General features: G+C 40.1%; 3 pseudogenes; 1 reads left to right on the forward strand and 2 right to left on the reverse strand.

Annotated features, from left to right (window-relative positions):
- Nucleotides 1–37062: 37062 nt before the first annotated feature.
- LOC127489324 (U4 spliceosomal RNA) lies at nucleotides 37063–37186 on the forward strand (annotated as a pseudogene).
- A 16893-nt stretch (nucleotides 37187–54079) lies between these two features.
- On the reverse strand, nucleotides 54080–54513 carry LOC100356846 (ubiquitin-conjugating enzyme E2 variant 2 pseudogene; annotated as a pseudogene).
- A 3187-nt stretch (nucleotides 54514–57700) lies between these two features.
- Nucleotides 57701–59720, reverse strand: LOC100338532 (zinc finger protein 717-like; annotated as a pseudogene).
- Nucleotides 59721–71204: the final 11484 nt, after the last annotated feature.

Here is a 71204-nt window from a genome sequence, read left to right on the forward strand (position 1 = left end):
AACCTAAATAGACTAATAACCAAGATGGAAATTGAATAAGTAATAAAGACCCTCCCAACAAAGAAAAGCCTAGGACCAGACAGCTTCACTGCTGAATGCTAGCAGATATTTTAAAAAGAACTAATTCCAACAAATAGGAGTGAATCATCCCAAATTCCTTCTATGAAGCATACATCATCTTAATGCCTAAACCTGGAAAAGATGCAACAGAAAGAGAACTATAGGTCAATATCCCTAATGAACATAGACACAAAAATCCTCAACAAAATAGCTGATTGAATCCAACAAAACATCAGAAAAATCATTCATCATGACCAAGTGGGATTTATCCCAGTATTCAGTGATGGTTCAACATTCACAAATCAATTAATGTGATATACCACATTAGAAAACTGAAGAAGAAAAATCATATGATTATCTCAATAGATGCAGAAAAAGCATTTGATAAAATACAATATTCTTTCATGATGAAAACCCTAAGCAAAATGGATGTAGAAGGGACATTCCTCAACACAATCAAGGCAACATATGACAAACCCATGGCCAGTATCCTATTGAAAAGGTAAAAGCTGGCAGAATTCCTCCTAAGATCTGGAACCAGACAAGCATGCCCACTCTCACCATTGTTATTTAATCTAGTCCTGAAGGTTTAGCTCTAGCTAAAACCTTAGGCAAGCCAAAGAAATCACAGAGATACAGATCAGAAAAGAGGAAGTCAAATTATTCTTATTTGCAGATGACATGATCCTATATATAGGGGATGCAAAAGACTCCACTGAGAGACTACTGGAACTCATAAAAGAGTTTGGTAAAGTGGCAGGATATAAAATCAACAGAAAAATCTTTATATACACAGAAAATGTCATGACTGAGAAAGAAGTTTTAAGATCAGTAGCATTCACTATTTCTTGAACTCAGTGTAGGGTTAATCTTATGAATATAAAGTAAAATGAAAATAGATCTTTATAAAAATTAAGACTGCGAAAGGAGAGAGAGGAGGAGGAAGGGTGGGAGGAAAAGTATCAATATGTTCCTAAGTCAGTATATATGAAATACATGAAATTTATATACCTTAAATATACCTAAAATAATTTCTTTTTAAATCAGCAGTGAAGCCATTCAGTTCTGGGCTTTTCCTTGTTAAAAGGTCTTTATTACTGATTCAATCTCCATCTTGGTTATTGGCCTATTTAGGTTTTCTATGTCTTTGGGAGTCAATTTTGGCAGATTGTATGTGTCCATAAAACATTCCATTTCTTCTAGGATTTTCCAATTTATTGATGTATAGCTATTTGTAGTAGCTCTTCATGATTTTTTTAAAGATTTATTTATTTATTTGAAAGGCAGAGTTGCAGAGTCAGAGAGAGAGAGAGAGAGAGAGAGAGAGAGAAGGTCCTGGCTGCTCCACTTCCAATCCAGCTCCTTAGTGATGAACCTGAGTAAACAGCAGAGGATGTCAAGTCCTTAGGCCCCTGTCCGACCATGAGACCTCAATGAACTCCAGGCTCATGGCTTCAGATCAGCCCAGCTATGGCAGTTGCTGGCCATTTGGGGAGTGAACGAGTGGATGGAAGATATATGACTGAATGAGCAGATACTAACATGTCTCCCAGGAATGAGAATGTGCTTGTGAGAGGAGAATCTTAATGTCCCTATGGGTTAGCTCTTCAGATCAAGGATATACTACAGCTAATTCTCAGGCTTAGGGCATAAGCTACTACCTTGCTTTCTTCCAGAAAGAATGAGCTAGGATTAAACTGCAGAGTCCTAGGGACTGAGCCACCGGGAGCATTTAGATCACCACTCACACAGTTTTGAAACTTAGGACAAGGAAAAGAGTGAAGGGAGCTTTGAGGAGACACCACCTTGTAAACTTTCCAAGGGAACAAGCCAATGACATTCATGATGAGATATCTGCATTTATGGTAGCCAAAAGGACATGTGCAAACATTTTTTAAAATTATTTTACTCATTTGAAATGCAGAGAAATAAACAGAAAAAAGAAAGATTTTTTTTCCTCCTTCATCGATTCACTTCTCAAATGCATGCAACAATGATGACCAGGCTGAAGGGATGGACCAGGCTGAAGCCAGAAGCCAGAAACTGAATTTGGGTCTCCCATATGGGTGATAGAGACCTAGTACTTAGGCCATCATCCACTGCTTACACAGTGTGTAATAGCAGCAAAGTGGATTGGAAGGAAGGCTGATACTCTGATATGGAATATGGACATCTGAAGTGACATCTTAACACCTGCTGTAGAGTCAAAATCAAAATGGAGTGAGTGTGGCTAAGATATGATTGCAGATCTCTTGCTTCTGTACATATTAGCTTTGCTTGCTAATGGCTAAGGGTGTGTCTTGTAAAACTATGTGGGCCAAAATTCCAAGGAAATAAGTTGAGAGAAATGTGTCCTACACTGTTATCTTGCAACCATATTTTAGAGTTGTTATTGTTCCTGGGTTTTTTTATTGTTAACTGTTATCTTACAACCATATTCTGTTTTTTTTTTTATTGTTCACTGCATACCAGGGGTTTGAAATTGTGAGCCTTAGTGGAAGAATACTGTAAAAAACTGTGTAACTCGCTGTTGGGAACCACACTCTGGTAAGGAGTGATGGTCCCAATCAGATGCCTTGCCTCTCATTTTCAATTAAATTCACATGTGACTGTCACTTGTTTTTGTAATATTCTATTTTAGCTGACGAATGGATGCAACACTGCTCTAAACATCCACCAAAGCAGAGTTTTTACGTGAGAATGATAAATAGGTTTTCTCCACTTTTTTCTTATGTGAAATGTTCACAAATAGAAAACAAACCATTTTTTATTCCTGTGGGATAATGCTGATTGTTCTTTGGAAAAAGGCTGAAATACCAAAGCTGAATGAAAAGTATCATGGCAGAAAATATTTAATAGTGTTGGGAACTTCAGAGGGGAAGGTGCCATTTGACAATGTGGGGCTGAATGCAGATATTTAGGATTTATTTCCACATTTAATGGTTTGTCCCCTTTGAAACCTATGGGAAATTTAATCCAAATTATCATAGTAAGAGATGAGATCATGTGGAACCTTAGAGGAGGTGAATAGGATCAATTCTTTCATGTGATTAATGGGTTGCAGGTTTATCTCCAGGGGTCTGTTTCAGCAGTCACTTTACATTAGCCTCTCCTATACTCAGCTTTATTGGTCCACATGGTTCTTGTGCTAGGCCTTTGCCAATAAGAAGGCCAGCACCAGATGTTACCCCTAAAACCTGGGACCAAATCCTTGAGCCAAATAAAACCATTTCTTTGTAACTTACCCAGTCTGATACTGTGTTATTAACAAGAGAATACAGATTAAGATCCCAAGGAAGAGCCATGCTGAGAGGTCAGGGTCATGGACTAGAAATCTTGTTTCCCAACTCAGGGGGACCAGATCACCCCTGGTATGAGAGGAAGGTTTAAGGATCCTACAGATAACAGCAGATCCCCCCAGTGAATAGCATATCTGCAGGCATATTCCCTCTGAGGACCCTCTCATCCTACCACACTATTTAGGGAGACGTGCAGCTATCCAGAGGGTCTCCAGCACTGACCAGAAGTTTCTGTGTGCAGGAACAGGACAGAATGCCCAGGGGCCCAGCTACCTGCTCAATTCGAGCAAACTGGCCCAACACACTCACCATTTCCTTGCTTCCGTGATATCCAGGCGCCCTCTTGAGGGGTCTTGTGGTGACCGAAATTTGCAGAGCGACAGCTAAGGCCTCTCTTGGGAGCAGATCTGGGGAGTTGAGTACAGCGGTGCCAAAAAATAATATCGCACGTGGTTCCCCAATGATGCCCCTGGGCGCCTTGATTGAACAATTTGCCCAACCGGCAAGAATGCACGACGTCAGAAAAGGTGTAGCCAATCAGAATCCCGTTAAGGTTCCTTGAGCCTGTTCCTGGAGAGGGGAGAAGCTTGGACTTAAGCTGCCTCCTTCTCTCAGATGGCAACTCTTCTGGCGGTAGGAGGCACTTTCCCCTCTTGATATTCCCACCTCCTTGGATCCCCCCTCTTCCTCCCTCTCTCCAGTGATCACAATCCTACTGAGATCTCATGATCCTGCACTTGCATGAGCTACAATTTACAAAATGTTGGCTGGACTGTTACCTTTCTTTTTCTTTGTATTCATAGCTTATGTTATGAGGTTGTTTGACAATTTTTTATATTGATTTTAAGACTAAAATATTATGTAGGTTAGTTTTTTGTTTCATTTCTCTTATAAGCATTTGATTTCTAGTCTGTGTTTTGTCCTTTAAAATGTTTTCTATTTGTTTCTTGCTGGTACATAGTAACCCAGTTGATTTGTATGTATTTATTTTATACCTAGTAAGCTTATTCTCTTATCAGTTTTATTTATCTAGGGATTATGTTGTATTTTCTCTGTATACAATAGTATCATCCAATAAATTAACAATTTTGTTGCTTAAAAGTTTATCAAAAATTTATACCTAATATTTCCTTTTTTGTTGTTTTATTTACCTGATTATACTTCCAAGATGAAGTTGGAGAGAAACAATGAGAAGAGATAGACTTGTCTAGATCTTTTCCCATTTAAAAAGCTTGCAATGTTCTGTAGTAATTATGCTGCCATAGGTTCATTTTATACAATCTTAGTTGAAATGTGGAAGTTGCTATTTTAATATTCTATTAGTTGTTGTGTGTTTATGGCCCAATGATGAATTTTATTACATGTTTTTTAACATTTACTCTAAATGATCACATTATTCTCTTGTATTTTTCACCCATGTGAATGTTTATTTGTTCCAGACTGTTAACCCCCTTTGAACATTTTAGTATATTCTGTTCATTATTAATTTATTATCATTTCATATTTTTGCAGAACAACCCCCCAAACTTGTTGGAAGTGTTGTTTTAGAACCCCAAACATGGCCTACTTGTCCAACATGCAGAAAGCCAATTACTGACATCAATGTAGAAGGAAAAAGGTGTTTATTTCAAAGACAGAGCAAGAATCCATGCAGCTATTGCTTAATTCCTACATTCCCCAAGGAGTAAGGGTTGAAGGTTTTTATAAATGAAAGCTAGGGCTGACAGGTGGAGGTTTATCTTGTGTGCAAGGCCCTGGTGTTTCAGTGGTACTCATGACCTTCCTTTGATTGGTGGCATGGTGCACTTTAAGGGATTTTTTTACAATGGCCCAGTGGGCTGGGGGACTGGGGGACTACGTATAAGTGGTGGTTATCTTTTGCCCAGACCTGGAATTTCCATGCTGAATCTGGAATCCCCCTAAACAAACCCATCCAGGGAATATTGACCAGCAGGATTTGATCTACTGCAGGAGCAAGTGCCTCCTTGTACTGTGGGAGAATGGCATTTAATTTTAATCATATCCTTTGCCTTTTACATTAAAAGCATTCTAGGTGCAGGCACATAGGTGATGAATGAAGTAATAAAGTTTATTTAAAAGGTAAGAAAGCAAGCACAAACATGAGTGGGCATAATTGAAGAGTTGATCAGAGAGAGAATGCGTAGGGGAATGGAAATATAAAGATGGCACCTCACCACCTCCATTAGTCTTGATCTCCAATGGAAGACAGCATAAGCACCTCCCAGCACCTCCTTTTATGAGATAATGTGGTCATTTGTGAGGTTTATGGCAGCTCCATAAAATTCCAAGTGGAGCTCAATATACATATTTACATGACTTTCCCCTAGGTCCCAGATGAAAAGAAGGTTTCCTGGGAAAGGAGGTGTTCTGACAAATATTGTAGAATTACACGGGGGCAGGGCTTTATGGCTTTTGACCTCCAGCTCACTTAGCTACCTTATCCCATATCACATGAGCCTGATGATTTGTCAGTACAGCTGTATCACTTCTTCAATTCAGTGAATTTCTTTTGGTAATAGACAAGCAAGGACCTTGGTCTAGGGAAACAAATGAGATGATGGGTCCTGCCTTTACATTATAGGGGTTCAGTCACAATATGTAATTTAATATAATAATACTTTGTTATCTCTTATATATTTGTTATCTCTTATATATTTGTATCTCTTACATAGAGAGATGGTCCTTAAGTTCATTTTTATTTCATGTCCTTGTCTAACTTTGTAATCAATGTAATGCTGATTCATGTGGGGAGCAACTGAGACTAGACTAAGTTACTGGAATTAAGACTTATTCTATGCATCTGATCTCCCACAGTATGGCACTGAGAGAGAGACAAAACAACTTCTACACAGCTGCCTCGCCAATTGGACTGATAAACTGCAGGAGCTGATCCTGCTCCTGATTGGAGGAGAGCAGTGTGCTCAGCGTGTGGGCAGCAGAGCATGGATTGGTGGAAGAGGACTATAAAGGAAGAGAGAAACAACATGCACCAGAGAACATCTGAGGGGAACACCTGAGCAGCCCCTGAGAGAGCCGGCCAGTGGTGTGCTGCTCCTCCGTGGAAGCGGGGAAAGCAGTGGGGGGTGCCGCCCCTCCGCAGAGGTGGGGGGCTGGCAGCTAACCTGGGACAGCGTTGTTCCTCTGTGAGTGAGGGACTGGCAGCAAACCCAGGAAGAGCCGGGCAAAGAGAACAGCACAGGGTTTAGTGTTGTTCCTCTGCGAATGGGGGAGCAACAGATTCACACCAAAACTATTTCCTGTTTGGTTCCACTTTGGATAAATCTAAAAAATTTTGGAATTTTTTTCTTCCTTAAAAGTTATCTCACTGTCCACTCTGCCTGTCAAAAAAAAAAAAAAAAAAAAAAGTTTGGGCTGTTCCAAAAATCTGGGACTGAAATTTCGTTTGTAGAAATGGTTTGTTGGCTCTTTTCATTTGTAAAATATTGATTCACCCTGTTTAGTTCATGAGACATTTTCCTATTTATGTTACATTCACATTTTAATATTCTGAGTTCAAAAATTTGGTGGACTTTTGTGGTGCAATGAGAAGGCTATGCCAAGATGGCTGCTGGCAATGGAAACTGCCTGGCAATAGGCTGTGATTGGATGGCTTTGGAAACTGCCTGCCAACAGGCTGTGATTGGTTAGGGCATAGACAGCCCCTTGACCAGATTGGCTGCCTTGGCTATTTAAGCTGCTATACCAACTGAAATAAATAAGTCTGTGGGCTGCTTGCAGCAGGCTGTCTCCTGGGGTCTGTGTGGTGACTCCATGCCTCCTGCTCTCACAACACTCCTCCTCTCAGAACGCATCAACCTCAAAATCTGGTGCCCAACGTGACTGAGAGAGAAATAGCCTATCAAACTCGATGAGGTCCCCCCTTGATTTTGGCAAGTAGGCCCCTCGGTGTTTTGTGTGCTGTTTGGTTCTGTAAGGGTGAGCACAGAACCCCCTCCTATGCCCCTTTCCTTCTCTTTGTCCTCCATCTAAGTGCCCCAGTTAGGCACACAACACCCAGAAGCATAACACTGCTTCTCAGCTCCTCCTTTTACTTTCAGGTTGCCTGTTAAATTCACATAAGGGGCTGATCATCCCAGAGTTCAGAACCAAGTCATCTTCCCTCACTTGACAGAGGTGACACTCTAGAGACACCATGTGGGCATACAGCCTTGACCTAAAAATCAAGGAAGTCCCCCACTAAGCACAGGACATACATACAATCTGATACACCACTGTCTGTCCATCTAAGATAGGGAACCCCTGCAGAATGCCATCAGCCGCTGAGGTGCTAGGAATTTTTTTTTTTGACAGGCAGAGTGGACAGTGAGAGAGAGAGACAGGGAGAAAGGTCTTCCTTTTGCCATTGGTTCATCCTCCAATGGCCACCGTGGCTGGTGCACTGCAGCTGGCACACTGCGCTGATCCGAAGGCAGGAGCCAGGTGCTTCTCCTGGTCTCCCATGGGGTGCAGGGCCCAAGCACTTAGGCCATCCTCCACTGCACTCCCGGACCACAGCAGAGAGCTGGCCTGGAAGAGGGGCAACCGGAACAGAATCCGGTGCCCCGACTGGGACCAGAACCCGGTGTGCCGGCACTGCAAGGCAGAGGATTAGCCTATTGAGCTATGGTGCTGGCCTTAGGAATTTGTTTTGTTATGGCAGCAGTGCTGTGCATGTCTTTCCTTTGGCTAGAGTTGGGGTGGCACACTGCTCTTAAGTGTTCAAACATAGGAAAGATAACCCCCTCTCAGAAGCGCACACATATTACCAAACACAATGACTCTGTGAGTAAAAAGAGCCTGTCACTCCAGGCCTCTGCCTCATAGGCAACAGTTGATAACTTAGGGAGAGAGAGCTCCCACAGTGAAAATGACATGGCAGCAGACAACGCAACAATGCCTAGTCAGCCACCCCCAAATACTCATGGAATGAACTTAGACAACCTCGAGGCAATAACCCATGCAAAGTCATCCCATCCACACCCAGTGAGGACCCCCACACTTGTGGCAGTCCTCAGGCACCTCGGGCTCTCAGGGCAGCCCCACCCATATGTTTGCCATTAATGTAGGAGCGGACACAGAATTCAGGACTGGATGACCTTACTATGCTAAAAAATAAATGATCTTGGCCAGCACTGTGGCTCACATGGCTAATCCTCCACCTGCGGTGCTGGCACTCTGGGTTCTAGTCCTGGTTGGGGTGCCGGTTCTGTCCCAGTTGCTCCTCTTCCAGTCCAGCTCTCTGCTGTTGCCCGGAAAGGCAGTGGATGATGGCCCAAGTGCTTGGGCCCTGCACCCACATGGGAGACCAGGGGGAAGTACCTGGCTCCTGGCTTCAGATCGGTGCAGCACACTGGCTGTAGTGGCCATTTGGGGGGGTGAACCAATGGAAGGAAGACCTTTCCCTCTGTCTCTCTCTCACTGTCTAAATCTGCCTGTCAAAAAATAAATAAATAAATAAAATTTTTTTAAAATGACCTTACTATGCTAAAAAAGGCTTCTCAAGAGTCAGGCCCTGACTCTCCCTACTTCGAACAGGTGCTCACACAATGGGCAGTGAATCTTCAAACTCATTTTGACTGGGTCACACTGCTCAAAGCATATCTGTCAAGACCACTGTTCTTACAGTCAAAAGCCTCCTATGAGGAAGAGGATGAAACCGTGGTGAGGAATAATGCTGCCTGGGGAATTGCAGTAACCTTTGATTTGCTTAGAGGCCATGGCACCTACATATATTCTCATTGAAGGGCCTGTTTTGATCAGGTCAGAGATTTGGCACTTAGAGCCTTAAAAATTATAAATCCTCCTAAATATAGTCAGCTCTTTAGAAACCTAGTTCAAGGCCCAGGTGAATGGTTCCCTGATTTCCTTGCCAGAGTCTTGGAAGCAGTAGAGAAAAGATTACTGTTTGGCCCCAATCAAGAAAATCTGGTCAAACAATTAGCTTGGGAAGGCGCTACTAGAGGCAAAAGCTGTAATTGCCCCAGTCTGTAAGGAAGACCTTTCTAAATGGATAGTAGCTACAAAGGAGGTAAACCCTGCTGATACACCCATACAAGCCATACAAGCCCTAACTGCAGCCATTAACAAACTGAACACAAGGAAGTCTAATGACCCTCCAGTTTATTGGGGATATTGGGAAACAGGACACCTACGGCAAAACTGCCCAAACACTGACAGATGGGGCAAGCCCAAAATGCTGTGTCCCAGATGTAAAATAGGCTTTCATTGGGCAAAAAATTGCAAGACCAAGCCTTTAAACACTTCCAGCGGGGTGGCCCTCAGCCCAGCAAGTAGGATATTGACCACTAACTGGTCAATATCTTCAATCTGAGGTCAAAATGGACCCTATACTTAGATGACATTGCCTTTGTGGGTTTAATTGATATGGGGGCAGATGCCACTATCTTAAAAGCTAGGGATGCAAGAAAAATTCAAAATTGGAAGACAGCGCCCAGGCCCAACCTCCAAGGTGTTGGAGGATTAAAATTGGCTGATCATGTCATCATGCCTATAATGTGACGAGATGACAGCAGATACAGGAACCATCTTTCCACTAATTGCTGATGTTTCCATGACCTTATGGGGGAGAGATGTGCTCTCACAAATGCAAACGGTCCTTACTATGGATCACAAATCTCCATGAGCCAACAGCTTTAATGGAGAGACTACAAGTAAGATTCACCCCCAATTGTATGAGCCACTGTTCACCTCATAAAAAAGCCACACCCAATCCCCACTGAATGAGGAAAAACAGGAAACATCTGGGTAGAAGAGTGGCCAATATCACAACCCAAACTTGGCATCCTTACAGAATTGGTACAAGAACAATTGTAAAAGGGACACATAGAGCCCTCCACTAGCCCTCACAACATTCCCATTTCTGTGATACCAAAGAAACAGAAAATATAGGCTACTACAGGATTTGAGGGCCGTCAACAAAATCATAAAAAAGAAGAGAACATTCCAGGCTGGTATTCCCCATCCAGGGGCCATTCCTAATGGATAGCACATAGTTACCATTGATATCAAAGATTTCTTCTTTTCCATTCCCATCATGGAGGAGGATAAGGCCTACTTTGCCTTTACAGTATGGGAGCCCAATTTCAAGCTCCTCACAAAAAGATTTCTCCCACAAGGCATGAAAAATTGCCCTGCCATTTACCAAAGATACATTTCTCATGCGACCAGCACACTTAGAGATCAGTGCTTGGTCATACATTATGTGGATAATATCTTACTTGCTTATAAGAATGCAGAAACTCTGAAGGCCTGTCTAATTGAGACAGTAAGAAATTTACAATTCTGGGGCCAGTGCAGTGGCGCACTAGGTTAACCCTCCACCTGTGGCACCAGCATCCCATATGGGCGCCGGGTTCTAGTCCCAGTTGCTCCTCTTCCAGTCCAGCTCTCTGCTGTGGTCCAAGAAAGCAGTGGAGGATGGCCCAAGTGCTTGGGCCCCTGCACCCACATGGGAGACTGGGAAGAAGCTCCTGGCTCCTGGTTTTGGATCAGCATAGCTCCAGCCGTTGCAGCCATCTGGGGGGTGAACCAACGGAAGGTAGACCTTTCTCTGTCTCTCTTTCTCCCTATCTGTAACTCTAGCTGTCAAATAAATAATCTTAAAAAAAGAAATTTACAATTCCTGGGTTTGTCTATTGCCACAGAAAAGGTACAAAATTTTCCTCCCTTTCAATTCTTGGATTATCAAATCTCCTCCCATATATCTCCAATGGGCCTAAACCTAAAAGTCAAGCATAAATACTCACTTAATGAACTTCAGCAACTGTGCAGCCAAATCAATTGGCTGAAGCCCTTCCTTCCCCTAACACCTGCAGAGCTTAGACTGCTATTCGATTTACTAAGGGGAACAGCCCTTCTTCAAAAATTATATTGACACCAGCAGCCAAATCCACTATAGGAAAGATCAGCACCCAGTTGTCAAATTTTAAAACATTTAGATATGACTCTCAGGTGCCTCTGTTTGCCATAACCATATGTACCCTCAAGACCCCCTTAAGGAGTTATTTGGCAACAACACAGACCACTTTTTTGGGTGCACATAACCTGGAGCAAGTGTCATAAAATAGTTAACAAAGAAGATGCCATCCTTATGATGGGACTTAAATTAAGATAGTATGCCAATAGATATTTAACACAGAACCAGACATAGTGGTTCTATCCCTATCACAATTAGAACTGTCCACATTGATGCAGAATAGCATGCTCTTTCATACTTTAATGATAAATTTCCCAGGACAGGTTGACAATCACCTGCCAGTGGACAGGCTACTCCAGACGTTACAAACCTTAGAAATAGCCTATCCAAAACATGCTTTCCCTGCTAATCAACCTATACCCATAGCATTGTGTGTGTTTACGGATGCCAACACGTCACTGTTTGGAATAGTGATCAAATCCTCAACAGAAAAAGATAAGATCCATGTAAAACCCCACGGGGGATCAGTACAGTTTGGAGAAATAAGGACAATAGTCAAGGTTCTACTCCTTAGCCAGGATGGGCCGGTAAATATATTTTTGGACAGCAAATACTCAGTACAGGTAGCAAAGGCGATCCCTTCGGCAGTCTTTAACCTGACCAATATGCCAATTGACAGATGTTCACAACACTTAAAGAGCTAACTGAGAACAGAAAACACCCATGGTATATCTCACACATAAGATCACATACTGGGTTACCTGGCTTTATTTTCCAAGGCAACAAAAAGGTTGATCGTCTTATCTCCTGCAACACAGCTTCCATTGGACACCTAGAACAAGCCCATATTCTACACCAAAAATTTCATATGTCAGCAAGTAACATAAAATTGCTTTTCCCAGAGTTAACAATGATCCAATGCAAACGCCTAGTGCACTCTTACAAGAATTGTGCACCCCTTGTCCTGTTAGGCCCACTGCAACAAGCAGGAGTGAACTCATGAGGCCTTGCTCCTAATAAGCTCTGGCAAGTGGACACCACTCACATGAACTTCTTTGGTAAACTTAAATTTGTCCATGTGGTGGTACATACTTATTCAAAGGCTGTATTTGCAACAGCCCAATATGGAGAAAAGGCTAGTAATGTGATAAAGGCAGTCAAGTCAGCCATGCTGGTCCTTAGTGTCCCCTGGATCATAAAGACTGATAACAGGCCAGCATATACATCACAGGAATTTAATTCCTTCCTGAAATCCTGGAACATACAGTCTGCCACAGGTATCCCATTCAACCCACAGGGACAGGCAATCATTGAAACAACTCATAGGACAATTAAAGATCTCTTTCAAAAACAGAAAAACAATCATATGCCCCCAGACACATGGCTTGCTTTGACTGAGGTCCCTTTCACTATCAATTTTCTTACTTTTGATTCCCAAGGGATAAGCCCAGCTTATAAACACTGGGGATCCTTTCCATCCCAGACCCCAGCCCCTATGGTTAGGTGGAAAGACCCCCCCTCATAGGAGAATGGAAGAGACCACACCCTCTGCTAACCAAAGGTGGAGGATATGCTTGTGTCTTTCCAGAGAATGCAGGATAGCCCATTTGGGTAGCAGTCAGAAACATCAAGCCTGCAACTGACAGTCAACCAGAACCAGCTGAACAAGACTGAGAGTCCACCTCGTTAGCAGACGCACCTGCCCTATCATCCTAGCCTGAGAAACTGCCCATGGCCACATCCACTACTGCTTTATACCCCACTTAGCTCTGGTCAGCCACTCATACTGCCCACAGCCTGTGTGTGGGCACGCCATTCCTGATTACCATTGTCCCTCATTCCTACCTCCATCTGAGCAAGCACTCCTGTGGTCTCCCATTTTGAGCACTGGTTAGTCAACAAGGGCAAGATCCCCTGGGGGACAACCTAAGACAGGCACAGCCACATATGGATTCCACAAGGAAATGGGGTCAACAATGGTATGGCCAAGAATCATGCCTCCTATTGCTCAAAAATAAGCAAAAAGTGGGAAATGTGGTGGAATGAGAAGGCCATGCCAAGATGGCTGCTGGCAATGGAAACTGCCTGGCAACAGGCTGTGATTGGATGGCTTCAGAAACTGCCTGGCAACAGGCTGTTATTGGTTAGGGCATAGACAGCCCCTTGACCTGATTGGCTGCCTTGGCTATTTAAGCTGCTGTACCAACTGAAATAAATGAGTCTGTGGGTTGCTCGCCTTAGGCCTACTTTCACCCAACTCCCGGGGTCTGTGTGGTGACTCGCGCCTCTTGCCCCACCACGCTCTTCCTCTCAGAACGAATCTACCTCAACAGATTTTGATCTCTTAAAAATTATACTCCTAATTCAGAAACTCGTCTTAATATTTTTAAATATTTATTTATTTATTTATTTGAAGGCAGAGTTACAGAGTCAGAGCCAGAGAGAGGGGTGGGGGAGAGGGAGAGAGAGAGAGAGGTCTTCCATCTGCTGGTTCACTCCCAAGATGGCCACAACAGCCAGAGCTACACCAATTGAAATCCAGGAGCCAGGGGCTTCTTTTGGGTCTCCCACACAGTTGCAGGGGCCCTAGGACTTGGGCCATCTTCTATTGCTTTCCCAGGCCATAGCAGGGAGCTAGTTCAGAAGTGGAGTAGCTGGGACTCAAACCAGCACCCATATGGGATGCTAATACTGCAGGTGGCGGCTTCATGCACTACATCACAGCACTGGCCCCTTTAATATATATTGAAAGGCAGAGTTAGAGAGGGAAAGGGAGAGATCTTTTTTCCACTGGTTCACCCCCCAAATGGCTACAATGGTCAGGGTGGGATCAGACTGAAGACAGGGGCCTGGAATTCCATCCAGGTCTCCCACATCAGTGACAGGGGCCCAAATATTTTTTTCCATCTTCTGCTGCTTTCACAGGTGCTGAGACTTGAGCAGTGCCCATGTGGGATGCAGGCATTACAGGTGGAGGATTAACCTGCTTTTCCACAAAGCCAACCTCTCCTCTTAATATCTTGTTAAGATCTGTGACATCTGTAAGGCTAATTCTATTTGATTTGTGAAATTTGTTATTTGTGTTGTGTTGTATTTGTGTTTTTCTCTTAAACACTTTTATCAGATACGAATTTTGTCAATGTTGTCACATCCTGGTTGGGGAGCTGCTTCCCCTAGTCTATGGACTTGTTGTTCAGCATAGAAATAAAGAGAAGAGGGCAGCATTGTGACATATTGCGTTAAGCTACCACCTCTGATGCCAGCACCCTATATGGGTGCCAATTCATGTCCTGGAAGCTCCACTTCTGATTCAGCTTTCTTCTTGCTAGTGTGCCTGGGAAAGCAGGATAAGACAGCTCAAGTACTTGGCACCCTGCACACACATGGGGAAACCAAGAAGCTTCTGGCTCCTGGCTTGTGCTTCACCCAGCCCTTGCTGTTGTGGCCAGTTGGGGAGTGAACCAGCACATGGAAGAACTCTCTGTCTCTCTCATTCTCTCCCCATAATCAACACTAACTTTCAAATAAATAAACAGCTCTTTAAAAAAAGAAATAAGGAGAAAAGTACAAGAGAGAGTACAAGAGTGAGAGCAAGCTTATTTGCAATAAATGACAGAAGCTTGCACATGTTGGGGAAGGGACTTGGAGTTGGCAATCCATTGCCTCCAGGGGGTTGGTCTGTTTTATGCTATTTCTTCTTCCCCTCTCTTATGTGTTATGTACTAATGCCTTACCTAGTGCATGTAGTAGAGGTCATGTTTGGGTTGGCTTCCCTGTCTCTGCCCAGGAGTACAGAAGGGATAAGTAATTGGATCCCCTTCCTCTGTGCAGGAAGTATTGGTAATTGACTAATATTTTCCATATCCTTGTCTTAGGTGCCATACCATTCCTCTTCCTCTCTTTGGTCTATTCTAAATTATGCTTTGTTACATTTTATTTTTCCCTAGAGAGGTAGAATTTTTCTGGAATTTTCCCAAAGCCTACTCTTTTCTCTAACCCTGCTTCAGGGTCCCTCTTGCCCTACAATATGATTTAAAACTTTTTTCTTGCTTATTAGTTTCTGCTGTACATTTTTACTACAGGTATTTCATGGATGTTTACTATTCTTTTTTTCTTCACATTTATTCTATGCTATTTTAGGATGATCATTTTAGTTCTTAAGAAGAAAACCAAAATGAAGAGCTTTCAGTCTTCTGTTCTAATGTATTCACTGAGGCTAAAAATTTCCTCTAAGCACTGCCTTAAATAACACCTGATGTATTCCTTCTTATGTTCCAGGTCCTGTACCTGCAGACCCTGTCTGCCTCCCAGTTTCTCTATCCCCCTGTGCCTGTAGCTATGCCAACAGATTTATACATCCAACATTGTGCCTAAAATCCCAATATTTGCTATCCAGTATGACCATCTCCTATAACTCTGACCCATGCTCATCCTTGCATTTTTCTTACTTTAAAATCTTGTCTGTCTATAGCCCAGGTCAGTTTTCAAAAGTTTCTCAAAAGAACTCAAACCAGCACCCATATGAGATGTCAACACTGCAGGCGGTGACTACCTCCATGCCATCGTGCTGGCCCTGACCAAAAACTTTTAAAAGCATGATAGTCATGAGAGCCAGGAAATTCCCTTAGGTATTGTGTTATTTTTTATTGAATGTTTTAGAAGTAATAGCTCCCTTCGAGCACTTTAGCAAACTGAGAGAACTTGCTGAGATGAAGCTGTTTCCAGGCTTTCCTGTAAAATTAGCTATACCTGGGCCTGGTGCTGTGGTGTAGCAGGTAAAGCTGCCATCTGTGGTGCTGACATCTCATATGGATGCTAGTTCAAGTCCTAGCTGCTCCATTTCCAATCATCTCTGTGCTATGGCCTGGGAAAGTAGTGGAAGATGGCCCAAGTCCTTGGGCCCCACATGGGAGACCCAGAAGAAGCTCCTGGCTTCTGGCTTTAGATCAGCCCAGTTCTGACCATTGCAGCCATTTGGGGGGTGAACCAACAAATGGAAGACCTTTTTCTCTTTCTCTGACTTTCTATAACTCTACCTTCCAAATAAACAAATTAATCTTTATAAAAAAAAAAGTCCTTGGGGCCGACACTGTGGCACAGCCAGTAAAGCTGCCACCTGCAGTGCTGGCATACCATATGGGCACCAGTTTGAGTCCTGGCTGCTCCACTTCTGATCCAGCTCTCTGCTATAGCCTGGGAAACAGTAGGAAATGGGCCAAGTCTTGGGCCCTGCACCTGAGTGGGAGACCCAGGAGAATCTCCCGAATCCTGGATTTGGATCAGCCCAACTTCAGTCACTTCAGCCATCTGGGGAGTAAACCAGCAGATGAAAGACCTCTTTCTCTCTGTCTCTTTGCCTCTGCCTCTCTGTAACTCTGCCTTTCAAATAAATAAATACATCTTTTTTTAAAAAGTCCTTGTTATGTTCATGGTAAGGTATTGTTAGCATGCTTAAAGAGAGTCCTTTTCCAAATCTCAGCAATTTAAACAAAATCCAAATGTTTAAAATTGCTTCCTAGTAAGTGCATACCAGTTTGATTATTGTATTTGTTTCTAATGGAATAAGGATGTACTGATGTCAGTTTTAAAAAACAACCTACATATTTTGGAAAATCCTACATAATGTATTTACTATTTTCAAAATAAAGTATTATTTTGTATGCTAACAGACTATATTTGTTGCAAGTTAAAGTCTAGAAGCATGTGTTGGTGCTGTGTTGTACTAGGTTAGGTCTTCACCTGGGGCATTATCATCCCATATGGGTGCTGGTTCATGTACCAGCTGCTCTTTTTCCAATCCAGTTCTCTGCTAATGGCCTGGGAAAGCTGTGGAAAATGGTCCAAGTGCTTGGGTCCTACACCTTCATGGGAGACCCAGAAGAAGATCCTGGATCCTGGCTTTGGAATGGCCCAGCTCCAGCTATTGCAGTTATTTGGGGGAGTGAATATGCAAATTTAAAACCTTTGTCTCTCCTTCTCTCTGCCTGCAACTCTACATATGTTATAATACATAACAGCCATAAAGTGTCATGTTGTATTAAAGAGCTTAGTTAAATTTTTTTTAAAGCCTTAGAATGAATTTTACCTATTTCACACCCAATAAGTCCTTTTTTCAGGAAGAAGGGTGGAGGGAAAGAAAAATTGTGGGAATAACTTGATCCCATTCCCTGATAAACTCCTGTATGATATAGACTGTTTACTCAGCTCTTTCCTGAGATGTCCACTTGATCTATCAGGAGTATTTCAGCCCCCTAGTTCTTTGCTGAGATGCACATCTGAGCAGTCAAGTGTGTTCTCTCCATTAAACTGTGTAACTTTGCTTATACCTGTCTGAATGGCTGAGTACTCTCTCAAATTCTGTCTAGAGAGGGGTCCATCCATTCTGACAAATTCTCTACCCATTAATTCTTGCTACCTTCCTTACCACTACTCTCTTACATCTGTTCAAAGTCCACATTATGTTTATGGGTAATGCTTTCAGTATTGTATGTAAAACTAATTTTTGTACAGAATTCTTATATATTTTATTCTTACATATCTGTGCTTTCTACTTTTTTTTTAATACAAGTTTATTCAGCATGTTTGTGCTTGTATTTCTAAAAATTTATTTGTTTGAAAGGCAGAGTTATACACAAAGAAAGGGGAAGAGAGAGAGAGAGAGAGAGAGCTCTCATCTGCTGACCCACTATCCAAATGGCTGCAACAGCTGGTGCTGGGCCAATCCAAAGCCAGGAGCCAAGAACCTCTTCTAGATCTCCCATGTGAGTGGCAGAGGCTCAGGGACTTGGGCCAATTTCTGCTGCTTCCCCAGGTGTATTAGCAGGAAGCTGGATTGGAAATGGAGTAGCCAGGACTCAAATCAGTGTTTGTATGGGAAGCCAGCACTGTAGGCACCTACTTTGACCTGCTAAACCACAGATCTGACCCCTTATTCACTAAGTGACTTCATGTGTTATTTGCACAGTATACATCTTTTGATTTTTCCCTTATTATCATCCATTTGCATTTTCACTATTTTTGTAAACTACATTACCTGTACCAGGCTGACTCTGTCCCCTTGACAAAGATTAGTAAAATAATAAGTATTTGAGACCATTTATACCTTGCCACTTACCTACATGTCTATTCTTTGTCCAACATTATGAACTTTCTTTAGATTTATTTATTTGAAAGGTAGAGTTTCAGAGAGAGAAAGAGAGAGATCTTCATCCACTGGTTCACTCCCCAAATGGTTGCAATGGCCATAGCTGGGCTTATCCAAAGCCAGGATCCAGGAGCTTCTTCTGTCTCCCACCTGGGTGCAGGGGCACAAGGAGTTGGGCCATCTTCCACTGGTTTCCTAGGCACATCAGCAGGGTGCTGGATTGGAAATAGAGCAGCAGGGATCTGAGCAGGTGGCTATATGGGATGCCAGCACTACAGATGGAGGCTTTACCCACTAAGCCACAGTGCTGGCCCCATATTCTTGATGATTGTATGTTTAGATTAAAGCATAAAATTTGGAATTGTGAAGATGGCGGAATAGTGAGAGCGCACACCGATAGTCCGGGAAAATTTAGTTTAATAAAAGGGGAGTTACGGTAGCCTCAGAAAAAAGAACCAGGAAAATATTGCAGAGGAAACTCTTCTGGATCAAGTGGCTGTGAATCGGAGGACCTACTGCAAGAACAAGGTCGCCCACCACGTGGAAGCCGAGCCGCGGGAGCCGTGGGAGCCACGGGAGCTGCAGGAGCCACAGGGTCTGCGCGCCAGTGCAGGAAGGGGAGTGCATGTCACACAGACACCAGCGGGGAGACTTGGGACATCCAGGGCTCTGAGTCCACACATCGGCGCTGGAAGGGGAGGTGAGCTCAATAATCCGAGACATTGGTGGGGAAACGGGGGTCAGAATCTAGAGGGGAGCCGGAAAGTGCAGCAGACTCACTACCAGAAAGAAGGAAAAAAAAGGTTGGGGGTTTCTCTCTCTGCCAACCTTGCAAAGGCTGCAAGGCTGCAAGGCTTTAAGAGTTTGCAAGAGACAAAGAGCAGGCCTCCTACCTGGATTTACATAACAACAGGGGAGAACTAAGGAACTGAGTCACTACAATTCAGTAGTGGGAGTCCAGAGGAGAAACGGAGCCTACACAGACTCTTTGGGTAGAAGCCAGAGACTGGAAGCTAAATACCATCAATTCTGCACAGCCATGCCGTGCGGTATTACTTACCCCCTGAATAAAATAAATAAATAAATAAATAAATAAATAAATAAATAAGTAAATGAGAGAGATTTACCACGCATAACCTGAGAGTGTCACCTTTGCACACCCGTAACCAGGAAGAACCAAGCAGAGCTCTCAGGCCAGAGAAAGATGCAGCACTGAAAGAAAATCATAGACCAATATCCCTGATGAACATAGACGCAAAAATCCTCAATAAAATTCTGGCCAATAGAATACAACAGCACATCAGAAAAATCATCCACCCAGACCAAGTGGGATTCATCCCTGGTATGCAGGGATGGTTCAACATTCGCAGATCAATCAATGTGATTCACCACATTAACAGACTGCAAAAGAAAAACCATATGATTATCTCAATTGATGCAGAGAAAGCATTCGATAAAATTCAACACTCTTTCATGATGCAAACTCTAAGCAAATTGGGTATAGAAGGAACATTCCTCAATATAATCAAAGCAATTTATAAAAAACCCACGGCCAGCATCCTATTGAATGGGGAAACGTTGGAAGCATTTCCACTGAGATCTGGCACCAGGCAGGGATGCCCACTCTCACCACTGCTATTTAACATAGTTCTGGAAGTTTTAGCCAGAGCCATCAGACAAGAAAAAGAAATCAAAGGAATACAAATTGAGAAGGAAGAAGTCAAACTATCCCTCTTTGCAGATGATATGATTCTTTACTTAGAGGATCCAAAGAACTCTACTAAGAACTATTGGAACTCATAGAGGAGTTTGGCAAAGTGGCAGGATATAAAATCAATGCACAAAAATCAACAGCCTTTGTATACACAAGCAATGCCACGGCTGAGAAAGAACTGCTAAGATCAATCCCATTCACAACAGCTACAAAAACAATCAAATACCTTGGAATCAACTTAACCAAGGACGTTAAAGATCTCTACGATGAGAATTACAAAATCTTAAAGAAAGAAATAGAAGAGGATACCAAAATATGGAAAAATCTTCCATGCTCATGGATTGGAAGAATCAACATCATCAACATGTCCATTTTCCCAAAAGCAATTTATAGATTCAATGCAATTCCAATCAGGATACCAAAGACATTCTTCTCAGATCTAGAAAAAATGATGCTGAAATAAATATGGAGGCACAAGAGACCTCGAATAGCTAAAGCAATCTTGTACAACAAAAACAAAGCCGGAGGCATCACAATACCAGATTTCAGGACATACTACAGGGCAGTTGTAATCAAAACAGCATGTTACTGGTACAGAAACAGATGGATAGACCAATGGAACAGAATTGAAACACCAGAAATCAACCCAAACATCTACAGCCAACTTATATTTCATCAAGGATCTAAAACCAATTCCTGGAGCAAGGACAGTCTATTCAATAAATGGTGCTGGGAAAACTGGATTTCCACGTGCAGAAGCATGAAGCAAGACCCCTGCCTAACACCTTACACAAAAATCCACTCAACGTGGATTAAAGACCTAAATCTACAACCTGACACCATCAAGTTATTAGAGAACAATGGAGAAACCCTTCAAGATATTGGCACAGGCAAAGAATTTCTGGAAAAGACCTGGGAGGCACAGGCAGTCAAAGCCAAAATTAACTATTGGGATTGCATCAAATTGAGTAGTTTCTGTACTGCAAAAGAAACAGTCAGGAGAGTGAAGAGACAACTGACAGAATGGGAAAAAATATTTGCAAACTATGCAACAGATAAAGGGTTAATAACCAGAATCTACAAAGAAATCAAGAAACTCCACAAACACAAAGCAAACAACCCACTTAAGAGATGGGCCAAGGACCTCAATAGACATTTTTCAAAAGAGGAAATCCAAATGGCCAACAGGCACATGAAAAAATGTTCAAGGTCATTAGCAATCAGGGAAATGCAAATCAAAACCACAATGAGGTTCCACCTCACCCCAGTTAGAATGGCTCACATACAGAAATCTACCAACAACAGATGCTGGCGAGGATGTGGGGAAAAAGGGACACTAACCCACTGTTGGTGGGAATGCAAACTGGTCAAGCCACTATGGAAGTCAGTCTGGAGATTCCTCAGAAAGCTCAAGATAACCCTACCATTCGACGCAGCCATCCCACTCCTTGGAATTTATCCAAAGGAATTTAAATTGGCAAACAAAAAAGCGGTCTGCACCCTAATGTTTATTGCAGCTCAATTCACAATAGCTAAGACCTGGAACCAACCTAAATGCCCATCAACGGTAGACTGGATAAAGAAATTATGGGATATGTATTCTTTAGAATACTATACCACAGTAAGAAACAACGAAATCCAGTCATTTGCAACAAAATGGAGGAATCTGGAACACATCATGCTGAGTGAAGTAAGCCAGTCCCAAAGGGACAAATACCATATGTTCTCCCTGATCGGTGACAACTGACTGAACACCAAAAAGGAAACCTCCTGAAGTGAAATGGACACTATGAGAAACGGTGACTTGTTCAGCATAGCCCTGACTGTTAATGAACAACTTAATACATTATCCGTCTTAGTATTTTTTTGTCTGTTCTACTTAATATGACTGGTTTAATTCTGTAATTATCACACAGTTATTCTTAAGTGTTGAAAATTAACTGAAATGTGATCCCTGTTAAACATAAGAGTGGGAATAAGAGAGGGAAGAGATGTATAATTTGGGACATGCTCAAGCTGACTTGCCCCAAATGGTAGAGTTAGAAACATACCAGGGGATTCCAATTCAATCCCATCAAGGTGGCATGTACCAATGCCATCTCACTATTCCAAGTGATCAATTTCAGTTCATAATTGATCATAATGAAAGGACTAAGAGTCAAAGGGAGCACATAAACAAGTCTAGTACCTGCTAACACTAACCAATAGAATAAATAAAGGGGAGAGTGATCCAACGTGGGAAGCGAGATACTCAGCAGACTAATAGAATGGCAGATGTCGTAATTAGCACTCTGGCCTCAGAATCAGCCCTAAAGCCATTCAGATCTGGCTGAAAAGCCCATGAGAGTATTTCAGGCATGGAAAGCCAAGACACTCTGGCAAAAAGATCTCTGTGAGTGAGATCTCAGTGGAAAGAACAGGTCTTCAAAGAAGGAGGTACCTTTCTCTGAAGGGAGGAGAGAACCTCCACTTTGACTATGACCTTGTCTAAACAAGATAAGAGTCAGAGAACTCAGAGGGCTTCCATAGCCTTGGAAACTCATGACTGGAGCATAGGGAGATTACTGATGCCATAGACAGGAGTGTCAATTGGTAAAGTCAACAACAGGAGTCACTGTGCACTTACTCCTCATGTAGGATCTCTGTCCTTAATGTGCTGTACATTGAGATTTAATGCAATAACGGGTACTCAAACAGTATATTTCACTTTGTGTTTCTATGGGGGTGCAAACTGTTGAAATCTTTACTTAATGCATACTAAACTGATCTTCTGCAAAAAAAAAAGAAAGAAAAAAAAAGAAATTATCAATTCCCAACTTGACTCTCACTGGGATTAAACATGACAATAGGTCTGATCTGATTTCATCATCATTTAAACAATCATCTATTATTTTTCACTTTATGTTTCTGTGTGGGAGCAAACTGTTGAAATCCTTACTTGATGTATACTAAGCTGATCTTCTGTATATTAAGAGAATCGAAAATGAATCTTGATGTGAATGGAAGGGGAGAGGGAGTGGGAAAGGGGAGGGTTGTGGGTGGGAGTGACGTTATGGGGGGGAAGCCATTGTAATCCATAAGTTGTACTTTGGAAATTTATATTCATTAAATAAAAGTTAAAAAAAAATTAGGAATTGTAGATTCCTTAAATTTGCTTTTATTTTTATTTTCCAGACTTCTCAAGGATGAGAAATATCTTTTATTTGTCTACAGAATAGCTTAGTGAGATTATTGTTGAGATTGTACTGAATCTATTGCTGAAACTTGGAAGAATTTACTTCTTAATAATATATCATTTGATCAATAAAAAGACATATATACACAAATTGATTTAAATTTTCTTGTCTTTCAATAGATTTTCAAAAAAATTTCCACACATCTATATAAATTTAATGAATTGATGCTTCAGTAATTATATTATTTTTATTCTCAATTATTCTTTTTTATTCTCACTTTCTCTTATTATGTTTTGTTATTTTTGTTTATTTTAAATTTTTGTGTTATTTGAAATTCAAATTGTCCATGTCTGGTATATATAGTATTATTTTACTTTCTATATTGCCAGTTAAGTTGGTTTCCTGTAATTTACATCAAGTCTCATCATATATGAAATAATGGGATGTATTTCTGTCTGAATTTCCAAAATAATGTCAGTGGATTGTCAGAAAAATGAATTTTAATGATTTAGTGAGAGAACATAAAGTGCCCATGACTGCCACTTCACCAAATCCTCTTGCTTTCCTATTCTATGTGTCACAGCTGCTAGAGGGGATGCTAACCTGCCTTTTCTGCCTGCTGTGGCTTGCATGCATGCACTTGGTATGAGACAGTCATGGTATCCCTTCTTTTTGTTGAATTCTCCCTGAAGTGGATTAAAGGTTTCATCTCATTGGACACAATTCTAGCAGACATATCTAGAATGGCTGGTCTGAAATTTGGTTGCTGTATACTGATTTGTGAAAGCCACATGGGAGTTCAGTTTAAATGCAGGTGCGGTCTCCTTTCAGATATTCAAAAAAAAAATATAATACTGTGTTCAAATGACACAACTATAGAGAAAACATGTCCAGAAATAAAGAATTTAAACCTCTTATTGAGTAGCATGATCATGCAGAACAGGCAGTTTTTCTTTTAAAAGACTTATTAATTTATTTGAAAGTCAGCATTACACACAGAGAGAAGGAGAGGCAGAGAGAAAGAGAGAGGGGTCATTTGTTCATTTGGTTCACTCCCCCAACTGGTTGCAATGGCTAGAGCTGTGTGATCTAAAGCCAGGAGCCAGGAGCTTCCTCCAGGTCTTCCCATGTGAGTGCAGGAGCCCAAGGGCTTGGGCCATCTTCTGTGATTTCCCAAGCCATAACAAAGAGCTGCATCAAAAGTGGAGCAGCTTGGACTCAAACCAGTCCCCATATGGAATGCTGGCACTGCAGACAGTGGCTTTACCTGCTGCACTACTGTGCCAGCCCCAGAACAAGCATGTATAACACAGCAAGTTAGAATATTGGATTTTGAATATGAATTAACATTAGGATATGCTTTATATTGTAGGAGTTTATGGATAGAGGTTATGGGCAAACACAAGACTTGTGTAGGTAAGTTTTACATAGATACTTAGGCATGAAGATAAATTTTTCATTACCTACACAATCATATTATTGAAAAACAAAAATAGAGATAAAGGATGGAAAAAGAAAGCAGAGGAGTCATATGTGATTTTTTTTCAGGGCCCATATAAATAGTGACACTTTGGTAAGGGATTTTTCATGAGATTGTTTTAAGGAAAGAAATTTTTCTGAAAAGGAAACTCAAATGTAGCACACACTTATTTTCTATGATATTTCTGCTTAAGCAAAGTGCTTATGTATGTATTACTTTCTTGTAAATTCAAAATTATCAGACAGTTCATCGGGGAAAAAAAACAGGAGAAAGTCAAAAAATTGATTTAGAGTTCATTTTTCTTTTACAATGTAGACTGATCGACAAAATATTTTTAAAATAAATGTAACCCTTGATATTGTAGAAATATTGCCATATTGGAAATGTGTGAAATATGGGAAATACTTATATATAGTAAAAACACAAAAAGACACACACACACACACATAAACTGTACACATACTAGGGTCCATTCTTATCTTTAGGAGGAAAGGACTCAAAGACAAATGTCTCCCCAGTTCTTTAACTCAGAACTACTCTCAGTGGTTCACACATATTACTGATGAGTAAACCTGCTTCAAGTTTTCCATGAATAGAAATTGAGAAATTTGTCAGTTGTACTCTATGGAGCATGTAAGTGACCATACCATAAACTCTCAAATGCAATGGTGTGTTGGAGTTGTTTCCTGGGTATTGTTCCTGACCATGTAGGCAGTGGGAGCCACAGGAGAGTTAAAGGTACTTCAGCTGACAGATCTGTTACTTGGAGGCTCCACAAAGGAATCAATGACATCTTTGTGCAACTTGAGGGCTTGGCTGCTCCTCTCCTGATCCACCTCTCTGCTATGGCCTGGGATAGCAGTAGAAGATGGCCCACATCCTTGGGCCCCTGCACCCATGTGGGAGACCTGGAAGAAGCTCCCGGCTCCTGGTTTCTGGCTTCGGATTGGTGCATTTCCAGCTGTTGTGGCCAACTGGGGAGTGAACCATTGGATGGAAGATCTGTCTCTCTCTCTCTCTCTCTCTCTCTCTCTGCCTCTCCTCTCTCTGTAATTGAGACTTTCAAATAAATAAATAAATCTTTAAAAAAAACAATCAAATAACCCAGCATACAGGTCTTAAGAGTACCTAAAGATGTAGAAAGAGAGAATGGAATAGAAGGCCTATTTTGTGAAATAATCACAGAAAACTTCCCCAATTTGGAGAAAGAAAGGGATGCCAAGTACAGGAAGCACATAGAACACATATGAAACATTACCTGAAAAGATCTTCACCATGACACATTGTAGTCAAACTTTCCACAGTAAGGCATAAAAAAAACATTCTGAAATGTGCATGAGAGAAATGCCAAATTGTTTTCAGAGGATCTCCAACTACACTCACAGCTTATTTCTCATCAGAAACCCTACAGGCTAGGAGAGAATGGCAAGATATATTTCAAGTCTTAAGAGAAATAAACTGTCAAGCCAGAATATCATGCCCTGCAATGCTCTTATCTAATAATGAAGGTGAAATCAAGACCTTTAATAACAAACAGAAATTGAAATAATTTGTCATTTCTCATAGAGCCTTACAAAATATGCTAAAGGATTTGCTACACACAGAAATACAAAAAGAAAGCCATCATCATGAATAAATGTGATGGCAGAAAATTCCCCAATAAAAGTATGAAAGAAATCCAAAGTAAATGATAGGACTATTCATGGAAAATGGCAGGGACAACAAGTTACTTATAAACAGTTACTTTGGATGTAAAGGACTCCACTCTCTAGTTAAATGATACAGGCTGGCTAAATGGATTAAAAAAAAAAAAGACCAATCTATTTTCTGCCTACAAGAAAGACGTCTCACTAACAAAGATACATGAAGACCAAAAGGATGGAAAAAGATATCTGATGCTAATGAAAAGCAAAAAATGCAGATTTAACCATCTAATATCAGAGAAAATAACCTTTAACACAAAAATGGTTAAAAGAGACAAAGAAGGGCACTATGTAATGATTAAGGGATCAATTCAACAGAAAGATGTGACTATAATAAATGTATATGCACCTAATGACAGGAAACCTGTCAGGTTATTTAAAAGAACTGCTAATGGATCTAAATGGAGACATAGAGTCCAATACAACAGTAACAGGCGAATTCAACACCCAATTTCATCTGTGGATAGATCAATCAGACAGAAAATCAACAAATAATTGACACTATGGACCAAGTGGACCTATCTGATATCTACAGAACTTTCCACCTCACAGTTGCAGAATACAGATTTTTACCATCAGTGTGGTGAATTTTCTCCAGGATAGACCATACACTAGGCTATAAAACAAGTCTCAGCAAATTCAAAAAAATCAAAGTCATACCCTGCATCTTCTCTGATCACAATGGAATGAACTAGATCATATACAAACACATGGAGATTGAATAACATGCTCCTGAATGAATACTGGGACATAGAAGAAATTGAAAAACTCCAGGAGACAAATGAAGACAAAATACACCATATAAAAACTTATGGGACACAGCAAAAGCAGAGTTAAGAGGGAAGTTCATAGCAATTGGTGCCTACATCAAGAAACTGGGAAGTCACCAAATAAATGAGCTGTGGATGCATCTCAAGGATCTAGAAAAACAACAAATTAAAGCCCAATTTAGTAAGAAGAAATAAATAAGTAAAGAAGAAATAAACAAAATTGAAACAAAAAAAACCACAACAGATTAATGAAGAACTGTTTTTTGAACAAATAAATAAAATTGACCTACCATTGGCCCATATAACCAAATAAAAGAGGGAGAGGACTCAGATAAATAAAATCAGCCATGAAAAAGAAAATGTAGATATGGTCACCCTATAAATAAAAAGAGTGATCAAGAGTTATTGCAGTGAGTTATATACAAACAAATGAGGAAACCAAAAAGAATAGGCCCAAGTCTAGGAGAAGACAGTTTAAAAATGAAGTGGAAAGAGTGCAGTCTCGGGAAAGAGTTAGGGAGAGAACAGCAGAGGAAACTACACAAATTGGAGGAACATAATGGAACTACTTAGAGGGCAAGGACATGTACAACTTAGGAGTCCAGCAGCAGAAAGCCTCTGCACCAGTGTTGGAGAGTGAAGTAAGACAAGACTTCAGCAGCACAAGCCACTGGCAAAAAAGCTATAGGAAAAGCCTAGAACGAATTCAGCTTGGAGCCCTGTGGGGGATAGTGTACCTGTCAAACCAGAGAAAAAAAGACAAAGGGAGGGGCATATTTTCTCTCTCCCTGATCATGCTGCAAAGGCGTGTAACAAGTGACACCAAGAAAGTGCCATTTTGGACATATGTAACACCCATGCCAGCTTGTGTCCACTCCCAGCAACCAGCCAAGCAGACTCCTGAGTGTGGTGGGGAGAACAGACAGGGAGCTGGGTGCTCCTGACCACGGGAGGCTTGTGCATGTGGACTGTGAAAACACTGAGGCTTCGTGGGAGGACTCAGGGTGTGGCTGAAGCAAGAGCAGTCACTTGTGGGAGGCTCCACATGATCAGGGCTCCCTGGTTACCTGGCAAAGGACATTGCTGGGGAATCTGAGCTTACACTGAAGACTGTCCAGATCCTTTGGGTGGTTCTTGTGGCAGAATGGACAAATAATATACTCATTGGGGCTAGCAACCAGGCACTGGCCTCTTTTGAGGTGAGCTCAGCTAAGTCTATACAAACAGACAAGAAGAAACCTCCCCTCTGATTAAAAATGAAAAGGAGATTTACCACACCAAACCTGGATGTGTCACCTCAGACACACCCTTCACCCTGGAGTACAGAACAGAGCTCCCTGGCCATACCCACCAGACACCTCTAGATATTCATTGACAGCAGACACTAGTCACTCAGACACAGCTCAAAGACAAAAGCCACCACACCAAAAAAGAAAAGAAAAGAAAACAACAAGTATCTCCACAAATGCCAAAAATAAATGCACCAATTCAAGAAACAAGAATAAGGAAGGCAACATGACACCCCCAGAAGAATACAACACCTCAAACCTAGATTGTAAAGATGATGAGATTGAAGAAATGCCAGAAATACAATTCAAACAATTAATCATAGGATTACTTAGGAGTAATCAAAAGCAAATTCATGAACTAATGAAATCCATACATGATATCAAAGAACATTTCTGCCACAAAATTGGAATTCTAAAGAGAAATCAAAATGAAATATTAAAAGTGAAGATTTCAATAGAACAGATAATACTTACAGTGGAAATCGTTAACAGAATTGGGGAAACAGAAGAAAGAATATCCAACTTAGAAAACAAAGAACAGTAAATTTTATAGTCAGACCAAACACAAGAAGAAGAAATTAGAAAACTAAAAAATACGATTGGAAATCTACAGGATACAATCAAATGACCCAACATATGGATTCTAAGAGTTCCTGAAGGTGTGGAAAAAGAGAAAGAATTAGAAGGCCTTTTTGGGGCTAGCGCTGTGGCACTGTGGGTTAAATCCCCAGCATGCTGTGCCAGCATCCCATATGGGCACTGGCTTGAGTCCCAGCTGGTCCTCTTCTGATTCAGCTCTCTTCAATAGCCTGGGAAATCAATAGAAGATGGCCCAAGTGCTTGGGCCCCTGCATCCATGTGGAGACCCAGAAGAAGCTCCTGGCTCCTGTTTCCTGGCTCCTGGCTTTGGATCAGCTCAGCTCTGCCCATTGCAGTCATCTGGGGAGTGAACCAGTGGAATGGAAGACTTCTTTTTCTCTGGCTCTTCCTCTCTCTCTGTAACTCTGTCTTTCAAATAAATAAAATAAATCTTTAAAAAAAAAGCAAGTCCCAAAGGGACAAATGCCATATGTTCTCTCTGATTTGTGAGAACTAATAGAGCACCTAACAGGAAATCTGTAGAAGTGAAATTGACACTTTGAGGAGTGATGACTTGAACAGCTCTTGTCTTGACTGTTGAGGAATGAGTTTTTTTCCTTAATAGAGAATGGGACTGGGAAGGAAAAGGGAGGAGAAGGTGGGGTGGGAGTGTGAGTGGTAGGGGGCTATGGTGGGAAGAATCACTATATTCCTAAAGTTGTACTTATGAAATTTGTATTCATGAAATAAAAGGTTCCTTTGGAAAAAAAAACACAAAGATTCCTAGACACAATCTACCAAAATTGAGTCATGAAGACATAGAACACATAAACACACCAATAACCAGGATGGAGATTGAACCAGTAGTAAAGACCCTTCCAACAAAGAAAAGCCAGACATTTAAAGAAGAACTAATTCCAACTCTTCCCAATCTATTTAAAACAATCGAAAGGGAGAGTATTCTTCCAAACACTTTCCATGAAGCTGGCATTACCTTAATTCCTAATTCAGAAAAAAAGAATAATAGACCAATTTCCCTGATGAGCATATATGCTAAAATCCTTAGCAAAATACCAGCCAATTGAATACATCAGAAAGATCATTGACCCAGATCAAGTGGGATTTATCCCCGGTATGCAGGGATGGTTCAACATCTGAAAATCAATAAATATGATACATCATATTAACAAACTGAAGAACAAAACCATATGATTATTTCAATAGATGCAGATAAAGCATTTGATAAAATTCAACATCCTTTTATAATGAAAATGTTAAGCAATTTGGGTACAGAAAGAATATTCCTCAACATAAGGCAAAATTATGACAAACACGCAGCCAGCAACCTATTGAATGGGGAAAAATGGAGGTATTTCAGTTAAGATCCAGAACCAGAAAAGCATGCCTACTCTCACTGTTGCTATTTTTTTTTTTTTTTTTGACAGGCAGAGTGGACAGTGAGAGAGAGAGACAGAGAGAGAAAGGTCTTCCTTTTGCCGTTGGTTCACCCTCCAATGGCCGCCGCTGCAGCCGGCGCACCGCGCTGATCCTGGCAGGAGCCAGGAGCCAGGTGCTTTTCCTGGTCTCCCATGGGGTGCAGGGCCCAAGCACCTGGGCCATCCTCCACTGCACTCCCTGGCCATAGCAGAGAGCTGGCCTGGAAGAGGGGCAACCGGGACAGAATCCGGCGCCCCAACCAGGACTAGAACCCGGTGTGCCGGCGCCGCAAGGTGGAGGATTAGCCTATTGAGCCACGGCGCCGGCTCTCACTGTTGCTATTTAATATTGTCCTGGAAGTTCTAGCCAGTGCCATTAAGCAGGAAAAAGAAAGAAATATGATAAAAATTGGGAAGGAAGAAATCAAACTATCACCATTTGATGATGATGGCATGATTCTATATATAGGGAACCCAAAAGACTCCATGAAGAGACTATTGGAACTCATAAAAAGGGTTTAGTAAAATAGCAGGATCTAAAATCAATAGCCTTTATGTACACAGACAATGCCATAGCTGAGAAAGAACTTCTAAGGTTAATTCCATTCACAAAGTTACAAAAAATATTGAAATAATTTGGAATAACTTTAACCAAGGATGTCAAAATCTCTACAAAGAAAATCACAAAAAAATTAAAAAACAAAATAGAAGAAGACATAAAATGTGGAAAAATCTTCCATGTTCATGGATTGGAAAAATCAACATCATCAAAATGTCTATACTACCAAAAGCAATTATAGATTCAATGCCATCCCAATAAATATAACATTCTTCTCAGATCTAAAAAGATGATGCTAAAATTTATATGGAAACACTGAGATCCTGAATAGCTAAAGCAATCTTAAACAACAAAAATAAAGTTGGAGGCTTCACAATACCAGATCTGAAAGCATACTACCAGGCAGTTATACTCAAAACAGCCTGGTAGTGGCAAAAACAAACAAACAAACAAACAAACAAACAAAAAAATGACATATAGACCACTGGAACAGAAAAGAAACTCCAGAAATCAATCTGTGTATCTACAACCAATTGAAATTTTACAAAAGAGCAAAAATCAATCCCTGGAGCCAGCACAGTCTCTTCAACAGTTTGATGCTGGGAAAACTGGACCTCTGCAGAAGTATGCAATAAAATCCCTACTTTACACCTTACAAAAAACTCCACTCAAAGGCCAGCACTGTGGCTCAATAGGCTAATCCTCCGCCTTGCAGCGCTGGCACACCATGTTCTAGTCCCAGGCAGGGTGCCGGATTCTGTCCCGGTTGCTCCTCTTCCAGGCCAGCTCTCTGCTATGGCCCGGGAGTGCAGTTGAGGATGGCCCAGGTGCTTGGACCCTGCACCTGCATGGGAGACCAGGAAAAGCACCTGGCTCCTGCCTTTGGATCAGCGCGGTGCGCTGGCTGTGGTGGCTATTGGAGGGTGAACCAACAGCAAAAAGGAAGACCTTTCTCTCTGTCTCTCTCTCTCACTGTCCACTCTGCCTGTAAAAAAAAAAAAAGAAAAAGAAATAGCCAAAGGAGCTGATCAAACATTTTTAAAAAAGATTTATTATTTATTTATTTGAAAGAAGAGCTACAGAGAAGCAGAAGCAGAGAGAGAGAGAAAGAGAGAGAGTGAGAAAGAGAGAGAGAGAGAGAGAGAGAGAGAGAGACTGAGACTTCCATCCACTGGTTCATTCCCCAAAATGACCACAATGGCCAGAGCTGAGCTGATCTGAAGCCAGGAGCCAGGAGCTTCTTCTGGGTCTCCAACATGGGTGTAGGGGCCCAAGGACTTGTGCCACCTTCTACTGCTTTCCCAGGCCATAGCAGAGAGCTGGATTGGAAGTGGAGCAGCCAGGACTTAAACCAGCATCCATATGGGATGCTGGCACTGCAGGTAACAGCTTTACTCGTTACACCACAATACCAGCCTCTGAACAGACATTTATTTATTTGAAAGTCAGAGTTACACACACAGAGAAGGAAAGGCAGAGAAAGAGAGGGATCTTCCATCCTCTGGTTTAGTCCCCAATTGGCTGCAACAGCTGGAGCTGTGCCAATCCAAAATGAGGAGCCAGGAGCTTCTTTCAAGGTCTTCTATGCTTTCCCAGGCCATGGCAGGAGCTGGATATGAAGTGGAGCAGTTGGGACTCAAATCAGCACCTATATAGGAAGCCGGTACTGCAGGCAGTGGCTTTATCTGGTATGCCACAGCACCAACCCAAACACATTTTTCAAGAGAGGAAACTGAAATGGCCAACAGACATATGAAGAAGTAGAGCAGCCAGCCGGCGCCGCAGCTCAATAGGCTAATCCTCCACCTTGCGGCGCCGGCACACCAGGTTCCAGTCCCGGTTGGGGCACTGGATTCTGTCCCGGTTGCCCTTCTTCCAGGCCAGCTCACTGCTGTGGCCTGGGAGTGCAGTGGAGGATGGCCCAAGTGCTTGGGCCCTCCACCCCATGGGAGACCAGGAGAAGCACCTGGCTCCTGGCTTCAGATCAGCACGGTGCACCAGCCTCAGTGCACCGGCCACGGCAGCCATTGGAGGGTGAACAAACGGATAAAGGAAGACCTTTCTTTCTGTCTCTCTCTCTCTCACTGTCCACTCTGCCTGTCAAAAAAAAAACAAAAAAAAGTAGAGCAGCCAGGACTCAAACTGGAACCTGTATGAGATGCCAGCACCACAGGTGACAGCTTTACCGGCCACACCACAATGCTGGCCCCAGATTAATACTTATTTTTAGGGGCATTGCAAATGGGATATTTTTAACATTTGAATTTCAACTGTTCATTTTGATATAAAGAAATTTCTTACAATAGTTCATATACTAATTTTGTATGTTTCTCTCTGTCTCCATCTACAATCACCAACAGTTAAGATATTGCGCTTTTTAATATTTATTGATTTATTTATTTGAAAGACAGAGTTAGAGAGAATGAGAGACAGAGAGAGAAATCTTCCATCTGCTGGTTCAGTTCCCAAATGGCTGCAATAACTGGGGGCTGAGTAAAGCTGAAACAAAGAGCCAGGAGCTTCTTCTGGGTCCCCCACATCAGTGCAGTGACCAAAACATTTGGGCCATCCTCCATTGCCTTTCTCGGTGCTTTAGCAGGGTGCTGTATTGGAATTGGGCAGCCAGGACTTGAACTATCACCCATATGAGATGCCAATACTGCAGGCCATGGCTTTAACCCACTGTGCCACAGTGCTGGCCCCAATACTGCACTTTCAAAATGCTAACATTAAAATTTTGAACACCACATTTGAGTGATTCAGTCTGAGATCCAATAAAAGCAGTGGGGAACCACCAAATTGCTCTGAACATTTTGTGCTCAAATGCCTGTTCCTGTAATTGATATTATACAACTTCCTTATAGAGAGCTAGTCTGAAGTTCATGGCCTTAGAGCACATTGGTAACTTAAACTTATTTAAAGATAATGATCAATGCTCTTGCAGAAAATTATCTGAAATGCTGACCAGAAGAGGCCCACAACCACACAGTGGGGGAGTCTGTGCACAGTCATGGTGGTTTTTGATAGAAGTTTAGAACTTTGACAGGACAGGAGCTGGCATGTAGCATAGTGGGATAAGCCACAACCTGTGATGCTGGGATAAGCTACAACCTGTGATGCTGGTTCAAGTCCTGGCTGCTCCACTTCCAATCAGCTCCCTAGAAATGTACCTGGGAAAGCAGTGGCAGATAACCTGGGACCTTGCGATCCATGGGGGAGACCTGGATAAATCTCTTGGTTCCTGGATTGAGTATAACCTAGCCCTGGCCATTGCAGACATTTGGGGAGTGACCTGGAAAGTGAAAGTGCTCTCTCTTTCTCTCTGTCTCCCCCTATCTCTTTTTTAAAAAGATGTATGTATGTATGTATGTATGTAATTATTTGAAAGGCAGAGTTAGAGAGAGAGATGGACAGAGAGAAGTCCCCATCTGCTGGTTCACTGCCTGAATGAACACAGCAGTCAGAGATGAGCCTGTCCAAAGCCAGGAGCCAGGAACTCCCTCTAGGTGCAGGAGTCCAAGCACCTGGGCCATCCTCTGCTGCCTTCTCAGACACACAGTCAGGGAGCTGGATCAGAAGTGGAGCAGTTGGGATTCAAACCAGTGCCCATATGGGATGCTGGCACTGCAGTCAGAAGCTTAACATGCTATGCCACAATAAGTTTTATTGTAGTTGAGTCCCTTCAGGTCTTTATAGATATTGGATATTAACCCTTTATCAATTATATAGAGTACAACTATATTCTTCCGTTCTGTACGTTCACTTTGCTGCTGAATGTTTTCTTTGCAACACAGAAGCTTCTTTGCTTTTGGCTCTTTCTTCTTTCATTCCCTGTGCTTCTGGGGTCTTTTCCAAGACATCTTTGCCTATGTCAATGTCTTGCACAGTTTCCCCAATGGTTTCCTCTAGTAATTTGATAATATCAGGTCATAGATGTAGATCCTTCATCAATTGTGAGTTGATTTTGTATAGGGTGTTAATACAACTCTTATTTCATACTTCTGAATATAGAGGTCCAATTTCTCCAGCACCATTTGTTAAAGAGATAGTCCTTTCTTCAGAGATTGATTTTTAGTTCATTGGTTGATTGTGGATGCATGGATTATCTTCTGTGGTTTATATTTTGTTTCTTTGGTGTACATGTCTATTTTTGTGCCACTTCTAGGCTGTTTTGTTTATAACTGCCCTGGCCCTTCAGTACGTCTTGAAATCTAGTATTGTGATGATTCTGACTTTATTTTCCTTGTTTAAAGTTGCTTTAGCTATTTGGGGTCTCTAGTGTTTCCATACAAATCTGAGAATAATGTCCTTGGTATTTTTACTGGGATTTCATTGAATCTATAAATTTCTTTGGCTAGTTTGAACATTTTTATGATATTAATTCTTCCAAACCACAAACATAGAAGATTTTTCCATTTTCTTGTGTGTTCTTCTGTTTTTTTTTTTTTCTTTAATGTTTTATAATTTCCATTGTGGAGATCTTTCACATCTTTAGTTAAATTTTTTCCAAGATATTTAATTTTTGGGTAAACATGTTTATAGCATCAACTTCCCAAGTGTTTCAAGGATTATTTTTTGATACAATATTAAAATTATAAAAGGCATTGTTAAATACCCATCCCAGATAATAATTCCTGTCAAATCATGTGAAAGTAGATATAATTATAGATGTGAATTTTAATTAGAAATGTAGATATTGATGAATCCCTCAAAATTCACTATGGTATTTTTGTTTAAATTTTAAGTCATTCCTGAATATAAACTCATGAGTATCATAAAATTTGTGGCAGTGAAGAGTGTTCATAACTTACATTCCTACTTTCTCTGAATTCTGAATGATTTAAAGCTAGACATGGAAGGAAATGTGAGCTTTATAGCCCACAGAGTTATTAGTCTTGGTGCTTAGCAAAAAAGACTCCCTTCTGTTGCTCCAGTACCTTGCATCCTTACCTAGTCACTTGCAGTGCACAGATTATGTTCTAAATTTACAGTATAAATGAGGGCAGACAAGAACTCATGTTCATTTGTAGGCATCCTAAAAACATCCTAAGTACAACAAAATGTGGTGTGGTAGCTCAATTACTCCTTCCCATATCTCCAATCATGTAAGACATTAAGAAATCCCATATAGAGGAACAACTGAGGAGGGGTCAGGAGCAATGCTCTAATATTTAGGCATTTTTCTTTGTGGAGTGGGCTGAATCCTTGTCAGTCTAAATTCAAATACTCTTCCCCCAAAAAAACAAGAAGGCTAGAAAAGTGATCATACCCAAATTTCTTCTTTTAACTGTAGAGAATCCCTTGTGTGGGGCCACCATTGTGGCACAGCAGGTAAAGCTGTTGCCTGCAGTGCTGGCATCCCACATGGGTGGGTGGTGGTTTGAGACCTGGCTGCTCCCCTTCCAATCCATCTCTGTGCTATGGCCTGGGAAAGCAGTAGAAAATGGCCCATGTCCTTGGGCCCGTGCACACACATGGGAGACCTGGAAGAAGCTCCTGGCTACTGGCTTCAGATCAGTGCAGCTCCCACTGTTGCAGCCATTTGGGGAATGAACCAGCATATAGAAGACCTCTCTCTGACCGCTTCTGCCTCTGCCTCTCTGTAACTTTGACTTTCAAACAAATAAATATTAAAAAAGAGAATTTCTTGTGCCAACTAGTCACCATATTAAATACTGAGAAGAATGTGAAAATTTTGAATTTGAGCAAGGAATTCCTCTCATATGACATGGGTATGAATCTATTGTAAGAATAATATGTATGAGTACATGTTCATAGAATATTCCTGCAGTGGTTTTAGAGTTCTGTGGACTTCAATTTTGTAAAACGATGCCAAATTATTTTTACTTGTTTTCTCAAGAGATATATCAATTATTTTTCTTTGAAGTGAAGAGACAGCTTTGCACAGTGGCAGCGTTGTAGCCAATGAGGTTTATCTGAGGTGCAATTATTGTTAATTGAAGTCAAGAAACAAATTGTAAATGGTTGGAAGCAATTAATTCTGGTAGGTGGTAGTTTGCAATAACCAGTAAGGATGAATGAAAATACTTATATATAGATAATGTTACAATTTTAAAATGCAAATGAAGTAAAAAATGCATTTCAAAATGAACATTTTATAAATGGTCAAAAATAAACATTATAAATTCTCTCCTTAAAATGTATTTCACTTTATAAACTCTCACTTCTTATTCTCAAGACATTAAACTGTGACATGCTTTTATTGGGAAGCAAAGAAAAATGTTCCATTTCACAATATTTAAAACATACAATTTTAAGTTTTGCTGAACAGTTTGTAATAGTTGTACTTAAATTTTTAGGCATAAATATATTTTCTTCATGATGCACTATGATAGATATATTATTTTAAAGGTAGTGGAATATCTGGGGTAAGTGATCTAACAGATTTGTTTTCATTAGAGCAAGCAACTTGCCCCTGTGTATCTAAACTTAGACTGAGTTTCATATCACAACATAATTTACCTTCTGTGCAGGAAAAGTAAAGGATGTTAGACTTCAAATCACAAAATAAGACAGTCCAATTTACTTCTGGTTCTCAGTGATATATTTAGTGTGGTTTATAACACCATGCATTCATGAAAGCTAGATGTTTATTCAAAAGTTCACATTTGTACCTTTTTTTTCTTTAGCTCTATAGGTCTAAAATTTTCCTAAAGGACAAGTTTTTTTTTTTTTAAATACATGTTCATATGTGTTTTCTGCTGTAATCAATTTCTAAAGTGTATATACTGACAAGAAGAACTGCACAAAGTACGGTCATCGAACAAGGTATATCTCCTGAGAGGGGCTCCAGGCGGCTCAGCCAGTGCTACTGTTTGTGTTTCCCACACCGCAGGAGCCCTCAGGAGGATGCTAGGACTCCAGTATGCAGTGGGCTGGCTGTCAGGACCACGGGGTGGTGTGCACTCCCCACCTGCAGCTTCTTTGAACCCTGGGGCATCAGCTTTCCAATCTCTGTGTGGTGAGAGAGAACTTGAAAGTCAAAGGGATCACACAAACAAGACTAGTGTCTGCTAATACTAGCTGATAGAATCAAAAAGGGAGAGAACGATCCATCATGGGAAGTGGGATACACAGCAGACTCATAGAATGGCAGATGTCCTAAATAGCACTCTGGCCTCAGAATCAGCCCTTAAGGCATGCAGATCCGGCTGAAGAGCCCATGAGAGTATTTTAGGCATGGAAAGCCAAGACACCCTGGAAAAAAAAAAAAAAAAACAAAAGACCTAAATGGAATATCTCTGCGAGTGAGATCCCAGTGGAAAGACTGGGGCCATCAAAGAAGGAGGTACCTTTCTCTGAAGGGAGGAGAGAACTTCCACTTTGACTATGACCCTGTTGGAATAAGATCGAAGTCAGCGAACTCAAAAGGCTTCCATAGCCTTGGCAACTCATGACTAGAGCCTAGGGAGATTACTGACGCCATAAACAAGAGTGTCAAATTGTTAAGTCAACAACAGGAGTCACTGTGTACTTACTTCTCATGTGGGATCTGTCCTTAATGTGTTGTCCAATGTGAAGTAATGCTATAACTAGTACTGAAACAGTATTTTTCACTTTGTGTTTCTGTGTGAGTGCAAACTGATGAAATCTTTACTTAATACATACTAAATCGATCTTCTGTATATAAAGATAATTGAAAATGAATCTTGATGTGAATGGAATGGGAGAGGGAGCGGGAGATGGGAGGGGTGTGAGTGGTAGGGAAAATAAAAGAAATACACAATTACTCTTAGGTGTTTAATTAATGCTATAACTAGTACTCAAATAGTATTTTACACTTTGTGTTTCTGTGTGTGTGCAAACTGGAAATCTTTACTTAATATATGCTAAATTGATCTTCTGTATATAAAGAGAATTGAAAATGAATCTTGATGTGAATGGAAGGGGAGAGGAAGTGGGAGAGGGGAGTGTTGTGGGTGGGAGGGAAGTTATGGGGGGGAAGCTATTGTAATCCATAAGCTGTACTTTGGAAATTTATGTTCATTAAATAAAATAAAAAAAGAAAAAAAGAGAATTAAGATCCTAAAAGCACACCCATATATTTCTGGTCAATTGAGTGTCAACAAGGGTGCCAAGATAATTTGATGGAGGAAAGAAAAATCTTTTCAACAAATATGCTGTGTTATCCACATACAAATAAATGATGTAATCCCTTACCTCATAGCATATACAAAATTAAGTCAAAACAGATTAAAGACCTATAAAAAATGCTAAAAGAAAACAGAAGGGGGCTGGCGCTGTGGTGTAGTGGGTAAAATTGCAGCCTGCAATGCCGGCATCCTATATGGGCGCCAGTTCGAGACTCAGATGTTCCACTTCTGATCCAGCTCTCTGCTACGGCCTGGGATAGCAGTAGAAGATGGCCCAAGTCCTTGGGCCCTTGCACCTATGTGGGAGACCCAGAAGAAGCTCCTGGCTCCTGGCTTCAGATGGGTTCAGTTTCAACTGTTGCAGGCATCTGGGGACTGAGTCAGCAGATGGAAGATATCTCTCTCTCTCTCTCTCTCTCTCTCTCTCTCTTTCTCTCTTTCTCTCTTTCTCTCTATCTCTATCTGCCTCTGCCTCTCTGTAACTCTGCCTTCCAAATAAACAAATCTTAAAAAAAAAAGAAAGAAAACATAGGGATAATATTCTTCACACTGGCTTAGGGTATGATACCAAAAGCACAAGCAATAAAAGGAAGACTTAATGAACAGGACATTATCAAAGTTAAAAACTTTTGTTTTTCAAAGGACACCATCGAGCAAGTGAAAAGATAACGATAGAAACTATTTGAAAATGATATAGCTGAAAAAGAACACATATTCAAAATGTGTAAAACACACATAAAAATTAACAATGAAAAGACTAAAAATCCAGTTTTAAAAATGAGTAAAAGATCTGAACAGAATTTTCTCTAAAAAAGATACAGAAATGCCACAAATATAGGGAGAGATGTTCATTAGTCATTAGTTATTAAGGAGATGGAAACCAAAACTCCAAGATACCACTTCATGTATACAAGGATGTATAATAAAGATACAATAACAGATATTAGAAGGTACGCAGAAACTGAAAATTTCAGATATTGCTGGGGTGATTATAACATAGTGTAGGTATTTTTACCACTTCCTCAAAATGTTAAATATAGTTGTCTTGATCATCCAGATCAATTCTACTCCCAGACATATACCCAAGAGAAATAAAAATATATCCATAAAAATCTTATCCATCTATATTCATAGTATGATTATTCACTCTCACCAGGAAGCAGAAATAACCCAAATAATCATCAAATGATAATGAATAAATGAAATGTGGTAGTACTATTCCACAAAAGAAAATAATGAAACACAGGTACATGCGACAATATGAATGGACATCAGAAATATTGTGGTAAATGAAAGCAGCCAGTTTCAAGAGACAAAGTACAGCATGTTGTCTATAATACATACAAATGTTAGGAGAAGGAAATCTATGGAGATAAAAAGTACACCAGTGTACTTTTTATGTACTCTATAAGTATAAGCAAACTGAATGAGGCGGGGCTGTAACAGAAAATGACCCACCAGTGGATACAAGGTTTATTTGGGGTGATGGAATGAAAATGTTCTAAAATTAGATTTTGGTAGTAGTTGTAGAATTCTACAAATATACTACAATCTACTGAATTATATATATACAGGTAATATCTAATTATGGTATATAAACTAGATCTAATAAAATTTTAAAAACTTAGGACGGGGATGTAAATATCTTCAAATGCTTTGAAGAACAATTTGGAATATCTAATATATTTAAATATATACATAGACCCAAGAATTCCATTTTTACCTACATAAAAAGGTAGGAGTCTTAAATATGAGCACAATGAAACAGGCAAAAGTGTTCATTATATATTCTAATAATTGAAAAAATAGAAATGATAGACATACTGTCATAGTATTTAGAATTCAAAAATATGATACACAACATATACCACTTTCAGATAAATAACCATATAATAATTTCTTAGGAATAAAAAACACTAACTTAAGGGGCTGGGGCTATGGTATAGTAGGTTAAGCCTCTGCCTACTGTGCCATCATACCACATGGGTGCCAGTTTGAGTTTGGCTGATCCATTTTTTTTTCAAAGATTTTTTTTTGACAGCAGACTTAGACAGTGAGAGAGAGAGAGACAGAGAGAAAGGTCTACCTTTTCCGTTGGTTCACCCCCCAAATAGCCACTATGGCCAGCACGCTGCACTGATCCGAAGCCAGGAGCCAAGTGCTTCCTCCTGGTCTCCCATGTGGGAGCAGGGCCCAAGCACTTGGGCCATCCTCCACTGCCTTCCCAGGCCTCAGCAGAGAGCTGGACTGGAAGAGGAGCAACCAGGACAGAATCCGCTGCCCCAACCGGGACTAGAACCTGGGGTGCCGGCGCCACAGGAGGAGGATTAGCCTAGTGAGCCACGGTGCTGGCAATTTTTCAAAGATTTTATTTGTTTATTTGAAAGTCAGAGATACAGAGAGGCAGAGGCAAAGGCAGAGAGAGAGATCTTCCATCTGCTGGTTCACTCCCCACATGGCTGCAAAGGCTGGAGCTGCATGGATCTGAAGCCAGGAGCCAGGAGCCAGTAGCCAGGAGCTTCTTCTGGGTCTCCCATGTGGGTGCAGGGGCACAAGGACTTGGGCCATCTTCTACTGCTTTCCCAGGCCATAGAAGAGAGCCAGATTGGAAGTGGAGCAGCTGGGACTCAAACCAGAGCCCATCTGGGATGCCGGCACTGCAAGTGGCGACTTTACCTGCTATGCCACAGTGCTGGCCCCTGGCTGCTCCACTTCTGATCCAGCTCTCTGCTAATGCCTGGGAAGGCAGTGGAGGATGGTCCAAATGTTTGGGCCCCTGTGCACATGTGAGAGACAGGGATGAAGTTCCTAGCTTCTGGCTTCAGTATGCCTCAGCTCTGGCTGTTGCATTTGGGGAGTGTACCAGTGGAAGGAAGTCTCTGTCTCTGTCTATCCCTCTGTAACTGCCTTTCGAATAAAACAAAAGATCTTTAAAAAATACTAAGTTCATGGTGTAACTGCTAAGAAAGGTGATGGGTCTGGTAATGAATTTTATCTACAGTGTAACATTATTATTATCAAAAATTCTGTAGCAATCAGAACAAAATATTAATTTATTAACTTATATAATAGTCAAATAGGCACTGCTTTGATTAGTCTCCATCTTTCTTTTTAGAGATTAAAATATATTTTAACACACAAAAATGCCATGAACCAATAAATTTAAAGTTTCCCCAAACATCAAAGCTCAACATGATTTTGTTGTTTTTCAATCAATATATCAAGGGCAAATACTCACTTGAGCCAATATTAGAGTACCACTAAAACTTAAAGGATTCACTTAGTCAAAATGCTACTTTTTAAAAAAAAAAGGTGCAATTACTATGCATGAATTCAAGCCCTTCAAAAATCACATGCTCTCTGGCCTTCCCAGTAAAGTGTCATCTGACAAGGTCATTATCAAAGAATGTAGTAATTATTCAGGAATGAGGGAGAACATTCAGTGAGGTATTCTCCCTACTGCTTTCTCTGTTGAAATCACAGAAATGACAACTGTAATTCAATTTTTTTAAAAAGTTACCTATGAGTTTTAAGTTTGGATGGAAATTATTTCTACCTGTATGAACTTTCACATTACACTGTACTAAAAGAAATCCTTCCAGTTTTCTTATCAATATGACAGTTAAATAAATAGGAAGTCTTCACTTCTGACCTTTCATAGCTATTCAAAAGAAGCAATTCTGTTTGCCACTATTCCATTTACCAAAGATAAGAATGAATCAAGTTTAAACACTAATTCATCTCTTTTCCAAGATTTGAATGATTTAAGAAAATTATTATTACAAAAAACAAGAGAGAGAGAGAGGGAGACAGAGGGTAATATTTAGCTCCTAAGCCACAGAAATTAACACTTCCTTTCCTTCTGGTAGCAACAATTTCAATTTCAAAAACAAAAGAAAAAGGAAGATTTTTCAGGTTCAAGGGAAACATTATATAAATCTAACCATCCACAACTATTATCATTATATTAAAGTTTAACTTCTTGGCTGGCGCCGCAGCTCACTAGGCTAATCCTCCGCCTGTGGCGCCAGCACTCTGGGTTCTAGTTCCGGTTGGGGTGCTGGTTCTGTCCTGGTTACCCCTCTTCCAGTCCAGCTCTCTCCTGTGGCCTGGGAAAGCAGTGGAGGATGGCCCAAATGCTTGGACCCTGCACCTGCATGGGAGACCAGGGGGAAGCACCTGGCACCTGGCTTTGGAAAAGTGCAGCGTGCCAGCTGTAGTGGCCATTTGGGGGGTGAACCAATGGAAAAGGAAGACTTTTCTCTCTGTCTCTCTCTCTCTCACTGTCTATCTCTGCCTGTCAAAAAAAATACTTTAACTTCTTAGGAAGTTTAAGATTTAACTTTTAATAATATAACAAAATAAACATTAATGTGCAGACTGCTTTTTTGTTTGCCAATTTCATTTCCTTTGGGTAAATTCCAAGGAGTGGGATGGCTGGGTTGAATGGTAGGGTTATATTCAGGTTTCTGAGGAATCTCCAGACTGACTTCCATAGTGGCTTAACCAGTTTGTATTCCCACCAATAGTGGGTTAGTGTCCCTTTGTCCCCACATCCTCTCCAGCATCTATTGTTGGTAGATTTCTGAATGTGAGCCATTCTAACTGGGGTGAGGTGGAACCTCATTGTGGTTTTGATTTGCATTTCCCTGATTGCTAGTGATCTTGAACATTTTTTCATGTGTCTGTTGGCTATTTGGATTTCTTCTTTTGAAAAATGTCTATTGAGGTCCTTGGCCCATCTCTTAAGTGGGTTGTTTGTTTTGATGTTGTGGAGTTTCTTGATTTCTTTGTAGATTCTGGTCATCAACCCTTTATCAGTTGCATAGTTTGCAAATATATTTTCCCATTCTTTCGGTTGTCTCTTCACTCTCCTGACTGTTTCTTTTGCAGTACAGAAACTTCTCAATTTGATGCAATCCCAAATGTTAATTTTGGCTTTGACTTCCTGTGCTTCTGGGGTGTTTTCCAAAAAGTCATTGCCGGTACCTATATCTTGCAGGGTTTTTCCAATGCTGTCTAATAATTTGATGGTGTCAGGTCGTAGATTTAAGTCTTTAATCCATGTTGAGTGGATTAAACCCAGCCATCCAACTCCTTGGAATTTACCCAAAGGAAATGAAATTGGCAAACAAAAAAGCAGTCTCCACATTAATGTTTATTGCAGCTCAATTCACAATAGCTAAGACCTGGAACCAACCCAAATGCCCATCAACAGTAGACTGGATAAAGAAATTATGGGACAGGTACTCTATTGAATACCATACAGCAGTCAAAAACAACGAAACACAGTCATTTGCAACAAGATGGAGGAATTTGGAAAACATCATGCTGAGTGAATTAAGCCAGTCCCAAAGGGACAAATATCATATGTTCTCCCTGATTGGGGACAACTAACTGAGCACCAAAGGGGAAACTTGTTGAAGTGAAATGGACACTGTGAGAAACAGTGACTTGATCAGCTCTTGTCCTGACGGTTGATGTACAATGTAATACTTTATCCATTTTAGTATTTTTTTTGTTCTAGTACCATTGGTTGAACTCTGTAATTAACACACAATTATTCTTAGGTGTTTAAATTTTAACTAAAAGTGATCACTGTTAGAAATTTGGAAAACATTATGCTGAGTGAAATAAGCCAATCCCAAAGGGACAAATACCACTTGTTCTCCCTGATCGGTGACAACTAACTGAGCACCAGAAAGGAAACCTGTTAAAGTGAAATGAACACTATGAGAAACGGTGACTTGATCAGCCCTCACCCTGACTGTTGATGAACAACTTAATATGTTATCCCTCTTAGTCTTTTGTTTGTTTGTTTGTTCTACTTAATACTTTTGGTTGAATACTGTAATCAATACACAATTCTTCTTAAGTGCTGAAACTTAACAGAAAAGTGATTGCTGTTAAATATAAGAGTGGGAATAAGAGAGGGAAGAGATGTGCAATTCGGGACATGCTCAAGCTGACTTGCCCCAAACGGTGGAGTTAGAAACATACCAGGGGATTCGAATTCAATCCCATCAAAGTGGCATGTACCAATGCCATCTCACTAGTCCCAGTGATCAATTTCTGTTCACAACTGATCGTAATGATAGGACTAAGAACCAAAGGGATCACATAAACAAGAATAGTGTCTGCAAATACTAGCTGATAGAATCAAAAAGGGAGAGAATGGTCCAACATGGGAAGTGAGATACACAGCAGACCCATAGAATGGCAAATGTCCTAACAGCACTCTGGCCTCATAATCAGTCCTTAAGGCATGCAGATCCGGCTGAAATGCCCATGAGAGTATTTCAGGCATGGAAAGCCAAGACACTCTGTGGGGAAAAAAAAAAACCTAAATGAAAGATCTCCACGAATGAGATCCCAGTGGAAAGAACGGGTCATCAAGGAGGAGGTACCTTTCTCTGAAGGGAGGAGAGAACTTCCACTTTGACCATGGCCTTGTCTAAATATGATCAGAGTTGGTGAACTCAGGGGGCTTCCATAGCCTTGGCAACTCATGACAAGAGCCTAGGGTGATTACTGATGCCATAAACAAGAGTGTCAATTTGTTAAGTCAACAGGAGTCACTGTGCACTTACTCCTCATGTAGGATCTTTGTCCTTAGTGTGCTGTACATTGAGATTTAATGCTATAACTAGTACTCAAACAGTATTTTTCACTTTATGTTTCTGTGTGGGAGCAAACTGTTGAAATCTTTACTTAATATATGCTAAACTGATCTTCTGTATATAAAGAGAATCGAAAATGAATCTTGATGCGAATGGAAGGGGAGAGGGAGTGGATAAGGGGAGGGTTGCGGGTTGGAGGGACATTATGGGGGGGAAGCCATTGTAATCCATATTCTGTACTTTGGAAATTTATATTCATTAAATAAAAGTTAAAAAAATAATATAACAAAATAAATTACCTTTTATTGACATGCTCTCCAAGAGATATAATGAAACAAAATGTCATATTCTAAAATTTTCTAGACTTCAGTTACATTCATCTCAGGAATGACAAACAGGTCTCATGCTGGAAGGCAACTCTGAATGACTAAAAAGGACCCTGCTGGGGATACTACATCAGGAAATGTCCCTAGGGCATACAAGTTGATCAGTAAAGTGATAGACTTATTAGGGAAAAAAAAGTAGTGATATGTAGCCAAATGTTTCCCAAATTGGCTTTGTATCTATAGCTAGGGACAAGAAAAACTATCATGTTTATTCACCCATAAATATATTTAAGGATATGTACTAAAATTGGTTCCTGTCAAAATAATTTAAATAAATTCAAATAATTGCTGATGCATAACATAAGAAACAAATAACATACTGAGGGAAAAGGAAGACTTTTTCAACCAGGAGGAATATATAGGAATTGGTTGCAGGGCTGGAGGGAACATGAGCCACAAAAGGAAGAAACTCAATGATTCAAATATTATTGCTTAGCTGATTCTAAACATTTTATATAAGTAGAATCATACAACATGTTTTTTTTTTTTGTGAACAGCTTCTTTCATTTAGCATAATGCTTTCAAAACACATCCATGGGGGCCAGTGCTGTGGTGCAGGGGGCTAAGCCTCTGCCTACGGTGCTGATATTCCATTAGGGGTACAGGCTTTTGTCCCAGCTGCTTCTCTTCTGATCTAGCTCTTTGCTAATGGCCTGGGAAAGCAGTATAATACAGCCCAATCCAATTACTTGGGCCCTTGCACCTGCATGGAAGACCCAGAAGAAGCTCCTGGCTCCTGGCTTTGTACTGGCCCAGCTCCTGCAATAGTGGCCATTTAAACTAGTGGATGGAAGACCTTTCTCTCTGTTTCTCCCTCTCTCTGTAACTCTGCCTCTCAAATAAATAAATAAAATCATTTAAAAAATTCATGTTGTAGCATGTATAACTTCTTCATTCCTTTTTATGGCCACATAATGTTTCATTGAACAGATATATTTGTGATTTTCCATTCATCAGTTGATGGATTTTTATGTTATTTTTAATTTTTAACATGTTTTGTTGGATATGTTAAGTAATATGATTCTCATTTTGTGTTAGAATTTCAAAGCACATGACAATTGATACCCCTATAACATCTATGAAATTGTATAACAACCATATTTTATTTATTTATTTAAAAGATTTATTTTATTTTTTGAAAGAGTTTCAGAGAGTGATAGAGCCAGAGGTAGGTCTTCCATTTTCTGGTTCACTCCCCAGATGACTGCAATGGCCAGAGCGGAGCTGATCTGAGGCCAGGAGCCAGGAGCTTCTTCCAGGTCTCCCATGCAGATGCAGGGGCCCATGGACTTGGCCACCTCTTCTGCTTTCCCAGGCTATAGCAGAGTGCTGGATTGGAAGTGGAGCAGCCGAGCCTCAAACCAGCACCCATATGGGATGCCGGAACTGCAGGCCAGGGCTTTAACCTGCTGTTCCACAGTACCAGCCCCACTACCATATTTTTAAAGCTGTTGAAGATGGAGAAAAACCTATTTTGATACTCAGCAATAAATCCTTACAAATCAGCAGTTACTGAGACTAAATTTACTGGCTTAAGTTGCCTCTAAAAACAGAAAAATTATGATTTCTTAAGTACTTAATCTGTTACTGAAGAGATTTCATGTTTAGAATCTGTTCCAGTATAGAAAGTATAAAATAACTTGTGCAAAAGAATCATTAAAAGTATCAAGAATAGATGTATTATCCATATTATAAAAGGAAGCCCCACCTATCTCAGATCCAGAAAAATGGGTATTACCACTAGAAGAAGTTATATTCCTCTGGGATCCCATTTCCTCTCAACATATTGCCCAACTACCCAGAACCTACCCAGAAAACAATGGCTGATTCTATCAGTTCCTAGGAAAAGTCTTGACATACCCCTAACACTCTGGCTTGTTTCCCATTTCTACCTCCAAGTAGATTTTTGTTCACCAACTACAGTGAAATTCTATGGGAAGGAATATTTGTGTAGAAGTTTTTCTGTGGACATGTTTTCATTCATCTTGGTTAGCATTGCTTAAGAATGGAATTTATTTGGGTCATATGTTAACTCATTTTGGAAAACTGCTTTCCAACTTGGCTGTGCCATTTTACATTCCCACTAGCAATATATGAGGGCTCCAACTACTGCACACCATTGTCAATGCTTGCTTTGTCTTTCTTTTATTAATTGTTCAAAGATTGTTGATCATTTGTATATAAGCTTTTGAAAACTTCAAAACATTTTAGATTTAAGTACAGTGATTTGGTGCTTTTATTGCTGTGATTTTTTAAAGAATATACTCCTTTTATAGGCCACTTATGAGGTGTATAATGTATAATTAATCTCTTCAGTTCTATGGGTTGTCATTTCATTTTCTTAATGGAGTTCTTTGAAGCATAGGTTTTAATTGCGATGAAGTCCATTTTGCTATTTTTTCTTTTGTCATTTGTGCTTTTGGTGTCAAAGCTAAACACACACACACAGAGATTTATTCTTATGTTTTCTGCTAAAAAAGTTCTTTAGTTCTAACCTTTAAATTTAGGAATTGGATCCACTTTGAGATATTGTTTGAGGAAGGAGCCAAATTTCATCTTTTTGCATGTGGATACAATGTTATTTTCCCATTAAATTATCTTGCAGCACAGCCAGCATTCAATTAACCATAAATGTAACAGTTTGTTTCTGCAATCCCATTCATTCATTTGTCTGTCCTTATGCTAGACCAGAATCTGATTACCACAGCTTTGTGATAAGCTTTGAAATTGGGACCACATTGTTAAGAACTACTTAAATTTGAATGAAATACAGTTTATTTTTAAATATTTATTTTCAATCCTGCAACAATGATGAATTGTTAGATCTAATCTTATGTGTGTGTGTGTGTGTGTGTGTATTCTTTAGCTTCCTATACACAAACTAGTTTTCCATTTTCTTTTTCTCCCAATCTGAATGCATTTTTCTTGTTAAAATTCCCTGGCTAGAAGTTCTAGTACAATGTAAAATACTAGTATTTGAGAGTAGATATCCTCATGTTTTTCCTGATCTTCCCAAAAAGCAGTCTTTCTCCACAAAAGATGATATTAGCTGTGTGGTTTTCATAAAGGCTTTTAATCAGGTTGAGCACTTTGCTGGGTACTTCTAGTTAGTTGAGTGATTTATCATGAAAGGATGCTGAATTTTATCATTTATTCTACATCTATAATAATCAGGTAACTTTGTCCGTGATACAGCTAATTTGATATATTATATTAATGGATTTTCAGATGTCAAACCAAACTTATTCCTGACATGAATCCTATTTTGTCATAATATGTTTAAATTATTATTTTAATATTGCTGATTTGGTTTGATGGTATTTTATTGAAGACTTTCTCATCTATATTTAATAAAGACTACTGGTTAAGAGTATATTTTGATGTTTTTGTCTAGCTTTGGTAAAAGGGCAACACTGCCTTATAGAGTAAGTGGGGAGTGTTCCCTCCTCCCGTATTCTTGGAAGTGTTTGTGATGTTTTGATGTTACTGTTCTTTAAACATTTGCTACAATTTCTCAGTGAAGCTTTCTTGGACTGGGCTGGTAAGAAGTTTACTAACTCAGTTTCTTTACTTGTTACACAATCTTCAAATTTTTATTTCTTCTTCATTAAGTTTTGGAATTTGCATGATTTTCATTATTTAAATTGATTGAGACTTACTTAATAACCAATTTTATAACAGGACTATTTGAGAGAATATTCCATGAACCTTTCAGAAGTCTGTATTCTGCTAGTGTTTGAAGGATTTTTTTTATTTTTTTTAACTTTTATTTAATGAATATAAATTTCCAAAGTACAGCTTATGGATTACAATGGCTCCCCCCCATAATTTCCCTCCCACCCACAACCCTCCCATCTCCCACTCCCTCTCCCCTTCCATTCACATCAAGATTCATTTTCAATTCTCTTTATATACAGAAGATCAGTTTAGCATATATTAAGTAAAGATTTCAACAGTTTGCACCCACATGGAAGCACAAAGTGAAAAATACTGTTTGAGTACTGGTTATAGCATTAAATCACAATGTACAGCACACTAAGGACAGAGATCCTACATGAGGAGTAAGTGCACAGTGACTCCTGTTGTTGACTTTACAAATTGACACTCTTGTTTATGGCATCAGTAATCACCCTAGGCTCTTGTCATGAGTCACCAAGGCTGTGGAAGCCTTTTGAGTTCACCAACTCTGATCATATTTAGACAAGATCATAGTCAAAGTGGAAGTTCTCTCCTCCCTTCAGAGAAAGGTACCTCCTGAAGGATTCTTTTTTAATCAGTTCATATTACTCCTACATTTCCTTCTTCAGCTATTATTCATTACTGAAAATGAGATATGAAGTCTCTATTTGTAACAATATTTATTTATTTTCATATTGTATTTGAAAGGCAGAAGGACAGAAGTCTTCCATCCACTGGGTTACTCAAATGTCTGCAAAAGCCAGGCTTAGGTCAAGCTGAAGCCAGGAGTCCAGAACTCAATTTGGGTCTTCCAAGCGGTAGCAGGGTCCCAAGTAATTGAGCCTTATCTATTGTGTCCCAGGGTATGCATTTGCAGGCAGCTAGAAAATAAGCAAATGAGTTAGGACTCAAACCAGGCACTCTGAATATCAGATGAGAACATTCAAAGTGGCCAAACAACTGCACCTGCAACTACTATATTTGAATTATCTGTTCCCTGTCTATTGTTGCTTTGTGCATTTTGGGATGTGTTATTAGTGCTAACATGTTTATAATTTCTATACCTTCTTGATACATTACCTCTTTGTTTCTGTAGTATAAGAATACTTCAAAAAGTTCAAGAAAAAATAGGAAGAAAAGATGAGTTTGTTTTAGTTAAAAAAAAAGTTGAAGCCCATGCATAAATTTTTCATAGTACATATTTTCCAACAACTTTTTACAAAAGAATATTTAATTGTTTGAGTGGCTGAGTTACAGATAAGTCTCACATCTGCTGGTTCACTACCCAAATGGCCTCAGTGGCTGGAGTTGGGATGATTTGAAGCCAGGAGCCAGGTGCTTCTTCCAGATCTTCCATGTGTGTGCAGGGGTCCAAGCACTTGGACCATCTTTTACTGCTTTCCCAGGCCGTTAGCAGAGAGCTGGATCAGAAAAGGAGCAGCCAGGACACAAACCCACACCCATACAGGATCCAGCATCACAGGTAAAGGCTTAACCTTAAAGATTTATTTATTTTTTTTAACTTTTATTTAATGAATATAAATTTCCAAAGTACGGCTTATGGATTACAATGGCTTCCCCCCCATAACGTCACTCCCACCCACAACCCTCCCCTTTCCCACTCCCTCTCCCCTTCCATTCACATGAGGATTCATTTTCGATTCTCTTTATATACAGAAGATCAGTTTAGCATACATCAAGTAAGGATTTCAACAGTTTGCTCCCACACAGAAACATAAAGTGAAAAATAATAGATGATTTTTTAAATGATGATGAAATCAGATCAGACCTATTGTCATGTTTAATCCCAGTGAGAGTCAAGTTGGGAATTGACAATTTCTTCTTTTTTTTTTTTTTACAGAAGATCAGTTTAGTATACATTAAGTAAAGATTTCAACAGTTTGCACCCACATGGAAACACAAAGTGAAATATACTGTTTGAGTACTCGTTATAGCATTAAGTCTCAATGTACAGCACATTAAAGACAGAGATCCTACATGAGGAGTAAGTGCACAGTGACTCCTGTTGTTGACTTTACAAATTGACACTCCTGTGAAAGTCAGAGTTACACACAGAGAGAGAGGGAAAGGCAGAGAGAGAGAGAGAGAGAGAGAGTGAGAGAGAGATAGCGAGAAGTCTTCCATCTGCTGGTTCACTCCCCAGTTGGTCACAATGGCCGGAGCTGCACTGATCTGAAGGCAGGAGCCAGGATCTTCTTCTGGGTCTCCCACATGGTTGCAGGGGCCCAATGACTTGGGCCATCTCCTACTGCTTTCCCAGGCCATAGCAGAGAGCTGGATTGGAAGTGGAGCAGCCGGGACTCAAACTGGAACCCATATGGGATGCTGGCAACACAAGCATAGCTTTACCCTCTACACCATGGAGCTGGCCCCATTCACCATAGATTTTTCAAGCTTGTTTTCTTAGTGTTTGCTCTGGGGATTCCAATTAACGTCTTTATTCAAAACAATCTAACCTGGATAAAAACTGAACTAATTCCAACTGTACACACACATTTTCCTCCAATAATTCCTCGGTAGTATCATTGTCATACAAATTACAATTCCATACATTATAAGCTCATCAACAAATTTTTATAATTATATAATTAATATAATTTATTATACTTTTATTTTAAGAATTATTTTTCATTTTTATTTGAAAGACAAAGAGATAACAGAGAGAAATAGAGATTTCTATCAATTAGTCTAACTTCCTTAATGTCCTTAGTAACCACCGTTGGGCCAGGAGTCTGGAATTCAATTCCTATCTCCCATGTTGGTGGTAAGAACCTAAGGACTTGAGGCATCATCTCCTACCTCCCAGAGTACGCATTAGCAGGAAGCTGGATGGATATAAAGCAGAGGAGCCAGGACCAAATCAGGCATCCCAATTTGAGATGCAGGTATACCAAGTTGTGTCTTAACTGCTCTTTCTGATGAAAACTTAGCTGCTAATTTGACTCTGGAGCCCTTGCACAGGATGGTTATTTTTATATTTTGCTTTTAAGATTATATCATTTTATAGTCTGACTAGGACATCTAAGTGGGAATGTCTTTGTTTTATCCTATTTGGAGTTTACTGAACTTATCAGATGTATAGATTATTTTTAATCAAATATGAAATGTTTTCTATCACTATTAAATACCCTATTAGCTCCATCAGTCCTCTCCTTCTAGACCTCTTCTCATACATATGTCGGTATGCTTGATAGTATCACACAGGTCTCTAAAGTTCTGTTCATTTTCCTTCAATCTTAGTCTTTCTTACCCCTAGAGTGGATAACCTCATCTTATCTATTCTTATATTCAATAATTCATTTTTCTTCCAGCTCAGATATCAGAATGAGATCCTCTAAATAAGTGATTTTTTTCCTGAGGACACTTTCCACATTTTATGTACATTTTAAGACTAACTTTAATCTCAAAATCACATATCTATACAAATATTTCCCCTTTTTATTGACTTCACTTAAACTTAAATGAATGGTTTGTTAAGCAAAGAATGTGAACAAATATTCACCTTGTCTGTTACATGTAACAGGCAGGAATAGCTTTTAACAGAAATTCATCAACCCCCCAAATTTTTATTATAAATAAAGGTATCAATATAATCCTGAACATATTTTTATTCTACTGGTAGTCAGCACCTACAGCACTTCAAAATTTAACACTATCTGTGACAATATTCATTGTACCTGCTACTTTAAATAATGTCACCTGCAGCTCTTTCACTAAACAAGATGGATAAAACATGCCATTTCTGTTTGTCCTTATTGGGATTTTTACTTTTCAGAAACATATGTTTCCACTGCTATCTCGCATGTCTCTCCATGCTTGCATCTTGAAAACCTGAATCCTAGTTGGAGCACTCCAGGTTAATGTTTAAATGACAGTGCCTCAACAAGAGAAAGAAAAATTGTGCTACATTTTTCCTCCCGTTACCTAAAAACAAAATGGGTGTACATACATTAAATATATTACAAATGTCCAGACCATGTATCCCAGCTGGAATTCTTTACTGAATGTGTGGTATTTTGCATTGTGATGTTTAGTCAAGACATTGATGTGAGTAGCAGGTTGTTGATTTAAGGCAAGTCTGAGCTTCATTAAAATTAACTGTTGTATGTTTGTTCTGGTGGCTGTAGAAGCTTCATGTTTGCTTTGTACACCATCAGACATCTTAGCTCTTGAAGTACAACTTGAATGCTATATGCATTTTGCCATTTTGCTATTTCAAGTATGCTCTGTGCAGGCATCTTTCCACTGGTATTATTTATCCCATTCATATTAATTTTGTTACAAATCTAACTGATGGAGGAGCTTCTGGGGATTTAGGTCCACATTCTACTTTCAGGCTATATATTCTGTTTTCATAATTTGTCCTTGGTAGCCCCATAATCATGCCTGTCCACCTTGTAAGTGTCATATCTTCATCATCTTCAAGACCCAAGCTAACCATCCCATCACCTACTCCTTTTTGTCCTTCTTCGAGTTCTTCCAACAAGCAAAAATTATGAGCAATTTTAACTGTTGTGGAGACCACCATCTTCTTCTGCAGCCCAAGGTAGCTGCTACATGCATGGGATAACCACCAAAATGAATTTTTAATTTCAGTTATTATACTTTTAAACACAATTTCTATTTCATTCCTTTTTATAATAGCTATTTTTAAAATTGATATTCTATATTGGGTAACACATTGTTCTCATACTTTTCTGTAATTTTTGGACATAAGTTTTTAGTTCTCTGAAGATATTTAAAGCAGTTAATTTGGCCGGGACCATGGCTCACTAGGCTAATCTTCTGCCTGCGACACCAGCACCCTGGATTCTAGTCCTGGTTGGGGCAGCGGATTCTGTCCTGGTTGCTCCTCTTCCAGTCCAGCTCTCTGCTGAGGCCTGGGAAGGCAGTGGAGGATGGCCCAAGTGCTTGGGCCCTGCACCTGCATGGGAGACCAGGAGGAAGCACCTGGCTCCTGGCTTTGGATTGGCACAGCGTGCCGACCATAGCGGCCATTTGGGGAGTGACCCAACAGAAGGAAGAACTTTCACTCTGTCTCTCTCTCTCTGTCTAACTCCACCTGTCAAAACACAAAAAAGACAGTTACTTTAAGCCTTTGTCTAGTAAATATAACACCTGGGCTTCCTAACAAGAGTTTCTGAGAACTGCTTTTTATCTCTATATTTATGTGCTATGTCTTCTTATATTTACTGTTTTCCTTTAATATTTTTTGAAAAACCCACATTATGAATAGTATAATGTGTAAACTCTATGAATTACATTCTATATCCACTCAACAGGGCTTGTTGTTGCTGCTGTTTATTTTAGCCAACCTTCCTGGAATATTCTTTGTATGTTAACCACTTAAATCTCTGTTAATTTTGTTAGTATATAGCTAATTATTAGACAAAAATTTTCTTAAATTTCTTAAACTACTTACTACCCTATTATTATTTTCTTAAATTTCTTCAACTATTTATTACCCTATTAAACTCTGTGTGTGTGCTGGCACATGCTTTCATCACTACAGAGTAAACAGCTCTGCCTTAGCAACCACTTCCTGTTTGCACACTCCATCAAGTCCAAACAGAGGTGAGAGTTCTATGGCTGCTCATTTTCTCAGTCTGCAAAAAGCTGCACAAATGTGTGGCCTTCTAGATCTCTGGGAACATTTAGAAGATTTTCAAAGCCCACTATAGTTATCTCATTTCCCATATTTTCACTTTACATTTTTTGGTCAGCCTTTTTTTGGCCTCAATTAGAATCATTGTCTTGGGCAGTTATAATGTTAAACAATTGCTTCCAATTGTTTTCAAAAAACAGGACCAGCAGTGAAGTTTTTCTCACAGAGTGTGCACTGAGTCAGGTCAAAGACATGCCTTGTAAACACTGCTTTTCCAGGGAGCTGTCAGTCAATTTAAAAAGCAACACCTCTCTGAGGATGGGGCTTCTTGGAAGGTCTATCTTCATTTTGCCTTCTCCACTAGCTGCTGGGCTGCTAATTTTCACAGCTATTACAAGGCAATTAAAGGCTAATATTTCAAGATTACTATGGAGCTTAGGAAATGAATATGAAAATAAGGCAAGTTAAAATACCACAAACCTTATTGTTCCTATTGAGATTCAGCATTTTTCTTGAATAACTACCCCCTCAGATTGTTGTCATCCTTTGGTTGAATTCCAAAGGTCTCAGAAAGCTGATTTGGATAATATTACCGTGGTTCTTGTTGGCTTAACAAATGAACAGGTTATCAGAGACTCTTATTCCTATATTTCTTTTTTTTGGTTATCATTTTGGATTTATTGAACTTGAGGTACCATTTGGAAATCTACAAAGAAGAATTCAACAGAAAGTTGAAAGTATCCAGAGCTTGGAAAGATGCCCAAGCTAGAAAGAAACAGGAATGTAAAACAACATATGGCCAAATCAGTCATGGTGAATTAGGGGGTGGAATGAATGAGAAACTACATATAGCATTAGGATGGGTCATACAATGAAGGTCATTGAGGAGTCCATGAAAGAAGCATAACACCAGTTAGTTCTTGGTAGAAACTAATGAAGAAGAATTGCCAAGAGAAAATCATGGACAGTAGTTGCAAAAATGGCAAAAAGATTTTAAAATGGGACAAACATGTAGCATAGTAGATAAGATGCTAGTTAAGCTGCCCTAGTTCCACATCAGAGAGGTTTTGTTTGATTCCCTATTCCGGCTCCTCATTACACCTTCCTGATCATGTAGACCATTGTAGTCTAGCAGAGTGTACCCCTAATTTGGGTGACTCGGGCCAGTACCCATCAAATTCTAGCTGCTCTGGGCATTTGGGGAGTGAAAGAGTAGATGAGAACTCCGTATATGCCTGTCTCTCTCATTTGGTCAATCTGTCTCTCTAGCTCTCAAATATGTAAAAAATTAAAAATACATTCAAGTACAAAGGGTAGAAAGTAGTCTTTAAATCTGACTAGAAATTAGTTATTGGCAAATTTCTTAAATGCTAAAGTGAGTCTATATTGAGTTGGTTAAAGAAAAAAAAAGAAATGCAAATATTCTCTTGAAAATATAGCTTGGACAGTTGGCAGTATAACTTGCACATATGGAAATATATGGAGATTTTTTAAGGATCTGCAGTACAGTCTCCATGCATTCTCAGTTCTATCCATCAAATAAGCATTTCTCTAAATAATTATCGGCAATAATCTGGTGTGAGTTTTCAAACCACAGTATAATTATCAAAACTAAATAGAAGTAAAGTTAGTGAAAATACAAAATGTTCTTTCTATATTTGAATGTATTCATTCATAGCACATTTATTTCAAATATGAACTTACTAAACCACACATTAATAAAAAAGTTAGAATTGTCCATGAGTTATGCTGTATCCTATCTGCTTTCCAGAAAGATGGGCTGTCTGCAAAGAAAATATAGGGATCATCCTCCTTGTTTAGTTTTGGATGGCTGCAGTGCAGGAAATGTAATCTTATGCTCCCTTGATTCACCAGCTCAGGTTCATGAGAAGGACTTTCTAGACTGCCAAAAGATATTGCAAACTTTTAACAATAAAACAAAAAGAAAATACCAAAATGTGCAATACAGAAGTCAGATAAATTTCAAAGGATTTCCAACTAGATTCACAGGTGACTTCTTATTAGAATCTCTATGGTCTATGAGAAAATGGAGAGACATAGTGTGAGTCTTAAGAAAAAAAAATCCGTCCACTGGGAATACTATACCCTGCAAAGTACTCATTTATGTTGAATGTGAAGTAAAGACCTATCAAACAAAAAGAAACTGAATTTGTCAACACTCACCCAGCCTTACAAAAGCTGTCAGGTGTTATGAGTTGTGATTTACAGCAAAAAGCTTTTCTGTAGTCATAACATTCATGAGGTCATTCTCCTGTGTGAATTCTCTGATGGATTTTGAGTTGTGATTTATAGCTGAAGGCTTTTCCAGTCATTACATTCATAAGGCTTCTGACCTGTGTGAATTCTCTGATGCATTATGAGATGTGACTTCTTGCCAAATGTTTTCCCACAATCATTACATTCATAAGGTTTCTCCCCTGTGTGAATTCTCTGATGGATTATAAGTTGTGACTTATAGCTGAAGGGATTTCCACAGTCATTACATTTATAAGGCCTGTCCCCTGTATGAATTCTTTGATGGGTTATGAGTTGTGACTTAGAGCCAAATGCTTTTCCACAGTCATTACATTCATAAGGTTTCTGACCTGTATGAATTCTCTGATGCATTATGAGATGTGACTTCTGGCCAAAGGCTTTCGCACAATTTTGGCATTCATAAGGTCTCTCCCCTGTGTGAATTCTCTGATGGATTAAAAGTTGTGACCTATAGCGAAAGGCTTTTCCACAGTCATTACATTCATAAGGTCTCTCCTCTGTGTGAATTCTCTGGTGAATTTTGAGTTGTGACTTATAGCTGAAGGCTTTTCCACAGTCATTACATTGATAAGGTTTCTCCCCTGTGTGAATTCTCTGATGTCTTCTGAGGTCTGACATTTGGACAAAGGCTTTTCTACAGTCTTTACATTCATAAGGTCTCTCCCCTGTCTGAATTTTCTGATGGATTATGAGTTGCGACTTCCGTCCAAAGGCTTTTCCACAGTCATTGCACTCCTAAGGTTTCTCTCCTGTGTGAATTCTCTGATGGATTATGAGTTGTGACTTATAGCTGAAGGCTTTGCCACAGTTATTACATTCATAAGGTTTCTTTCCTGTGTGAATTCTCTGTTGCATCATGAAATGTGACTTCTTGCCAGAGGCTTTTCCATAGTCTTTACATTCATTAGGTTTGTCCTCTGTGTGAATTTCCTGATGTCTAATGACATCTAACTTCTGGTAGGTGGCTTTTCCACATTCATTACACACATGGAGTTTTCCTGTGTGGAAGTACTGTGAATGATGGTATGGCAGGACTTAAACCTGAAGGATTTTCCATGAGGCTTACATGCATAGGGTTTTTTTTCTGTATATGTTGTCTCTGATTTATTGCAAGATTTGATTTATAAATAAGAGGCTCCACATATCCCATATCTTCATAGAGTCTTTTCTATTTGAGTTGTCTTTCCAACAGTGACAGTTGACTTATTACAGGAATCTCCCATATGGACCGTGCCAAATCTAAAGAATATCTTCTTCTTTTTGAAGTCTTTCCCTTGTGCACTATGTTCAAATGAAGGCTTCACAGTCTGAATCTTGTGATACTCACTAAGAGGCTCAGAGCACTGGGCAGAGTTCTCAGGTACCTTAGCGGCATCAAATTTCTCTCCAGCTTGCAGCTCATCATGCCCACAGTGGGGAAACACATTGTGACACACGTTGTATTCCTCAGGTTTCATTGATGAATAATTTCTTTTTTTGTTAATCAGCTTTGAAACATGACTTGAACTTAAATTAAGTATTTTTATTGACATAACTCTTTTGGGAGTTGATGTCTTGTTATTTGTAATAACATTCTGCTTAAAAATGTTTTCTTGAATTTCCTGGTTGGTTCTAATAATGTCATCACTTTTCATGGCAACTGGAAGGTTCTGATTTAGGAATTCGCTCACCATCCATGGCTGTGCTCCTTGCTCCAACTTAAAGATCAAGTCGGGTTTGGTAATGCAGTGTCCCAAGAAGAGCAGGCTGCTGTAGGTCTCCAGCATCACATCCCTGTACAGGATTTTCTGAGCTTTGTTCATGTTCTGCCATTCTTCCCAGGTAAAGTAAACAGCCAGGTCTTCAAATGCCATCATCACCGTGGAATGTCCAGGGAGCACGTCCTCTTTCTTCCGGGCACATGAGGAGCAAAGCAGAGTGTGGGGCAGAGAAAGTCCCCAGCATGTGGGACCCACAGGCAGCAAATGAAGAGGTGCAGCAGCAGTGGGTGGGAGGCTCTGGGTGTGTCTCTTATTCCTATATTTCAAAAGTGCTTCACATTATTCATATTTAATGTATTATTTCATGTTTATTTACATTGTATTGGTCCTCTTTGCAATAATAGGCTAAAAGATTCACATCAGATACTGTGCATTCATAATTTCATAGTACATTCAAATATTTCCATTAATGGGTTAAAAGGTTTTTTTTAGATTTACCCATTTGAAAGGCAGAAAGAAAGAATGAGAGAAAAAGAAAGAGCATGCTCCCCTCCCCTTGTTCACTCCTCAAATGTCTGCAGTGGCTGGGAGGCCAAAACCTGGAGCCAAGAACTCAATCCAGATCTCTCAGTGGGTGGCAGGAATTCATCCTCCAGAATCTGCATTAGCAGGAGGCTAGAATGAAGAGCTAGAGCTGGGAATTAAAGTGAGTTACTCCTATATGGGATACAGGTAAGTTTTTTTAAGATTTGTTTATTTATTTGAAAGGCAGAGTTATAGAAGGAGAGAGAATGGCCAGAGCTGGGCTGATCTGAATCCAGAAGCCAGGAACTTTTTCTGGCTCTCCCATGTGGGTGGGTGGCCCATGGACTTGGGCTATCCTACACTGCTTTCCTGGGCACATTATCATGTAGCTGGATGGAAGTGGAGCAGCTAGGACTCAAAATAATGCCCATATAAGAGGCTGGTGCTGCAGGTGGTGGCTTTACCTACTACACTGCAGCAGTGACCCTGGATACAGGCATTTTAACCAGCATCTTAACTGCCAAGGCAAATGCTCACTCTAGGAAGTTAGTTTTTGAAAGCTTTATGTATTGTAAATACCCTTAGCAAATTATTATATAGGTTGCATTTTCTTCCATCTAAGATAAAGCAATACAGGCTATTGTTATCAAAAAATTATTATTCAGTTTACTTGAATGGATTTGATTCAGGAAATAAGAAAGTTCAAGGTGCTATGATAAGTGCAAAAATTTGGAGCATTTCCATAGTCACAGTAGGTATGGGAGAAAGCATGTGGATGGTGGCAGGCTGTCAGAAAAATCTTTCTAGTAGAGGTGATATGAATGTTACTTTGCAGTAGGAGTAAAAATCAATTAAGACCTGGGGTGTAAAAGTGGGAATCAGGAGAATTAGGTTTTCCTGGAAGAGCAAATGGCATGAAAAAATAAAACAGCATGGTCTGCTTTGAGCACTAAGTGTTGTGTTGTATTGATGCAATAGAAAATAGTGCAACTGCAATGTGCTTTAAGCTGCCTCTTACATATCACTTTTTTTTTTTGACAGGCAGATTTAGACAGTGAGAGAGACAGAGACAGAGAGAAAGGTCTTGCTTTTTCCATTGGCTCACCCCCCAAGTGGCCACTACGGCTGGTGCATTGTGGCAAGCACGCTGTGCTGATCCGAAGCCAGGAACCAGGTGTTTCCTCCTGGTCTCCCATGTGGGTGTAGGGCCCAAGGACCTGGGCCATCCCCCACTGCACTTCCAGGCCACAGCAGAGAGCTGGACTGGAAGAGAAGCAACTGGGATAGAATCTGGCACCCCAACCAGAACTAGAACCTGGGGTGCCAGCACTGCAGGTGGAGGATTAGCCTAGTGAGCCATGGCACTGCACATATCACTATTAAAACTACTAGCAGGGTTGGTATTATGGCACAGCAGTGTAAGCCTTTGCCTGCAGTGCCAGCATCCCATGTGAGTGCCGGTCCCTGTCCTGGCTGTTCCTCTTCACATCCAGTTCTCCGCCTTGGCCTGGGAAAGCAGGAGAAGATGGCCCAAGTGCATGGGCCCCTGCACCCATGTTGGAGACCTGGAAGAACATCCTGGCTCCTGGCTTTGAACTGCCTCAGCTCTAGACATTGCAGCCATTTAGGGGGTGAACCAGTGGATGGAAGACCATTCTCTCTATCTCTGTCTCTCTCTCTGTAACTCTACCTCTCAAATAAATAAATAAATTTTTGAAAATAAATAAATAAAATCATTAAAAAATACCAGCATGGCTGATATCATATATAAGGTAATGAGTAGCAAAAGATAAAAGTCAACATATTGTTTTACATTTCATGGAAAAATTTCAGTTACCCTTAGATTCTGAAAAGCAATGTAAATTGAAAACTTGAACATTCTATTAACAGCCGTAGCCCTAACAAGCATTTTACTACTGAGAATTAATGCAATTTACTTTGTAGTTTTATATGCTTAAGTTGAAATATTCATTTGCAATCACTGAAAAGTTTAGAGCAGTGACAAACCTATACCATTCTGCACTGTTTTCTTAGAATGACTGCACATGCTTCTACAAGTTTGTGTCATACAATAATGCTTTTTTTAATGCTACTTAATGAAAAGTGAATATAAGAAAACTCAGCTTACTTCTAATTTCACTTTTTAAAAAACCACCAGAATATATGTAAAATTCCTATTACATGTTTATAAAGAGTATTCATAGATTGTTACCTCAGTTCCTTATTTTTTCTTCTATAGTTTTACCTACTTCTCTGTGGAAGACAGACTTTCAATTATCTATCACAATGTTTTTATTTATGTGTCCTGTATTCCACAATATTTCAAAAATTCTCTTTCTCACCCACATTAAGAATAAGATAGTTCATATGAAGAGAAGTAGCTCATGTTGGTAACCCCTTTATGAAGACTTAATTCTTTTGGCTCATTCAAATACTCTTGGGCAAAGGTTTATGAACTAGAGTCACACTGAGTAAAGGTCCTCTCAGGCCTGTGAATATCCACTGCCATGGCTGTACTGGCTCTCCCCATCTGTTGGTTTCAATCCAATACATTCAATATGGCACTGATTCAGAGAGTAGGAGTGAATACTGTGTATTAGGATAGTAGCTCCATCATTGGCCACTTTTATAATTTGAATACAGTATATCATGACTACTGGGGACTAAGAAAATACAATCAAATAAGAATATATAAATACAATTAGTTTTATTGAGATGTTAAATCCATTATTTTACTACTCTCCCTGCTTTTCACTTCAATGTTGCATTTCTAAAGTGCCAAAGTATAAACACTATATTTGTTAATTTTTAGAATTATCTAGAACAAATGGTTGCTTTTTTAACTTTTATTTAATAAATATAAATTTCCAAAGTGCAGCATATGGATTACAATGGCTTCCCCCCCATAACTTCTCTCCCACCCACAACCCTCTCATCTCCTGCTCCCTCTCTCATTCCATTTACATCAAGATTCATTTTAAATTCTCTTTATATACAGAAGACAAATCTAGCATATATTAAGTAAAGCTTTCAAAAGTTTGCACCAACATAGAAACACAAAGTGAAAAATACTGTTTGAGTACCAGTTATAGCATTAAGTCACAATGTACAAGGCCGGCGCCGTGGCTCAATAGGCTAATCCTCCACCTTGCGGCGCCGGCACACCGGGTTCTAGTCCCGGTCGGGGCGCCGGATTCTGTCCCGGTTGCCCCTCTTCCAGGCCACCTCTCTGCTATGGCCAGGGAGTGCAGTGGAGGATGGCCCAGGTGCTTGGGCCCTGCACCCCATGGGAGACCAGGAAAAGCACCTGGATCCTGGCTCCTGCCATCGGATCAGCGCGGTGCGCCGGCCGCAGCGCGCCGGCCGCGGCGGCCATTGGAGGGTGAACCAACGGCAAAGGAAGACCTTTCTCTCTGTCTCTCTCTCTCTCACTGTCCACTCTGCCTGTCAAAAATAAAAAAAAAATCACAATGTACAGCACATTAAGGACAGAGATCCTACATGAGGAGTAAGTGCACAGTGACTCCTGTTGTTGACTTAACAATTTGACACTCTTGTTTATGGTGTCAGTAATCACCCTAGGCTCCTGTCATGAGTTTCCAAGGCTATGAAAGCCTTTTGAGTTTGCTGACTTTGATCTTATTTAGACAAGGCCATAGTCAAAGTGGAAGTTCTCTCCTCCCTTCAGAGAAAGGTACCTTCTTCTTTGATGGCCTGTTCTTTCCACTGGGATCTCACTTGCACAGATCTTTCATTTAGGATTATTTATTTATTTATTTATTTTGCCAGAGTGACTTGGCTATCCATACCTAAAATACTTTCATGGGCTCTTCAGCCAGATCCAAATGCCTTAAGGGCTGATTCTGAGGCCAGAGTGCTGTTTAGGACATCCACCATTCTATGAGTCTGCTGTGTATCCTGCTTCCCATGTTGGATCATTGTCTCCCTTTTTGATTCTATCAGTTAGTATTAGCAGACACTAGTCTTGTTTATGTGATCCCTTTGACTCTAAGTCCTATCATTATGATCAATTGTGAACAGAAATTGATCACTTGGATTAGTGAGATGGCATTGGTACATGCCACCTTGATGGGATTGAATTGGAATCCCCTGGCACATTTCTAACTCTACCATTTGGGGCAAGTCAGCTTGAGCATGTCCCAAATTGTACATCTCCTCCCTCTCTTATTCCCACTCTTATATTTAACAGAGATCACTTTTCAGTTAAATTTCAACACCTAAGAATAATTGTGTGTTAATTACAGAGATCAACCAACAGATTTAAGTAGAACATAAAAATACTAAGAGGAATAAATTATAAGTTGTTCCTCGACAGTCAGGACAAGGGCTGATCAAGTCACTGTTTCTCAAAGTGTCCATTTCACTTCAACAGGCTTCCTTTTAGGTGCTCAGTTAGTTGTCACCAATCAGGGAGAACATATGATATTTGTCCCTTTGGGACTGGCTTATTTCACTCAGCATGATGTGTTCCAGATTCCTCCATCTTGTTGCAAATGACCAGATTTCATTGCTTTTACTGCTGTATAGTATTCTATAGAGTGCATATCCCATAATTTCTATTTTTTTAATTAAGAATTTATTTATTCATTTATTAACTTTTATTTAATGAATATAAATTTCCAAAGTACAGCTTATGGATTACAATGGCTTGCCCCCCCCAGTGACTTCACTCACACCCACAACCCTCCCCTTTCCTGCTCTCTCTCCCCTTCCATTCATATGAAGATTCATTTTCGATTCTCTTTATATACAGAAGATCAGTTTAGTATACATTAAGTAGAGATTTAAACAGTTTGCACCCCCATAGAAACACAAAGTGAAAAATACTGTTTGAGTACTGGTTATAGCATTAAATCACAATGTACAGCACATTAAGAACAGAGATCCTACATGAGGAGTAAATGCACAGTGACTCCTGTTGTTGACTTAACAAATTGACACTCTTGTTTATGGCATCAGTAATCACTCTAGGCTCTTGTCATGAGTTTCCAAGGCTATGGAAGCCTTTTGAGTTCACCGACTCTTATTTAGACAAGGTCGTAGTCAAAGTGGAAGTTCTCTCCTCCCTTCAGAGAAAGGTACCTCCTTCTTTGAAGACGTGTTCTTCCCTCTGAGATCTCACTCACAGAGATCTTTCATTTAGGTCATTTTTTTTTTTTTGCCAGAGTGTCTTGGCTTTCCATGCCTGAAATACTCTCATGGGCTTTTCAGCCAGATCCGAATGCCTTAAGGGTTGATTTTGAGGCCAGAGTGCTGTTTAGGACATCCGCCATTCTATGAGTCTGCTGTGTATCCTGCTTCCCATGCTGGATCATTCTCTCCCTTTTTTTTATTCTATCAGATAGTATTAGAAGGCACTAGTTTTGTTTATGTGATCCCTGTGACTCTTAGTCCTTTCATTATGATCAATTGTGAACAGAAATTGATCACTGGGACTAGTGAGATGGCATTGGTACATACCACCTTGATGGGATTGAATTGGAATCCCCTGGTATGTTTCTAACTCTACCGTTTGGGGCAAGTCAGCTTGAGCATGTCCCAAATTGTACATCTCCTCCCTCTCTTATTCCCACTCTATATTTAACAGGATCACTTTTCAGTTAAATTTCAACACCTAAGGATAACTGTGTATTAATTACAGAATTAAACAATAGTATTAAGTATAACAGACAAAGAAAAAATACTAAGAGGGATAACATATTAAGTTGTTCATCAACAGTCAGGGCTATGGCTGATCAAGTCACCGTTTGTCATAGTGCCCATTTCACTTCAACAGGTTTCCTTTTTGGTGTTCAGTCAGTTTTCACTGATCAGGGAGAACATATTGTCGCTTGCTCCACAGGCTCGCAGAGGAGCGGCAACGGATTTGCTGTTATTTCTTTCCCCTGTCCTCCCCGGATTAGCTGCCGCCCCACCGCCAACGCGGAGGAGCGGCACCCCTGCCGCTTCCCCCGCTTCCACGGAGGAGCGGCAGACCACCGGCCAGCTCCCTCAGGGGTTCCTCAGGTGTTCCCCCTGCATGTTGTCTCTCCTCCTTTATAGTCCTTTCCACCAAACTGTGCTCTGCTGGCATTCATGCAGTCCACGTGCTAAGCATGCTGTACTCCTCCAATCAGAGGTTGGATCGGGAATCAGCTAATTGGTAAGGCAGCTGTGTAGGATTTGTTTACTCTCTCTCAGCATCATATGGTGGGAGATCAGGCGCATTGAGTTCGTCTTAGCAGTTCCAGCAGTTTAGTCTAGTCTTGGTAATCTCAGTATTTGTCCTCAGTATTTATATGTCCAAAGATTTAGTACTTATTTGTCTCCCGGGCGATGGGCCCTGCCATGTTATGGGAGACGGGACCTGCTCCCCACTGGGCCCTGTTCTGGACACATATAATATTTGTCCCTTTGGGACTGGCTTATTTCACTCAGCATGATGTGTTCCAGATTCCTCCATTTTGTTGCAAATGACCGGATTTCATTCTTTTTTACTGCGGTATAGTATTCTAAAGAGTACATATCCCATAATTTCTTTATCCAGTCTACTGTTGATGGGCATTTAGGTTGGTTCCAGGTCTTGGCTATTGTGAATTGAGCTGCAATAAACATTAATGTGCAGACCGCTTTTTTGTTTGCCAATTTCATTTCCTTTGGGTAAATTCCAAGGAGTGGGATGGCTGGGTCGAACGGTAGGGTTATCTTTAGGTTTCTGAGGAATCTCCAGACTGACTTCCATAGTGGCTTCACCAGTTTGCATTCCCACCAACAGTGGCTTAGTGTCCCTTTTTCCCCACATCCTCGCCAGCATCTGTTGTTGGTAGCTTTCTGTATGTGAGCCATTCTAACCAGGGTGAGGTGAAACCTCGTTGTGGTTTTGATTTGCATTTCCCTGATGGCGAGTGATCTTGAACATTTTTTTCATGTGTCTGCTGGCCATTTGGATTTCCTCTTTTGATAAATGTCTATTGAGGTCCTTGGCCCATCTCTTAAGTGGGTTGTTTGTTTTGTGTTTGTGGAGTTTCTTGATCTCTTTGTAGATTCTGGTTATTAACCCTTTATCTGTTGCATAGTTTGCAAATATTTTTCCCATTCTGTCGGTTGTCTCTTCACTCTCCTGACTGTTTCTTTTGAAGTACAGAAACTTCTCAATTTGATGCAATCCCAATAGTGGATTTTGGCTTTGACTGCCTGTGCCTCCCGGGTCTTTTCCAGAAATTCTTTGCCTGTGCCAATATCTTGAAGGGTTTCTCCAATGTTCTCTAATAATTTGATGGTGTCAGGTTGTAGATTATGTCTTTAATCCACGTTGAGTGGATTTTTGTGTAAGGTGTAAGTTAGGGGTCTTGCTTCATGCTTCTGCATGTGGAAATCCAGTTTTCCCAGCACCATTTATTGAATAGACTGTCCTTGCTCCAGGAATTGGTTTTAGATCCTTGATGAAATATAAGTTGGCTGTAGATGTTTGGGTTGTTTTCTGGTGTTTCAATTCTGTTCCATTGGTCTATCCGTCTGTTTCTGTACCAGTACCATGCTGTTTTGATTACAACTGCCCTGTAGTATGTCCTGAAATCTGGTATTGTGATGCCTCCGGCTTTGTTTTTGTTGTACAAGATTGCTTTAGCTATTCGAGGTCTCTTGTGCCTCCATATGAATTTCAGCATCATTTTTTCTAGATCTGAGAAGAATGTCTTTGGTATCTTGATTGGGATTGCATTGCATCTATAAATTGCTTTTGGGAAAATGGACATGTTGATGATGTTGATTCTTCTAATCCATGAGCATGGAAGATTTTTCCATTTTTTGGTGTCCTCTTCTATTTCTTTCTTGAAGTTTTTGTAGTTCTCATCGTAGAGATCTTTAACGTCTTTGGTTAAGTTTATTCCAAGGTATTTGATTGTTTTTGTAGCTATTGTGAATGGGATTGATCTTAGCAGTTCTTTCTCAGCCTTGGCATTGCTTTGTATACAAAGGCTGTTCATTTTGTGCATTGATTTTATGTCCTGCCACTTTGCCAAACTCCTCTATGAGTTCCAGTAGTCTCTTAGTAGAGTTCTTTGGATCCTCTAAGTACAGAATCATATCATCTGCAAAGAGGGATAGTTTGACTTCTTCCTTCTTGATTTGTATTCCTTTGATTTCTTTTTCTTGTCTGATGGCTCTGGCTAAAACTTCCAGAACTATGTTAAATAGCAGTGGTGAGAGTGGGCATCCCTGCCTGGTGCCAGATCTCAGTGGAAATGCTTCCAACGTTTCCCCATTCAATAGGATGCTGGCCGTGGGTTTTTTATAAGCTGCTTCGATTATACTGAGGAATGTTCCTTCTATACCCAATTTGCTTAGAGTTTGCATCATGAAAGAGTGTTGAATTTTATCGAATGCTTTCTCCGCATCAATTGAGATAATCATATGGTTTTTCTTTTGCAGTCTGTTAATGTGGTGAATCACATTGATTGATTTGTGAATGTTGAACCATCCCTGCATACCAGGGATGAATCCCACTTGGCCTGGGTGGATGATTTTTCTGATGTGCTGTTGTGTTCTATTGGCCAGAATTTTATTGAGGATTTTTGCGTCTATGTTCATCAGGGATATTGGTCTGTAATTTTCTTTCAGTGCTGCATCTTTCTCTGGCTTAGGGATTAAGGTGATGCTGGCTTCATAGAAAGAATTTGGGAGGATTCCCTCTTTTTCGATTGTTCTGAATAGTTTGAGAAGAAATGGGATTAGTTCTTCTTTAAATGTCTGGTAGAATTCAGCAGTGAATCCATCTGGTCCTGGGCTTTTCTTTGTTGGGAGGGCCTTTATTACTGTTTCAATTTCTGTTTCAGTTATGGGTCTATTTAGGTTTCCTATGTCTTCCTGGTTCAATTTTGGTAGATTGCATGTGTCCAGGAATCTATCCATTTCTGATAGATTTCCCTGTTTGCTGGCATACAACTCTTTGTAGTAGTTTCTGATGATTCTTTTAATTTCTGTGGTGTCTGTTGTTATGTTTCCTTTTTCATCTCTGATTTTATTGATTTGGGTCTTTTCTCTTCTTTTTTTTAGTTAGTTGGGCCAATGGGGTGTCAATTTTGTTTATTTTTTCAAAAAACCAGCTTCTCGCTTGGCTGATTTTTTGTAGTGTTTTTTTTGGATTCAATCCTGTTAATTTCTTCTCTGGTTTTAATTATTTCTCTTCTCCTACTAGATTTGGGTTTGGTTTGCTGCAGTTTTTCTAGGTCCTTGAGGTGCGCTGAAAGCTCATTTATTTGGTACCTTTCCAATTTCTTGATATAGGCACCTATTGCTATAAATTTGCCTCTCAATACTGCTTTTGCTGTATCCCGTAAGTTTGATATGTTGTGTTGTTATCTTCATTTACTTCCAGAAAGTTTTTGATTTCTCTTTTGATTTCTTGAATGACCCAGTATTCATTCAGGAGCATGTTGTTCAGTCTCCATGTGTTTGCATACTTTCTGGGGATCTGAGTTGGTTTTGCCTTCTTCCTACCCAAATGTTGTATTCTGACGCCATACAAACAAGAGTTTCGGCAGAGTAGCCATTATGAAATAGAAAAACACAACAAATAGGCGTTTGAAGCTTAGAAATCTACAGGTAACACGACCAAGGTGAGATTTGTGTTTTGCAAAATCAAATGGAACACTTTGGCTGAGGTGACAGATATTAATTGCCTCCAAAGTGAGTTTCACTGCGATTTTCAGGTTAATTCAGTCAGAATTACACAGGCAGTCAGCTGGAGGGGCGGATGATTCCGGGAACAGCCGGTTTCCTTGCGACTGAATCAAGCCCTATATCATTATGGATTCTTGCTTTTCTTTTCTTTTTTCTCCTTTTTCTTATTTATCATGGTTTGTAATGAATTTTCTGATGTGAGCTTTGGTTCTGAGGCTGGCATATTGAGTTCAGGGCAGAAGAGGAAGGTTCTTTTTCAAACAGGGCACAGCTGTTGGCTTGCTCCACTTCTGGCTTGCTGTCATTGCTTTGGGTGCCTCAGCTAACTTTTGGTTTCTTGAGCGGCAATTTCCTGAATATTTTCTGGGTCTGAGTTGGTTTTGCCTTCTTCCTTCCCAAATTTTGTATTCTGACGCCAAACAAACAAGAGTTTGGGCAGAGTAGCCATTATGAAATAAAAAACACAACAAATAGGCGTTTGAAGCTTAGAAATCTACAGGTAACATGACCAAGGTGATTTTTTATGTTTTGGAAAATAAAATGGAACACTTTGGCTGAGGTGACAGATATTAATTGCCTCCAAACTGAGTTTCACTGCGATTTTCAGGTTAATTCAGTCAGAATTCCACAGGCAGTCAACTGGAGGGGTGAATGAATCCGCGAACAGCCGGCTTCCATGTGACTAAATCAAGCCCAATAACATTACGGATTCTTGCATTTCTTTGGCTTTTTTCTCCTTTTTCTTATTTATCATGGTTTGTAATGAATTTTCTGATATGAGCTTTGGATTTGAGGCTGCAAAATGGAGTTCAGGGAGCAAGAGGAAGGTTCTGTTTCAAACAGGGCACAGCTATTGGCCTGCCTCAATTCTGGCTTGCTTTCATTGTTTGGGATCCTCAGCTGATTTGTGGTTTCTTGAGTGGCAATTTGCTAAATGTTTTCTGGGTCTGAGTTGTTTTTCCCTTCTTCCTTCCCAAATTTTGTATTCTGACGCCATACAAACAAGAGTTTGGGTAGAATACCCATTATGAAATAAAAAACACAACAAATAGGCATTTGAAGTTTAGAAATCTACAGGTAACACGACCAAGGTGAGTTTTTGTGTTTTGCAAAATAAAATGGAACACTTTAGCTGAGGTGACAAATATTAATTGTCTCCAAAATGAGTTTCACTGCTATTTTGAGGTTAATTCAGTCAAAATTCCATAGGCAGTCAGCTGGAGGGGTGGATGAATCCGGGAGCAGCCGGTTTCCTTGCGACTATATCAAGCCCGATATCATTACGGATTCTTGCATTTCTTTGTCTTTTTTCTCCTTTTTCTTATTTATCATGGTTTGTTATGAATTTTCTGATGTGAGCTTTGGTTCTGAGGCTGGCATATTGAGTTCAGGGTAAAAGAGGAAGGTTCTTTTTCAAACAGGGTACAGCTG

The sequence above is a fragment of the Oryctolagus cuniculus genome, unplaced genomic scaffold, assembly GCF_964237555.1.
Source record: "Oryctolagus cuniculus unplaced genomic scaffold, mOryCun1.1 SCAFFOLD_91, whole genome shotgun sequence".
NCBI lineage: Eukaryota > Metazoa > Chordata > Mammalia > Lagomorpha > Leporidae > Oryctolagus > Oryctolagus cuniculus.